Source organism: Platalea leucorodia (genome assembly GCF_965183815.1).
Source record: "Platalea leucorodia genome assembly, chromosome: 4".
Classification (NCBI taxonomy): domain Eukaryota; kingdom Metazoa; phylum Chordata; class Aves; order Pelecaniformes; family Threskiornithidae; genus Platalea; species Platalea leucorodia.
The window spans coordinates 20,989,684-21,057,881 of record NC_138826.1 but is presented as its reverse complement, the minus strand read 5'-3'; the positions used below and the strand labels follow the sequence as shown (position 1 = coordinate 21,057,881).

Below are 68,198 nucleotides of genomic sequence, written 5' to 3'. Positions count from 1 at the left end.
ATCCCACTCCTTAACTGGAACAGGAGCACCATTTCCAGGCAGTTCCAGTTAACACCTGCCTCCCTCTCTGTGGGCCCTGCTGGTGGCAGCCTGGGGACAAGGAGGTCTGGCAGGCAGGAGTGGCCCCTCAGCAGGCATGGGGATGGATGCTGTAGGCTGTTTGGACGGCTGTGCTAGGATATTACACACGATGCTCTGGGGTTAGGAGGATTTTGCCCTCTGCTGTGACAGCACTGACATTCACCCTCTCTCTGAAAAAGTCCTAAATTAATTGCTATAGCAGCTTAAGGTGCATCACCCCAAGGTTACTGTGTTTGTTTTGCCAAATGGTACCAGAAAGGACAAGGGAGGGCACCTGGCAGTCTACTCCTGCCCTTCCCCTTTACTCCTTTTGAAAGTGTTTATCATTTGAAAGCCCACAAATCTCCAGAGACATGGGTTTAACCCTTCTACTAGCAGGTATGATGGGTTATGCCTGGTTTTAGTATTCACGTTGCATGAAGTGTGGATGATACAAACACTTCGGCATTCCTGCTTCTGTGGATAGGGCAATTAGTACTAATTTAGCTACTCCACCCCTCTCCTAGTAATCACTTAGGCAGGATAATACATGTCTGCTTTTAAGCATCACAGAAAATTTAGCGTGTGCTTCGTCTGATCCTTATGAGGCTGAACATTACCTTTAACACCGTACAATTCATGTCTGTACAGCAAACACCGCTCGCAAGAGAATGACAGGTCTGGATTATGCACAGAACAATCAGCAGACCTGAGGAAACAGAAGGCGTTGTTAAATTTGTACTGCCTGGGGAGCTAATTAATATTTGTAGATTTGAGTCTACTCCTTTAATGCGCGCCATATTTTAAATTTACCATCTGTGACCTTATATTACTGGCCATTGCCAAGGTGGACGGGCCACCTTTACTTAACCCGGAAAAGGAACATGTATACTTGTATATATGTTCGATAAATAGCAAAAGGAAATCATATCAAAGAGATAAGCTAATTCAAAAATAAACAGACAAATTCACAAAAAAAAGTACCAGCAATTATTTAATTTGATGGTCCTGGTGGAAGCTCCAGCTCAGGAAGTCCTTGCGCTGTTAATTGAGAAGGAAACCAGGAATGACTGATTTTGCATACTCTTTTCCAAAGCATTTGCTGCTTGCCATTGTTGGAGAAAAGATATTAGGCTGGATGGACATTTTAGACCTTCTCATATAATTCTGCTAGACTCAGTCATGCCTCACTCCATGTCTCTCATAAATTCCTTCAATCTACTATCTTTTAATGGTGTGTACAAAATAGTGATGTAAAGATATCGATAAGGACTGCCTAAGCTCTCACGTGAGTGCCTGGACCCTACAGAGCTTAAAGATGCACTATGAGAATCAGTATCAATATTTGTCATTGTTTATCAACCATTCCAGTTACTGATGGCACTAACAGTTCCTTTAATTGCATCAAGAACCCTAATGAGCTTTGGGGCAGAGCTAGATCAATCAATTGGTAAGAAGGCTTCATATGATGTATTTGCCTGTGACAGAAGATAGATAGAAGAAGAAGAGTCAGAGGTCCATCTGGGCTTCTCCAGTCTCACGTGCCTGCTAGTTTACTGAAAACATATTCTTTCTGTTTTGCAGCTTGTGATCTCTGTACCTTTGACAGTTTCCTGTGTGTTGTGGGTTCTCTCTTTTGTGTAGAATTATTTAGTTCATTTCTCCCCCACTGAAAGATCTTCATTAACACAAGAACATAAGAAGTGTTCCTTATGCTTAAAGATACATTTATTTTAAATTTCAGAATGTATTTTTAAAAGTGGTTTAGGCTGAAAGCCTTTTATACTTATTGCATAAATAAGCTCAGGTGATGCTGCGCTTTCAGGTTTTTTTATCAAGGGAGAGCTTTTCTTTGCACAGCTAGGAACAGGGCCCATAAGCTTCTATGCACGGGTCTCTCTCTTGCCACTAACATGTACTGCCAGCAGCATTTGTTAGGCAACCCAGTGCCTAACATACCTAAATAAATCTACATTTTGCCAATCTCTTGGGATATACTCAGGCTAGTGAGCTGTGGAGGAGCATAGACTGCTGACCTCCCATCTTCTCAGATTTGCGGCTGACTTGGATGATTTTATGCAAATGGGTTCCAACCTCTGGGCTGCAGCTGGGTGATCTGTAACCTTCCTTTGTGCATGGATTGGAAGGGTTTGCTAACAGAACTGGGGCAACCTGCATGAAAGGTTGCAACTATGTGGTTTACATTATTTCACTGTTAAAATCTTTCATCCCTTCAACCCATTTGTAGCAGCTGAGATGTTTCTGCTTTTGTAAAATGTTTATTCAAGCTTGTTGATGCCTCTTACCTGATACCATCAAAGTTCACCTGCGCATCAAAAATTCCAGAGGCCAAATGAACATGCAGTACAAGTCCCTTTTTCTCTTTCACCCACAGGCCAGCCACACGGCTCTGTAAACCAGTGCATCTCCCTTAGCTTCTCTGGAAGTGTGCTGACGCACGCGAGCGGAGCCTCTGACCCGCAGGATATGGCTTGCTCGGCTTTGGCAGCACCTACGTGGCCTCGTTTCCTGCCGGAACGGGTCTGCTCTGACACGGAGAGTGCCTACTCAGCACTCCGGTGCAGCTGACACAGCTCGGGCTGCCTTTTCGCTGCCTTTTCGTGCAGAGCTTGGAGCCCCTCACTCCCTGGGGGCAGTGTTATTGAAATCACCAGCCTCAGTCACTGTGGGTGAGACTTGCTATGCAAATCCCCTTTGCCTCCTTGCAAAGTCACATCTATCAGGAGAGGTAACCACAGCCTCTTGGCTTTTGCTGTCCCATCCTCCCTCCCTGGCTGCTATTCTTAACCTGCCTTCTTCTATTGAAAGGTCTTACCTTCTATTGAAAGATCTCCAAATCTGTCTCCAAAAACTCCTGCAGGATTCCTGTGAGCAGAATTGTGGCTTGCTCTGGTAGCAAAGGTGCAGCAGAGGGATACAGTAGCATCCACTGGAACTCACATAGGGCAGCTTTGCCTATGCTCTAGCACTGCGAGAAATGTCTCTGCAAGGCTGCAGCTCTCACTGTGTGTAGATGGACTGGGGTGAGCTGCTTGTCTGCTTTCTTACCTGATACATTGTTAAGGAGAGTTATGCTTGTTCTGAGTGACGTCTGTGAGTTTGCTATCCACCTGCAGCAATAAACTGTCTCTCTGAACTTCTCTTCTTTACCTGGACTGATCAGGGCAGCTACAGCTTATTGTCCTCCCACATCTCATCCAGGCAGCATGCAAAGATTCTACCTGCCTGCCAGAACCTTATCATGGAGACATGAGTTACAGCCAGGTCTTCTTCAGAATCCAGCAGCTGGTAGCTCCCCTGGCCCAACGAATCCTAATTATAAACGAATGTTAAGTGATTAGAAATGGAAGAAATCCAAACTGATTCAGTGTTGCCAAACATGGAGAGAGTTTGGATCTGTATCCAAACTTTCCCATGCCTTTAATGGGCCAAATTAACTTTGAACTGTAACAGTCCAGAGCTTCTGAACAACATGGCTTAGGATTAAAAACTCTACCCTGGTATTTTTCCATGGCTATTTCTGTGGGCTGGTGTGTGGGAAATACTGTTTTGTGGATCCAGCTCAATGTCAGTGGGACAGACACTACAGAAGAGCTTCCAAAATGTAAGCTTCATTCTTTTTAGGTCTCCTCATATTAAGCAATGTTTACACTGTGTTTGGGGCTTTAATGCTAGTTTACTTGTTGCCATTTATTTCTGACTGGTTGGCAAGTTGCTAGATAAGGTGATGATGTTACTCAAGTTTTTCTTTCCCCCAGTGTAAGATGTCTTTCCTCCATTCTTTTTTCCTTTTTCTTTCAGGGTTATGAATGATACTGATGTATCCGGGTAGGATCTAATCTTTTGTGTGGTGCAGCCATACTTTCCTGGATAGGCGGAATCCTTCATATTGATGCTATAACATGTATTTTTCCATTTTCTCTTTCTTCAAATGAGAGCACATATTTTTAGTTCAGGAAACTTGCTTTTGTTACTACTTTTATCATTATGTTTGGGACTGCATAAAAGTACAGGGGATTTATTATGTTTTTCTTAGCTCTTGCTTCAAGTTTGATCATTCCAATTTACAGGGCACTGCTAATCCCGAAAAAATGAGATTTGTGGATGTTTTGCAAGTGTTTAGAGCCTCCGTCATATGTACTTTCTGCATCCTTAGGTGTGTGCAAGAGTTGAAACCTGATTAAATCTTACTGTGCATTATCATGCACAAAGACAGAGTCTCAGCTTCACATGGTGGTACATAGCAGTATTATTTGAAGACCATTAAAAAGTCTATTGCAGTTCCAGTTCTGTTCTCCAAAGATATTAAAATGTTGCTTTCAGCTGTCCTTATTTCTGGCAGTAGGTGAGAAAATGTCATGCTAAGATGCATTTCAAAGCCCTTTCAGTGCATTAATATGTTTTGGCTATGCATTCTCATTAGGTGCCTGTCCCAGTTAAAATGTTACTGACAGTACTCTGCTCTGAGCTACCCACTGTGAACCTGCCAGTCCCACTCTGCCCAGCTCAGAGAGCATTGACTCCAGAACCACACAGTCAGTGAGCGTGGCCCTGACAATGCACCGTGCTATCCCGTTTTGGCTTGCCTGCCTCCCTTGCGGCCAGGTTCGGGGAAGCACCAGCCTCTCCTGAAGACTGCAGGAACATGATTTATCTGTGAAGTCTCCTGTCATATGGAATTTTGTCTGTGCTTCCCACACAACCTGTGCTGGCACCATATTTAACTTTGTGTCCATAATTTGTCTCTGGATCTTCAGTCTAAGAGGTGTCTCACTGCCTCTTTGTCAACAGGAGATATAAGAATGACTCTAGTAGGAAAGAGCAATAATCCATCTAGCTCAGTGCCCTCTTTCTGACTGTGGCTGATGATAGCAAATACCTAAAGAAGTGTAGTATGGGCAGGGCAAACACACAATACTGTGTTCCCAGGACACTTTTCCAGCTCCATATGGTTTGCAGCACTCACTGCCTCAGCAAGACATTGTGTCTCAGACCCTCACTGATCGGACACAATCACACTATGTGTTCCTTTGTCACTTTGTTCTGGGCTGAAGAGACAGAAGTTTGCCAGCATATCCCTCCTCCCTGGTCAGGGTGGCTCCATGGTTCCCATGGTACCGTATGTGGCCCTGAGAGGAATAAAGCCTGGTGGTTACAGAGGGAAAACTTTCTGAGGTGAAGCAGATCATGAAACAACCACTGAACCTGCATGAGGACACTCAAACAGCCACTGCTGTCAACTGACGCTACATGGCTCATGAAAAGTCACACTACAAAAGCAGTGAACTAACATCAGAAGGTATAATGTACTTGTCTAGCATTTGTCTGGTTAGGTTTGGATTTATTGTCTTAAGTTTTCAAACATTTCTTCAACAATTTTCCCAAATTAGCAAATTTAGCCTGGATGTGTCTTAAGAATAAAGGCTTCCACATAAATTCCTTAGGCCTACGTGCTTCTGCTCAGGCCAAAAATATCACAAGAAACGCACCCCTTGCCTGAACCTGGTATTTCTGATCCATCCTTACCCAGCCACACGGGTTGAGGACAAAGATGGAGGTAGTGTCCAAGCAGAGAAAAGAATGGTTGTGGAATGCGTGGTTTGGAGGAAGGTGAATTAAGGTGAAGAGGCAGCTGAGATATGAACCAAAACTGCTCCTAACTGATATTACTTGCTTTTTTCTTATGCATTATTTATTATTCTTACCTGCAGAACTATGATACATGTAGAACCTGCCTTTTCCAGGAAGTCTGGAAAATTGACTGTGAAGCTTATACTAGTTCTGTTATCTAGCAAATGGAACCAAATTACTATCTGCACTTTAGAAATTGCTAATGGCTGGAAAGCAACTACAAACTTGAAAAAAATGTGTGCCAGCTGGAGAGACCCTAAAGGAGAGCCCAGCAAGGAAGATCACAGCTCTAGAAAACATGGCCTGTGAGGAAACACTGAAAAGCTGGGATTGCTCAGTGAGGCCTGGGAAGCATAATAAATCTCCAGGTATTGTAAGGCTCTTGCAAAGAGAGGGAATAAACAACCATCCATGTCCACTGACAGTGGAATGAGAAACTGCAGATCTAGATTGCAGGAAAAGAGATTAGATATTAGAAAATGCTTTCTAACCGTAAGGTTAGGTAAGGGCTGGAATAGGGAGGTGAGGGGCCCTCATTATGAGAGGTTTTTAAATATAGATTAGACAAATATTTGTCAGAAATGGCCTAAGTATACCTGGTCAGCTTTTCAGAAGGATGTTAGACTAAATGAGATCTGAAGAGCTCTTCTAGCATTATTTTCTTTGATAGTGTTTTATGCTCTCTCCCGTAGTAGAAATTAGTATGTTGTCTCCCTTAGTAGAAATACTAAATCCTTGAACACACCACAGAAAAGACATTTAAGCTCTTCATAACCCAAGGAATAACAACATTTTGTCTCTGACCTACTTTGTCCTACTCAGACATAGATAACATCTTGCTCTCTTATCTCTATTTTCTACCACATCCCCCAAGACTTTCTTCTGTTTCTGCTTTTCTTAAATTTGGATAATAAATCCTGCATCTCTGTGTTTTGCATTTCTTTAAAACATTCCAGGCTGGAAACAAAGTACCCACGCACGTACCCACAGTACAGATTCTGTTGTCAGAAAAGCAGGGAATCCTTCCCTAACCTCAGGAATGTCCCTGGAAGACGTGCTTGCCTTTTGCTCTGTTGTCAGGAATGGTGTTGCTACACTTTGGCAGCTGCTAACTTTAAAACACATTCTTTAAACTTAAAAACAGAAGTAAAAACCTGCTGTTTCTTAAGGAATTCTCTCAGTAAAGATCTTTACCAGAGAAAGTTTAATCAGTAAACTCCAGTGAAATTTTGTACGCTATATAGGGTCGAATAGTGGTCGAACTTGGACCTCTGAGATTCAGGAGGAGTTATGGATGAGACAAGTGGTTACGTTTCCTGCTGAGCAGTGAAATAATGAACAAATATCCATTCAAATAATGAGCAGGTCCATGAACAGCTTAAAAAGTTACCTCACTTGTGTTTCTAAGATGATCTCTCTGAAGAATTTCCGGCATAGCTTTGAATAAACAAAATATTTGACTTTCATGTCCTTCAAATATTGAATATTTTAGGATATATTCTCTTTCATTTTGTAAATGAGGATGTATAATATCTGCCTTTAAGTGAAAAATAGGCTGATACTGTAGCAAGTTAAAGGCATCTCCTTTGCATAGCTCTCAGGTGCTGAATATTGCGTGTTCTTCATCTTCTTTCCTTTAAAGGTAAAAATAAGGAGCAAAATAAATGTTTTATCTGTTCTTTTTTAAAGTACAGAAGTTCAGGTGCCATTTGTTAAATGATTCTTTTCGGAGAATATGAGAGAAGCCACATCTTGCATACCGTACATACCGTATGCTTGGATGCATCCTTTAACCAAACATAGATATTTTTCTGAGCAGTGTTGTGGCCACGTGGATAAGAGGTAGGGTTGCCATATCACAAAACTAGCTTGTATTTCTTCTCTCTGAAAGTAACCTTGTATAAACTCTCAAATTTGCACTACTTATTAAAAAAAAAACACAACCTGATCTTTTTCTCCTGCATTCCTCTCCTTACATGAGAAGGCAATAGACAAAGTTCCTCATGTATCTTCTAAAGCAGGTAGAAGATGACTGCTTCAACAGCGGGCCTTAGAAAGGCACCAAATTATTTGCACTGTTTGATGGGAGAGGGAAGGTCCTGTCCCATTAAAATTAGTGATTTTGATGTGGTGAAGTAGCAGCCAGATCCCTTTTGGCTGTGTCCTGTCTGATTTGCTGGCTCCATGGCTACATGGAACAATAGTCTGTGCAGGGCAGCAGGGACGTGGGCAGAATTACAAGTGAGCATCCCTGAAATTCCTCTGTGCAAGTACAAAAAGGGTTTTTCCTCTGCACTTTCTAAATGACAGAAAACCTGTATGAATGATTCTCTATGATGTGGGCAAGACAGCTTTGAACTCAGGATTGTGCCCTGGAAACATGACAAATGATTTTTCCCACCTATGAAGGTATTAAAAGTTTATTGTGTTGATTTTAAGTCAGTTGTTGACAAAGGTCCTTGGTTTTTTTTTTCAAACGGATGACTAATATTTGCTTAGTTTGAAAAAAAAAAACCAAACCAACTCCTGGTGTATAGCCTATGCATAGAACATTTCTACTCTGCTAGTTAAAGTCTAACAAAAGTTATTAATAAGAGTGCAGGGTTATGACGGGGATTGGTGATGAAGAGTGCCAATAAGCAGGGGCTGAGTGCAATAGCAGAGGCGGTACAGCAATGTGAACATTAAAATGTGAAATTTCTAAAAGGTCAGATATGAAAAACTTTGGGGAAATTGCCAGCAAGGGTTACAACAGCAGTGGTGAGAGCAGCAGCAGGGCTGACACCAGTCAGTTTATACCAACGGGCCAATGATCCATGGCTTCATGTCTCTGCTGAATCTCAGTAGTTGCAGCAGGTTGCGGGCTTTTCCTGCCACTTTGGGATTTGTTGGACAGCAGTTGGGAAAGACAGGTGTCATTTACTGATTTGCCACTATGGTTATTTACTACATCCTTGAGAAGATGGTCTATGACTATGCTTCATCCACTTTTTATTTTTGGGATCTGGCAGGAGAAAATGGAAGGGGGGATGTCAGAGGGTGAAATCTGTAATACCAAGATCAGTGCATCACTTTTAGGTGAAGCACTTCAGGCTTTCCAAAATAATCCTCCCTTGATCAGAGGAAAGATCACTCCATAGGCATAGTCAATATCTCTCTGTTGCATTTTATGGTGTGTGGGATTATATTTAGACAAGCAATGCTGTTACTTAGAGCAGCAATTTTATCAAAATGTATGTTGTCCACAGCAGACATTGAGCAAAGGCCTTCCAGTTGGGAGTGTAATTGCTGAAGGGTGTAAACTGGGTGTCCCACACTTGGGGTTAGCTTCACCAGGCTGATGGAAGGGCTCAAAGGTTTGTGTGTGCCTTAGTGGCTATGCAGAGACACAAACAGAAAATGGGAGGACTCAGCTCCTTCTCTGGGACTCACAACAGACATCATGCTGATCTTTTAGGGAAGTCTGTATCTGAACTTAGGTAATGTCTAAAATTAAATAGGATAGATGGGTGAAAGCATCTAAATTCTGCCTGAATGGCACATGAGGTGTGTTAGTACCTTTTTTGAATGCCTGCTGGTGATTCTGCTCTTGAAATCTGATTTATTATTTTCTTTATACAGACTCCTCTCTGACTGTCAGTGCAAAGGCAGTCAACAATTTGACTGAAAAGAAAAGCTAGCCATACAGTAAATGACCACAGTGCTAAATGACCATCATACAAGCCCTGGCATGTGCAAGTAATTTTCAAAAAGGAGTGTATTTGGACATTGCTCTAAAGAAAAAAGATTGTAGGGAAAAAAGGGAAGCAGGATACTATCTTTTAAAAGTAATAGCACACAATGCAGGCTCCAAAATGTTCCATAATTGTTTGTGGTATAGCCTCAGCGTAGGGAAATATTATCATTAAAAAGAAGTAATTTGAGTGAAGATGGAGATCATAACATTCCACTTACCAGTTGTAAATGTCAAAACACAGGTTTCCAATAATACACAGAGACTTTCTCTGCTTCTTTTGATCTGTTCGCATGTAACAAATACACTTTCCTTCTCTGACACTGAACTTAGGGAAGTAAATAAAATCAAAACCATACTTAAAGCACTGACTCACAGAAAACATTATGTTTATATATATGTCTACGGCATGTGCTGTATTAGTCATTATAATTAAAATAATACACACATCTGTTTTACAATGAAATGTGAGTAATGTGCCACTAATTACTAACATCTGTAATTCTTTCTAGCTATGATATTTCCATTTTTAAATGCTGTACATTCTGTGGATTAATAAAATGTGCAAAAGCACACTTAAAATTTAAATTTAAAAATTATAATACTCCGAGCTGTACTTTGATTTTGCTTATGTCAGCACACGTTGTCAGGGACTGCCTGGCTTTCCATAAGTTGTCTGTTTTGCCCCCTACAGCAACCAGAACAGATGTTCAACAACTGGACTGGTACTTCTTCCCTGTGTTCCCAGAGAAACAGACCTAAGCTTGCCTCCTCTTTAGGACAAGGGGAGTTTTCCCGGGGGCCTGTGTCTTGGAGTAATTGTGTCCTTTCAACTCTGTTCAGCACTCTTTGAGAGCTTCCTTATTTCCTGAAAAATGTCTCTAAAGCTTTCTTTAGTTGTTTTGGTCACTCCTTCTCTGATGAGTGCTCTGTCTTCATCAGACTTATCATGTTAAAATCAGCAATAAGGTTTTCCTTCTTCACCAAGTCTTAGAAAATTATTTTGTTTCCAGTTTGTTAACTGTCCATGCATCTAGTTCTTACAGTTCTTTAATGGGCTTTGCCTTTGACCTATTTTATCCTCAGTGTAGTGCTAATACTGTTCCTGGCGTTACATTGACTTGCGCATCAGAGGCAAAATTAGTCAGCATCCCACAGCTTGCAGCCAAATCATGTTTTGTAGCCATGCTGTCCAGGCTTCCCCAGAAGTAGCAGTGTTGGTGTTACCATCATTGAACTTGGCAGGCCTTGCTTGCCATCTCCTCAAGAATTATGGCTCTCACATTGTTTTAAACACTGGTCATGGTTTTGGGTTGTGTGCCGAGTCACGTACTGATGTTATGGACTCTGAGCTCCACAGGCAGACCCTGTCTTGATTTCTTTACTTAAAATGTTTTTTATGTACTATCCTGGCCACAGTATCGGAGAAGCTTGCACTCTGTAAGCTTCAGTCGAGTCTGGGTGACTTCCTTTGCTTGGCAGATTCCAGATGTTTTGCCAGAGTTTATTTCTGGGTCTTTCTTGAACCCATCTCTGACTTCCATGTGCCTGTGTGTCTTAACGCCAGTGAAGAACTGTTCTCTTATCATGGACCTGGTTAGTCAGCTCCCATCCTCCCCAACTGCCTTTCTCCCCCACACCAGAAAAAAATGTTCGTCTTTCAAATCTTAGATCTGTTACAAACTCTTTTGCATTTTATACTTTCCATTCCCCCTGCATTAACAAATCTTGTTCCATTTTTGCATGGAATGCAGTCCTCCTTAAGTTTCTGCAATCCGTTTTCATTGTGAGCCTCTTGGCTGTCTTAATTGAAAACTATTAAAAACCTCAAGTGTTTGAAATCCAACTTTTATCAGAAATAAATTGACTTTCTGCCCAGTATCCTTCTGATAGCATTCATTGTTTGTGGCTGTAGAAATTGTGCAGGTCTTCTCTAAGGGTTTTTTTTCACTAGTAGGGAGTTTACCCACTCTATTATTCATTCCTGCAGAATAGTTTGATTCTCCCCCGATACCGTACTTTGTCTTGAGATAACACCAAGTCTGGGAGCCTGACAGACTGTAAATGTGATATCTGAACATGTCAGCATTGCTCTGCATGAACCTCCACCGAACTCAACATTTCCTTCTACGTGTCTCATACCAACATTTTTTAAAGGCACAGCTCCACACATACTGTGAACACTCCTTTTTCCCCAGGACATTTACCGTTCCACCCCTCTTTTCTATGCCCCACAATGGCATTGAGGAGGAGGAAAATTAAAAGACCTTAATGCACCCTGCAGCCCACAGCTGTGAATTCCTCCCAGCTGCTTGCAGAGTGTTAATGGACACTGTACAGACCAAAAAGGGACAGAGGGAATCTGTCCCAATAGTTCTTAAAGCTTCACCTCTGTTGCTAATGACACCTTTGAGAGCTAATGAAATAGTTTTCAGATATGGGTCTGGGCTCTGCTGATGCTCATGAGTGTGAGCATACAAGTAGTATTGCATATTCCAATGTGAAGTTTACTTGGGCAAAATTCCCACTGAGGTCAGCTGGGCTTTTTCCAGAGCAATCCTTGCCTAATAAATCCCTTAATGGTAATAATTATTGAGTTTGGGGTTGTAGTTAAACATAAGAATATTTTAAATTGAAAAATATGTGGGCTGTGCTCTCCTCCTGTCTGCGCTGCTCTTTCCTGCAGTAATTCCATCAAGTTACTCCCAGTCTTTGTTGGTATATAGCTGCGTCCAGAGTCATGCCTCCTATAATCACTTGAAATAATTCATGAAAAAGCCTCGGTTTTATACAATTTATTTCAAATATGAATTTATGGCTTTAAACTAGTGAACAGCATGGCATCTAATGAGTCCTGGAGTATCTTAACCATAAAATAAAATTAAGAAAAGTTGTTATTTTCCCTAAATGAGTGTGTGATGGCAGAGTGTTTACAACATCTGGCTTTTTGCCAGAGGTGTAAGTTCCCTTGTTGTGCTAGTGATGAGTGTTTTCAAGACAGGTAGAGAACCAGATCTCACTTCTTTGAGGCTTTTCTTGGTCAACTGAGCTGTAAATGGGTACCAATCATTCCAGCTGGGGAGTTGGAAAGGCAGCTGCCCATGACAAAAACCTTCCTATTCTCTTAAATGTGGTTTACCACATAGTTGGCATGTATAGGCTATGCCAGTCTGATAGGCTGAACTGGCTTGTCTTAAATTGTGGCCATTTTCCTACTACTTCTGGTGGAAGACATGTATTTCAAGTGTAAGCAGATACATCTTGTGAGCAGCAGAACTAATGAAGTCTGCTTCCCAACAGATTTGTGTTATGTGCTTGGTTGACTTATTAGCTAAATAAGGCTATGGATATTATTACGTGTCAGGTAATCTATAAACAGTGATCTAGAGAATGCCCCAGCCTTGGGAAAGGCTTCACATGAGGCTTGCTGTCTTCTTAGGCACTAGGATCCACACTGTAGAAAGGACTAATAAGGTCTTTTTCTAACTGCTTGTCTTCATGAAACGTACTGGAATGTAACTGTCTTGGAGGCTTCTGCCCTTCTGTCAAGTTCTGATAGAGACTGGCCAATTTATTCAAACATTGGTGGGGGGACGATGCCTTGGCCTGAGCTCCAAAATTCTCCAAAAGAAAAGATTCCCCAAATCCTAGCACTTTATGGTGAATCCATGCAGTCAAACATGTACTCTGAAAGGATCTGCCATGTCTATATGACCCTGCTATGGTAAAGTAATTAACATTGCTTTAACACTGGATCTCTCCCCTTATGCCTTTTAACATCCACACAACTCAATTGCTTTGATTTTCTCTTGATTTCCCCCAGCATGAAAGAGGCTGATTTTCACCCTCGCTATGAAGTTGCATTGAATTCTTTAATGCCATTGCATTAGTATCAATTGCCAGTGTCCAAAAGGACTGAAAGGCGTAATCCCTCTTTAGGTTTTCTTCCAGAATGAAGCAGAGAAGAAATTCCCAGCTGACAGGCCACAATGAGATACTGCTGTTAGATATTAGGATTTTCCCACGAAATTGCCGTATGGAAAACAGGAACTTTAGGAACTGTGAAGAGAGTTAAATCCATGTATACTATAAATTTTTGTAGTATGTAGAAATTCTGCAAATAAGTATATAAATATTTCTCTTTCTTAATGAATTCCTAGAGTTCTTACCCAAGTCAGAGAAAGTATCCTATTCTCCAGAGTCCTTAAGCATGTGCTTAACTCACGGAAGAAGGGATTTTAAGGAGAATTTCTGTAGAGCCCTGTGTACTTCCTATCAGCTGGTTCCATGTGGGAATCAAGCCATTTATGTATACAGTTCCTGACTCTGGGGCAATTAAAATCTCAGCCATAATGTTATATTAACACAGAATTCGGTGTGCCTAATGGCATATTAAATCTTCCTAAATTATAGCTAAATTACAAAAAGGACTAATTTACCAAAACCAGTTAATAAATGTTTAGAAAAGGAAGCTAATTGAATTATCCCTTGTTTGTCAGAGACAGATAATCTCCTTGTGAGAAATCTCATTTTTTCTGAAGCATGATTAATTGGCCTGACGAGTCAGAGATTATGACAAATTACGCAGCAGGAGATAATAAATAAGTCAGTAGGAAGGCTTGGGAGCAGAGGACTAGCAGCTGTTATTTGGTCTGAGGTTTGGTACCGCTTCCGGATTCACCCTGACCCTTGTGTGGTTTCCTTGCTCCTGCTGCAGACAAGCCATGCAGCAGTCACAGCCACCCTTTGCTCCTTTCCCCAACATGCTCTGAGCCTCAGCCCGATTCAGATTAATAGCATCACCTCCCCAAGAAGGATGCCTGAACAACCACATGCTTCTAGCCCAGTGACTGGTTTCTACTTACTGAATATTCGAAGACATGAGATGAATTTTTCATTTTTCCTTAGTCATGGTGGGAAGGGATTTATGGCTCACACAGAAGGTCCAGTCACAGCTTCATCTTGTTGCCATTAAACTCAATGGAGAAATTAAAATCAGTTGTAGCTGTGCTTGACTCTGAATGCAAAGTGTGTCTAAGCTATTCAAGGTGGTGTATGTAAGGGACTACAGTGCACAAGTCTACACTCCTTTAGAAGAAGACTTCAGCATATGCACTGAGACTGCTCACTTTTAGTGCGTGTTGCCAGGCCATAGTGCTGTCACAGCTCAAGCTCCAAGCTCCACCAGTGAGAGAGAAGAGCCAAGGGTGGGATGTGTGCTGGTGCACCAAGCTGCAGGCTGCTTCATCTGGGCACAGACCGGGGATGAGGCTGGTGCTGCAGTGCCAAGTAAGATCTTTTACTCTTTTTTGCAGATACTCTCATGTGTGTCTGATCTGAGTGTCAGTCTAATTCATGAAAAGCACAGGCAACGGTGTTGAAATTTGATCTTAATGTTTGAACTCTGTGTACAATGTTGCCTGCTTTCATCACCTTGTTTGAAAAGTCTGGCAGGTGGTACAACTGAATGAAAAGTTTATTAGTTTTGTCAATGTTATATCATGTGGGCTTGAGAATAATTTTCCATTTGCACCCTCTTGTATGTGTAGACCATGCTATTTAACAGGAACTAGATTTAAGTTATTGTCTCTAACATTATTTGGAAAATGTTATTAATTAGATCTAAATTATTTTTTAATGTGCTGCATTGGAATCTGGATGATAGCACTCAGGGAAACTGACTGTGGGAATCATCTCTGTGCAGGGGATGCAGCACTAAGGCAGTGATCTTGTTGGATAAGTGTAAGAGAGGTCTCAATATAGTGGGGGGAAAGGGAATGGAGATGGGCAAATTCATAACTATTGGCACTGCCTAGTGGTTGGATATACATGATATTTACATTTAAATGCCAATGCATACTTTTCATTACTGTACACCTCTAACTCCCCTCTGCCAGTCTCTAGTGGAAATCATTTGCACATGGGTTCCCAGCAATGTGCAGTGGGCTTTTCCTGCACTACATCTTGGATTAATTTTGAGAGGAGATGCAGGGCTAGGCTTCTGCCCTCTGTAAGCCAGGGACTTCTTGGACTTGGTGTGTGTCACAGGGAAAGAACTGCCTCTCTGGTAGCAAGCAGGTATGGGCCTGTTGTTTACTGAGCTTGTGTTCATAACCCTGAGAATTAAAAAATCTGTAATCACGCTCAAAATAATCCTGCCAATTTAGAGGGTTTTGGTTTTTTTAATTACTACTATTGATCTCCCAGTTTCTGATCCTTTATGATGTAGCAGAGATCAGAGCTTCTAACTGTTCTCTACAGCCTCAAGAGCAAAGTATATTTTAAATTAAAGTGGGGGTTGCCACAGCTACATGATTTGAAGACCTGGTCTCTCAAGTAGAGTATCAGGTAGGGCAAAACTTTAAGTTAAATAATGACTGTTGGCAGCACTCTGCTTTTTCTGCTGTTCTTGACTTTGCTAAAGCAGTGATTTGAGGTGATTGTAAGTTCACATACCCTTCCTTTTCCTGCACAATCACTTTTTCCCCCTTCCCAACATCAGTTAGTTCTCTCTTATATTTAGTTCTCCTGTATATCATCAGTTTGCTTATCTGAAAAAGGCATCCCCAGCCAAGTCCCTGTGAACCTGCCACTGTCCCCAGTCCTATACCAAATGCATCCAGTCAGCTCCTCGCACCAGGACCCCCTGAGGTACCTCAGAGCCTCTCCAGCTCTACTTTGGGCACTGCATCCCTTTGGCAGGAAGGAGCAGAAGCGTCCAGCAGGGACAGGCCCAAAGGAAATAGCTGGGTACCTGTAGCCTTTGAGACCTGAGGTCAGGAGCCCTCCCTCAAGACAAAAAGATGCCAGTGGCATCCCAAAGAGGAACCTGGGTTGGAACAGCAAGGTCCCAGAGCTGTCAGAGATACCCGGTGTGTGAGGGGCAGATTCACAAACCAGCCTGCCCAGCCTTCACAGTTGCTTTGCCAGCCGCTGTTAGAACTGCTCATCCTGCAAATATGCAGCAGCCTTTTCTTCTAAGTATCTGTTTTGTATTTTGTATGCATTTCAAGGGGGCAACTCCTTTGAAGGGGTCCCTGCAGGTACACTAACCACAGGTTTCCATTGCTTCCCTGGTGTCACTCTAATGAGTTTAAATATCAAGAAGCTTGAAACATACAGGGGTTGTTCCCAAAGGGGATGAATAGTCAGTGTTTTATATTCATTGGAGCATTTCAGCCAGTTTTAATCACAACAGAATATGTTTGCATCTGGTCCCAGCCCTGTGAGTCCTCCCTCAGTACTGTGGAATAATTGAAGAATATGATTAAAGGTAATTATTTTAATTGCCCATTGACTCAGAAAGATTTCTGATAGCGCTGAGTAGAATCTGATCTGTAAAGGAAAGGCCTTGTGGATTGTCTGCATTAGGACAGATCGCCATCAGCAGTGGTGTGAGGGATGCAAATGAAACATTGCTAGCCTCCTGCGAGCTCTGTGTGGATTACAGCAGGGGAACACATTTTTTAACTGAATGCAGAAGACAGAATGTGTGCACTGTGCCAGTCTGCCTGTGAAGCATTTGGGCCTGTTATTAGTCCACACAGCATTCAACCCCGGTGTAATGTCACTGACTTTGCTGAGGCTCCTGTTTGATGCAGTTGTGAGTGAAAGCACAGGGTTCTTCTAGGGCTTAAAGCCTGAAATATGAGAATCAAGACCATATATATTCAGTAAGGTGAAATACTTAACACTTAGCCATTCCAAAACCAGCATTTTTATTGGAGGCAGCAGTAAAGAAGAATGATGGTCTAATAATTAGGTCACCCACGTTGAACTTGGAAAGCATTGTCTGTATTCTCTGCTCTGCTGATCCTGTATTGGCCTTTGGTGCAGCACTTGGGCTGCTCCATGTCTCGTTTCCCCTCTCTGTAAAGAGTGGATGTGCCTTCTTAGGAGTACGTGAATTTCTTTCATGCTGTGTTAGTAGTGACCATGCAAATTCACTGATGTAGTGACAGGGAGGGCAAAGGCCTTTATGATTTTTTAATGTATAAATACATAGTATCTATGGAATCAACCACTTCTGACTATGGAAGGAAAGTACATCAGAAGATATTAAATTCAACAGGATCACTTTTGGCTTAGTGATGCCAAGCAGAAGTTTACCGTAGGGTGGTAGGTTCTTCTAGGAGAGCATTCGCACATGCTTGCAATGCTCTTAGACTTCATCTAGATGTTTGCTATTAGCCCCTGTGGCAACGAGACTAATGGAGAAAATGGACTTCAGTCAGACCTAGGCTGGCTATTCTAATATTCCCTGTGTGTAATGAGTGCAATTTTCAGAAGCCTGAAGCCTCTATAGGTCCTATTTGTAGAGTATAAACAAACATCCTTTCTTTATCAGGTTTGCTAGCTAGGTACTTTGCTTTTGTTTTCCCATATTTGGTTGGTGAGTCAAAGCATTTTTAATACTCTTAGTCTTTTGTATTTGATTAAGTGCAGTTATAAGAAACAGAAAAAATACTCTTGACTAAGATGATCCGATTTTTCACTTACAGGCATGAGAGAGGCCAAGAAAGATTCAGGTTGCAACTGTTTTGACTATTATGACATTTGCCATCCTTTCTGTTTGGGAGGAGCTGAATCAGACTCTTCTCTTCCTCACACCGCTCAGAGCATATTTATATCAGTGAGGTCTGATTTACAGGACTCCTCCCACAGGCACTTCTTTTCTACCCATGCAGTTGTACTGAGTCCAGTGAATTTTTGCCTGATTTATTACCATGTAAGCGAGTGCTGCACCAAGCTGTGTGACTCCTGCAGTTAGTCTCGATTTGCACTGACACAGCTGATAGCAGGATTTGACCTGAATGATCCCACTGTTGCTGTGGAACATGCATTGTAACTAAAGTCAGTGCTGCATTGTTATCTCTTTAGAAATGCATGCTGTGTATGCACCTCTTACTTCTTGTGTCTATAACTGTCTCCTCTTCTGAATAACTCTATTCACAAGCATCATTGTGTTGCTGTGCATCTGCCATGAGGAGACCGCAAGTCCAGCATGACATAACTGGGGCTTGTGTCCAAACCCTGACTCTGAAGTCCTTCCAACAGTTATCCATTCAGGGGAACACCAGGGAGATCAGGGAGAGCTCGGGGTGCTCAGCATGAGCAGGCGTAACCTGTGCTGGACAGGCAAATAGGCGAGCGCAGATGTCTATTGTGCTGGTTGTGGACTGCCTGGGCTACATCCTTGATCAAGAATTAGTGGAGCTAACAGTGTCTTTTGTCTTTTGACTGAATGCCTACAAAATTCTCCCCTTTCATATAGTTTTCCTTCATTGATTATTTCCAAACAGTGCTGTGCAGCTTGGCCCAAATTCAGGAGCTGCTGATGCTGCAAGCGGTGCTAGTAAAGCTGGTTGTAGGAATGGGCAAAACCAGCAGCTCCTTGGCGTGGCAAAATGGTTGCAGCAGCCTCATTTGTCTGTACAGAGTCAGGCTGGATGCTACAGTTGTGGGGTGGGAGAGTTAGGCTTTATGGGGCACTGATTGCTGCTGCCACGGCAGTCCCGTGCAGCTGTGGCAGTTACTAGGTGTGCCCAAACCTCTCAGTGGCAGCAGAAGCAGCAGCTCCGGAGGCCCCTGTCCCCACCTGTCTGTCTCTGCGCTGCCCATCCTTTTCCCATACCCAGGGAGCCAAGGCACACATCAAATGTTTCAGGAACTTATAATCTATTCACCACCCCAGAGCATTTGCCTGATCAAGATTACTAACCTTAATTCTCCAGGTCTTTTTCCTCTACTGCTTGTAACTTACCACTTTTTGTTTGTTTTCATCTTTATTTCCCATAGTGTACAGATATGATGTGAAAGAAACATTTGTTCACACAAATAAGGGAAGGTAATAACTTCCCTCCCTGACCACATGCTCACTTCTGTTCCAAGTCTTAATTAAAATGGTACTAAAGGAAGCAAATCAATTAACAGATACCTTACACAATGGTTTATTCACTTACACATGTACACACACACAATTACTTACAAGTATCACATTACTGCTTTAGTTTATCTCTTAGCAAACGCTGCTAATAAACTGCAGTGTTACTGAACTGGGTAACAGACACCTAGGAATCCAGGGAAATTATTCCAATATATCAATTTTCTCTGAAAATAAACCTTGCATTTTGTTGTTCAAAATGTGTGGGAAAAATTACCATCCAGTTTCCTTTGCACATTTGGAAAATTACCTGCTTTGCTAAGGTCAGAACAAAGACATATTCAAATGCTTTCAGTTACAGTTACAAGTAGTACAGTAGCTTATTCTTCATAGAAACAAAATTCTGATATATCTGCTCTTGTGCTCTGACAGTGTATTGACTCTAAGTCCCTGACTCAGCACATCAGCTCTGCCTTTAATGCATGGGGTTAATTGCAGCTCTTCATGATCTGAAAGATGATCATTGGATGGGAGGCCCTGGTTTCCATGATTTTTTCAAGTGATATTGCTTAATAATACACAGAATTTCTAGGTTGAACTTCAGTCTAACGTTCACCTTTTTTTTTTTTTACAGTTGGATAACTTCTGTTATATTACAGTAGCGAAGAACTGGAAAGAACTTTATTTATTATGATCTGCTACATGGCATAACTGAGAGCAGACACTGGTTTAAAAGTTAACTTTAGGAATGTATGTTAGATGAGAGATTAAAAAATCATTATGTCTATAGACATTGACCTGAACTGAAAGTTTAGTCAGGTACAATCTATTTACAGTTTGTGGTCTTTGGTTCTGGCTGGTGGTTATTTGTAAGTTGCAATAAAATAGTATAACGTCCTGCTTGGAGTCATCCTGTAATGCTATGACATAACAGCTATGCCTGTGAAATATTGTGATATTACTTAATGTTGTGCATGCCATCTACCTGAGGCTCTCAAGCCTTTGAGTCCTGCTGGGTTTCCTGAGAGGAGCTGTAGGAATAGCAGAGGACACCCAGCATGGCACTGCTGCTAGCCAAGTGCTCCCAGAGCTCCCACAGCTGACATTTGCTGCCCTGTCTTCACAAGCTGAAAGGAAAGCCTGGCTTGAAACACAAAAAAAAATCCTGCTTTTCTTGCACCTTATGATGACCATATCTTTTATAAAAAAGCATTCTTGAAAGAAGTGGATTTAAACAAACAGAATAGAATCTGTAGCAATATTTTCTCAACTGAGACCGAAGCCGCAGGCTCACACCTTTGGTAAAAGCTGGGACATGTTTACAAAATAACATTGGTTTAAGCCATTTAAAATTATTTGAACTGTTCTAAATGTTCTGAGACAAAGCTCTGTTTTTTCTTGTTGTCACTCCCACTGTAAGAAGCTTGTAATTGGAGCCAGGCAAAGACATTTTGATGAAATCAAATTCAACAGAATGTATAAGGCTAGAACAAAAATGAAGGCACTGGGAGACTGAACTTATTCACAAATTCTGACTGAACTTAGCGCATTTTTTAATACTAAAAAAATAGGGATGGGTGAATTTTGGAAATGTCAGGTTAGCTTGTTTATAGAATGTTTATATGAAATGTTTTTTTTCAGATGTCCAGAAACTTTGAGTATACAAAACTGGTTTCATTTTAATTTTCTAAAAACAAAACATGAAAAACATTATTTCAAAAAGGAATTTTTCATTTTCAATTACCATATTTCATTTAAAATAGCTGAAATTAGCATTGCCACCAACAGTTAAAGATGTCCATCCTAAAGCTAAAAAAAAGATATAACTTCAGTGTAAATGAGATGTTTTCATATTAACACAAAACATGTATTTCCTGAAAAACTTGAGAAGCCTTGTTTTATTTCAAACTCAAATTAATGATTTTTGAAGTTACTTCAGTCATTATTTACCTAACTTTAAATATGGGCATGACCATGAATTCTGCTGCTGAAATGTGTTGCTACCTTTTTGATTACCCTGTATTTAACTGATTTTAGAAATCAACCATATACTTATCACAGACTAAACAGGATCTATTAATGAGTAGAGCTCATCTATTTTCTTTTCCTCATACATTTCCTTCATATCCATGTTGTTAGGGATTGCAGGCTTTTTGTGTGCAGGTGATTGAAGTTAGCATGCACTAGAAGCTCTTCCTGTAATCAATCAATCAATCAGTCTTTCAATTAAAGAACAAAGAAAGGAATTGGTATTGGTGAGATTTCTGCCTGCACACAAGGGACTTCTATTGATCCTCAGAGCAGGTAACTGTCGATGGCAAAAGGATTATTGATGATTTGTACTTTGTTTTCCTAGTACATTGATGTCGTCTCTGAAAAGAAGGAAACATCAGAGGTCAACAATAACTTTCTGGCTTTGGTTTTACCTGGGATGGTGCATAGTGTCATTGTAAAAGCTGAGCTGAGAGATACCCAGATAAAAATTACAGGAATTCTAGAAAATTATTAATGGAGCTGCTGGAATTACATTCACAAAGTTCCTCCCACTTAACTTTTATTTTTCTAGATGTTTCTTTCTATCTTTGGAGGTATCTGGTTTTCCTAAGTGAATTAACAGAACAAACGTGTGATTCTGGCTGTTGCGGTGACTTCCAGATGCCCTCTTCACTGCCAGGTAGGAATCCACTAGCAGCAAGCAATGCATTTTAGGGCAGCATCCTACTATAAGAACTGCTCCCCGTATTGCAGGCTCTGGATTATTGTTGTTTGGGACTCTTCCTGTTATTGCCTTGCCATGTGAGTGGGGCTCACTTTGCAGCATCTTGCCAAGAACATACTACTTGGAGTACCTGTTAATGTGGGGGGCAGCTGCATAGGGCAGACAGCTTTGCAGTATGCCTGGGCCTTGCATTAGGGTATTCCAAGTATACAACTGGGAAGCTGGAGGACAAGGCAGTTAAATTACTTGCCTTAGGCCACGCAGAGTGTCTGACAGACCTGGCTGGACTCAGGTTAACCCCACAGCCTTTATTGCTGTGCGACCTTTCCCTTCGCCTAGGTAGATGTGCCTTTACAACTTCTATGTGTCTGCCTTGTACTGTCACTCCACCTCCCTACTCCACCTCCCTGCTCCACCAGACTCCTCCTTCCCCCAGGACATACCTGTTTTGGCTTGATCCCATATTTGACCTGCAAAGTATAGAGAGGGAGATATTAATCGTGACTTTCAGAGCAGTAATCAAAGACGAGCATTCAAAGAAGCAATACATTAGGAGCTGGGGAAATGCGGCAACTTTTCTTCCTTTCTCTCTTCTTCACTGCTCTTAATCTTTTATTCAGTTTTACTCCATCTAGCGTCAATACTTGGAAATAAGACCTTGCCTTGCCTTGCGGCCCTCAACTTGTTTATATTAGATCTCATGACTCCACTGGTAAATGGTATTCATCGTAGTTCCTTTTCTTCAATACTACTTAAGCATTTTCTGGTGACTTTGCTAAAGAAAGAACTTGCAGGAGATTTGGCAGGCAGGGATGTGCTTCTTGTAATTTGCCTCAGTCTTTTTTCCTTCTCTGAGAGAAACTTTGTCACACGTGTCTTTTGGAAAGCTGTGGTGAAATTTTCTGTTCATGTGAAATTCTCTGCACTAACCGTTAGTGTCTGTAAGAAAGAGTTAAGACCTGATTCTTGTCTTTCTAGTTTGAACTGGACATACAGTCCACAAGAGACCACATGGTGAGGCATATATAGGCTGGAATCAGAGGGATATTTTCTGCTCTGCTCCGGTTCCTCCCTTATTTCTTTCTCCAGTTTGGGGCTGGGGTGAGTCAGCATAGCTCTATAAAGTGGCAGCATCTGCACTGTCCTGCAGTGCTTTCATAGCTAAGTTCCCATACTGCCTGCTTTGCCCACCCCTCAGGGAGCTTCCAGAGCATCCAGAGAAGGTGTCTGCTGAAGTGCAAGGAGGGAGGCTCGCCAGCACCTAGCCAGTACTTGCCTGCAGCTTGGTGACCACACTGGAGGTACCTGGGGGTTGTCTCAGCCCTCCTGTGCCTGCACTGGTCTGGCACTTTGCAGACACAAGGAATTTCTTCTAGTGACACAGCTCTGATATTACCCAGGATGTCATGGTTATGCAGCAATATTTTTCAGCTTGTTCCAAGCAGTTGTGGCAGCTCTTTCTCAGAAAGGAGAGGCATTTCAAAACATAATCAGGGGATCAGATATGGGCTGTGCTTGAACTTGTAAAAATTTCTTCACACAAACTAACACAGATTTAAGCATGTGAACTAAGTTACACAAGTTTCTGCCTGACTGGAACTTTAGCCATTAAAAAAGACAACAATTCTCCCCTCTTCTTCTGACTATGACAAGAGATTAATGCAGAACAAGGCCAGTGCAAAGTGGTTTGAGCTAACTGGGGTGAATCAGCAATGGATTAGGTTCAGGGATGCTCACTTGATCCTTCCCTCTGCCTGTGTTGGAGGAGAAGGTGGCAGGGAACTGCAGGGAAGGTCATTGTCTTTCAGCACTGTTCCCAAGTCAATGCCTCCCTGTGGCCTAACCCTAAGTAACTCAATTCTCTGTGTACAAAAAGAGCAAAGAAGAGACTGGTTGGGAGGCCAATGCACTTCTCCATGTAGCCCAATGTAATCAGTAAGTCGCCTAAAGAGAGTGCCTTTCTTGCTGATGCTTTCAGGCTGCCTTCCCACTGTTGGCAATGCCAGTTGCTGCAGGAAAGGATGGTTCAGCCTTCCCCAGCACCTCGGCTGTAATATTTCACTACTTCCCTTGTGCCAGATGTCCTTGAACAGCCTGATCACTCTGAAAATTATTTTTATATTATATTGCATAGATTTTTGGCAGGGCCGGTTCCCTGAGGCAGTGGAGATGCGTGACTGCCTGACCAGAACGTGTGTCTGTGCTGGGAAGGAGGGGGAAACAGAGCAGGACTGTCTCTGGAGATGGGACACTCTGTTGGCCCATGCTTTGCTCTCCTCCAGGGAGTCATGGAAACTCACTCAAAGGAACCAGTTCTCAAACACTTTACAAACAGCATTTCCACCTAAAAGAGTAGTTAATCTTCAGTACTTGCATTTCAATGTCTATGTAGTAAATCAGATTTGGGAGTGGGCCAGGTGTTGTTCTTAATACACAAAAAATAACCTAGTTACTTTGCAGCCAGTGGTTTTCTGTCTTTTTCCATTTACAAGTCTGTACAAATTTTCCATTAAAGCTGTGGGCCTCTGTGAAGTGTCTTTAAGCCTCATTTAAACGCATATGGAAAGCCTTTAAGCCCATAAACTTCTGTGAACCCATGAGAAATATTCCATGGATCCCCAAGCATTTGCAGCCTACAAGGCAGAAGTCAGCATCGCTTTGTGTGATACTAGCTCATTTCTTGCAGCTTGCTATTTGCTCTCTGGCACCAGGCTATAAAGTACACATGGAATATGGAAGTAGGTGGGTATAAGCAACAACCAGAAGAAAAACAAACTTAGCTTTGCTGATACCTAGTACACGTCCTTCAAGGAAGAACTCTTGGAGAGTAAGAGATCAGGGAGCTGAAATAAAATGATCTGACAGACTATATGTATGATCTTAAAAAGAGATCTATAAATAATCTTATTTTCTGAGAACTCAGTGAAAAAAGGCTCCTAGGAGTCCATCTGAAATTAGTGATTCCTTTTGCATATGTTTAGTGTGAACTTGTCCAGAAATTCAATGGGATACAGGAAATTCTGTGAGTTGGAATACGCGGGAGCTCTGATTTGATGCTGTTCTTTTCTGGCTAAGACCTGTGGCACTCTGAGTCTCTTGCTTCAGGAGGCCTTGTTTTGTTTTGTTTTTAAGCTGTCCTTTAGCTATGATTGCAGCTTTCATGCCTAGCTAATCCCATGTTGTCACCTCTCTGACAAGCTCTAGTCAACATAAAGCTACTCAGTCTGGATGGCAGACAGGCGCTGCCTGGGAGCAGGAGGCTCTCTGCTCAGTAGCAACTAATATTTGCGTTACCCTGGGTGTCTGTTGACAGGAGTGAAGAGGGTACTCTTCCAGAAACATTTCTGATTTTTTTATCCAGACTCGCAGCAGCTCCAGGGAAAGGTAGAGTTACGCATTTGTTGCTGGAATCAGTGGCACCAGCAAGTTTGCCAGCAGAGACCACGATAGCTGTGGAAGGAATTGCCTCTGACAGGTGTCTGAATATTACCAGGAAAACATTCTCCTGACTCAGCAGGTTTGGGACCAACTCTTACAATCAAATGATTTAGAGCTATTCAAGACTAGCCTCACACAGTTGTGCAGAGGGGTAGAAAGGACTAAGGATTCCTCCCTGTTTGGCAGCTGTGAAAAGGTCAACTGCAAATGCAGCCCCCGGATCTGAAGGGAGCACAGGCGTCCTGGGCCAGATGCTCTCCCAGGGAATGTGGAGAGTGGCCAGGGAGGAGCAAAAAATAGCCAGAAGTGTGGCTCTGCCCATCAGGCTGGTAGCTGGCATCAGTGAAGTATGCTGTATCCTGGAAAGGGCTTTAATGAATTAATCTCACCCTAACAGTCTGGGCTATACGTATGTGTATATATATAAAAAACTGTCTCTGTGTGCATATGTGTCTGTATATGAAGTATTCCCTCCATTCAGGAATGGTGCTAAGAGGAACTGAGAGCCTGAAAGTGCCTAAAGAGTGTCTTAGTGCTGCTTTTTAATGCCTGGTGTCCCCAGCACAGTGCAAAGCTCAGTGTCCTTGGTTTTGAAGTGTGTGATATAAAGAGTAATTTCATTTTATGGAAAGGGTAACCTGAGCCACAGTACCTTGTCCAAGGTTGTTCAGAATAACAAGTTTGGCTAGACAGGACAGTGACAGAACCAGGTAGAAAAGCCAGTTTATTGCTCTAGTCACTGGTGACCATTGCCTCAACACAGAATGGGTACTTACGTTTTGTTTCTGCAAATGTATATGTGCAAGGAGTTGAAACAGCCATTTCTGCTGAGATCATTTTGTCATTTTTTAACATTTACAGAAGCACACATGGAGTTGTTTAGGCCATCTCTGTTCACACTTATGTTTATTTGCAATAACATGTAGTATTATGGCATTTGTGCAGCTTTTAAATATTTTCCATTAAACTCGGTTCCCAGGATGCATACTGAGAAAACCTAAGGCAGTGAATGCAGCCGTCAGTCTATCAGCCACCCACTAATCCCTACAGTGTTGAGCAAGGAATTAGGCCTGCTCTGGTATATCAGCAGGGCTAGACTCATCTTGTGCAGGTGGTGTCTGCTCCTTAGAAGTGCATTTGCGTTTCACTGTCTAAGAAGACTCTACGCCTCCCAAGTTGTCTTCCACTCGCATTCTCATGATAGTTGTTCACTACTGATATTTGGCCATGCTGGCAATGTGAAGGGAGGCTCTGCAGACAAAGCAGACCACAAAGGAATAATTTTTGATTGATTTTGCAAGGCTTATGTAGATCATGGAGGGGGCTAAGTGTCTTTGCTGGCTCTGTTTTTCCTTATTTGTAAACCTCTAACAACCTATGAAAACTTCGTGTTGACCTCATGTTTGGGTTGTTTGTAGAATATATTAGTTGACAGAATGAAAGACCTTGTGAAGGGCTGCTTGGAAAAAAAAAAAAAAAAAAAAGAGTGGCAAGTGAAAGAACAGCTTAGGATATAGCTGAGGGATGTTAAAAGAAAACATTCAAGTCTCTGACCCCAGAGGTGTCAAAGATTCTGCTGAATCTGCATGACTGATTTTCTCCAGATCCAAGAAGATGACACTGACCATCATAGTTTAAAAGGAATATGCCTGGGAGAGGAAAAGAAAAGAGAGGCTTGTTTTAGGAGAACAAAGACAGATGCAGGCAACTCCATGGCTGTAAGGAAGTTGAGGATTACTGAAGAAATCCAGGAAGTTGTCTGGATTACTGGGGATTTAGAGAGAACAGGGGTACGTGTAGGGTACAGCTAATTTTTTCCCTTTGATGCTTCACTTCTGTTGTTGCAAGATGCTTATAACCATGCATAAGAAGGCTACTTTGAACTGGTCACAGCTCCTGCAAGGAAGAACTGTAGCACTGAAACTCAGTTTTGCCTCCTCCGCAAGTCTAGAAGATACTTGGGGCACACGGGAATGGAACTGTGGAAGATGAAGACTCAAGGCCAAAGAGTGCACTCAGACAGCCCAAAACAAGGACAGGGTTGCAGTCAGTCTGTCCAAGAGCAGTGGTCTGCAAGGTATGGGGGGGAGCTGTGGCATGCTCTGTATTGTGTAAGCACCACCATTTCTAGTCTTCTACATGGGAAGAAACAGACACCTGCAGGCTACAGATGAGAGGTGAAGAAAGGCCAGTGGGCACTGGGAAAGATAACCAGGATGGAGATGGGAGAATAGATGGACTAGGAGGCAACAGAGCTCTGCTATTTCCATCAGCTATAGTGATGGTCATAAGCAGGTGAAAGCTGGAGAGAGTTTGAAGCTTTTTGGTATGTTCTCCAGTGCTTTTTCTTCTCTGCTTTCCCATATCCCTCTGCTGAACCTTGCTCTTTCCAGACCAGACAATGTTTTCTTTCTATGACAGAAATGCCATGACTGCACACAACAAGGGCAAAACTGAGCTGAGTGGGGAAAGGGAGGTAACTGGTAGGCTGGGGCAGATCCACTGGGGTGTGTTTTTGTGGGATTGTATGAAGTGATTGTTGTGCCAGGGAGGCCCATCCGTGCTGTAGTGTGAGCTGCCTTCTGCCAGGTGTCTTTCTGGCAGCTCTAATTTCTGACAGCTGAAGCTCTTGTTTTTTATGTTCGGTGTTGAAAAGCATCTTGGAGGATTCGGTCTGTTCCAGGCACTGTTCTGCTAATACAGATATATGAGACACCTCAGGAAGGACTGCCCATGAGACACCCATTGTGTGCCAATAACTCTTCCATTTCATAAGTCACTGGTTTGGATTTTTTTCTTTCTTTCTTTTTATCTTTTTTGCAAGGCTAGTGAGTTGAGTTTGCAATTTGAGTCAGTTGCAGTTTGAGTGAATGGTAGGCAGGGTCATATATTACATTTAAAGAAGAAAGTACTTTTTGAAAATTAGGATTTTTCATTGTTACATGTCCAAAGGCCAGGCTGGGAAGAACCTGAGCAGCTGGGACTCTGCGTGAAAGGCTAAGCCAACTCACCTTTTCAAACCATTCCATATCAACACTTGCTCTTCTGATAAGGTTGGTAACACTCCAATGCTTTCCTCAGAATACCAGTGACTGTGTTTAACAAATTCTTTTCCTGTGCCTGTATTTCTTGCATCCCATGTGTTGGAAGTGGTGAATCAGAAAGATAAGAGACAGCTGGAATCAACTGAGGAAGCATGTTTAAGTAATAGGAAACTTGGAAGGTGGAGACTGTAATCTTGCAGGTAAAGATGGGATGGAATGCTATAGTGCCCATCTCCTGGGGACATATGACAGACGTAGATCTATGTCTAGGAAAATGTGTGCTTTTTCGTATCCATCTGCAGTTGAGAATGTTTGTTAGTGCTTTGTAGTGATAGACAATTCAATGGTCACATATTTTGTGTAATGGGTCACTGATTTCATCTCCTTCTGCAAAAGTGTCCAAACAAATCCTGTGTTAACTTTTTAATTGGGGTCTCAGCAGGAAGGCCACAGCTTGAATGAAACGTGGGGAATGAACTAGCCTCATTCCAGGTATCTCCAGGCTGAAAAGTGAGATACCTTAGTGCTGGGAAAAATGTCCTCTTAAAGTCAGGTCAGTGCAAACAAAACATCTGTCTCAGAGTCTGACATATTTCCACAGGAGGTAATTACTTCATTGAAAAGTAATTAAAATTCACAAAAGTTGCTGTAGCATGGCTTAAAACAACCAATACTAGTCCCTGTTTCCTGCTCTCTTTGTATAAAAATCTTCTGTGGAGAAGACATCTTAGTCACTCTGATTAGGAACTGGATAAAGAGAATTCCTTTGCAGATTAATTTTTGGCATCATGCTATTTCAAGTACTTTTGCCAATGAACTTGCCTATAGTAGAGCAGCAGTATGTGCTTGCATCTTAAGCAGATATGATTTCAATGGGTAGTAGAGTGGCTGAGATGGTATCGCTCCCTGGCTGCAATCTGAATGTATAGTGTTACGTGTGAATAACTGATGCAGTATCTGAGTCACTGCAATGCATTTCAATGCCCAGTGTCCTGCGCAAGCTCTGTTCTAGATCTTGATCCTTTTTCCTTGTGTGCCACTCTTCCGGTGACATGTTCAGACAAGGCCAAAGTCTCTTTTCTTTCAATGTGTATTTACTTACGGATTTTGATTTGTAAATTTTGGGCCCATTTTCCAAAGGACTCCCACTTGTGGCTTTCTCAAGTAGCCTAGCATCAAAATTAGGTCTCCGGTTAAGTTTTTTTTGTGAGCTCAGACTCCGGTGATTAGATAGGTTGTGTCTCTCATTTGCAGCTGATAGTATCAGTGATATGACTCATACCTACTCAGCTGGCTTCCTGTTTGGTAAACGATGCATTCTGCATTTCACAGTATTACAGACCAGTTTGGACTATTTAGATCAGAGAGAACTTCTCTCCTCTCCAAAACAGGAGATTTTTCTTTCTATCTGACTTTTAACAATTTTGTATCCTTCAAACAGGTTTGATTAGCTCGTGTTCACTATCTCCGCCTGTCAATGCAGCTGACTACAGACCTGAACATGACAAAATGCTAGGAAAAAGGTTCTTGGCTCAAATGTTTAGGCTGAGACAGTTTTTCTGTTGGAAGAAACTGCAGCTCAGCATTCAAACTTGCATATGATTGCCCAAAACTAGTCTTTGCCATGCCATCCATCTCTGATATTTATATTTTCCAAGTGGATGATTTCACCTCCTATATAATGGGATTTGGTGCTGTTTTTAGAGTTAGACAATGAGGAGATTGTAGGCTTTTAAGGTGCAATAACATTCCAAGCCCTCCTCCATTCGCCTAAAGAATGCTCCAATTGTCAAGAGTACCTTGTGTTTCCCAAGCATAGTCTGGCAAAGGAAAGAGAAGTCAGTCCCTTAGAAGGGAAGTAGCGGTTAAGTGGGAAAATAAAAGAGGACATCTAGATGCTGCTTTGGGTAACAAAAGAAAATCATTGATACGCTAGGCACTTGGCTGATGTAGCTCCCAAGCTCCTCTTCTCCTCCATCAAACATCAGAATGACTTGTGTATTGCATTTAAAACCTGGTCTCCTGCTGAGTGATTTACATGGGAGCCTGTAGAACCCAGTGAGTGGCATGGGGAGTTTTGGTGTGTGCTGTTGCACAGGATGTGTTGAGGCAACAGATTCCTTTTTGCTATTGCAGCAGGTTTAAAATATGTACCTCTTCCTTTTTAGTAAATGTTCTCTGTCTGTCCGTCCTTCTCCTTGTCTCTGTATGTCTCTTTCTTTATCTCCTTCTGTCAAAATAAATCTGACTGCCACACACTGTAGTTAACTCAAAATATTGCTAGCATTAAATGTGCCCAGACATTTTTATTAATACATTAAACTTGCATGAAATTTTTAGGCATTATAATTTACAAAGCTTACACCAAGATGGCATTTGAAACTGACGTGAGCTATTAATTAAAAAAGAGGACATTAAATAATTGTCAGTTGACATCTAAATTACTGTTTTGTTAGCTGACAGAAGCTTGCCTCAAGCCTCTTTCTCTTCTCAAGTGTTAGTAGATATCCCATTGAGTTTAAGGGCATCCTGTTAGGAATTGATTGTTTAAATCTTAATGTTATATACCTGATTAAATAGAGTGGTAAATGTTGTTACTTATTTACACAATTTATTGTGTATTGTAAGCTTATTTACACAAGCTCATTACACAATGAGCTTTCGGTGTCATGTGGGTGTAGAAACACTTCTAAGTATTTGGGAAAGTATCAAGGAGGACATATCAGAATGCTTCCTGATTTTAGTGGAAACCTGTTCTTGCAATGTGTTGGTTAGGTTCAGTACCAGCTAATCAGGGTTCTAGCATAAAAAATTATCTGCATCAAGGCCCTCAACTGGTATGAGGTTGAGCAACTCCATCAACTATGATGGTGCTGTGCTGGGTGACACCCATTCAGAGTATGTCCCAGCTAGGGAGAGAAATTATTGAGCAGCTTGAGGCGCTCGTGGGCACAATGATGTGAAATTTAAAACAAAATTTGTCTGAAGGTGAATTTGGTGAGTGCTCTGTCAGCTGGATTAAGGTTTTTTCCTGAACAAACACTGATCATCATCACTGATCAAGCAGAAAATGAAGTTGTGTGCAGAAGATACGCCAGTTTTCCTCCCCATTCCTAAAGCGGGGGTGTCTTGATTATCCCTGAGGGTTTCAGGTTGCCTATATCCCTGAGGGATTCAGGATGGCTGTATGATTGGTTGGAGTAAATCTAGAACTAGCTGATTTCAGATAGTGGACTTTGCTTTATCAAAGGGTTTTCCAGGACTAGCCACTGGGCCAAAAATGCCATGAATTAGAATCCCCAGGGAACTGAAGCAAGTAACTAAACTCGGTTTAGACGTAATTATCATGTCTCTCTGGTGACCTGAATAAATGGGAAACTATCCCTATGACCTATGGGGAAAAATAAATCAGATAAAAATGAACATACATCTTGGATTTTCTTGAGGAATCTCCTTGGTATTTTTAATACTGTAGCACTTACAGTGCAAGTACTCAGCATGAGTAATGTTTCAATGCTCTTTTCGGGAAATAAACTGAGGGGGATTGTGGTGACTTTCTGTTTGTGGGGTTTTGGGGGATTTTTGTTGGTTGCCGTTGTTAAGAAAGGCTACCTCCCATACATCTCCCTTCAGAGATACACAACTTCAACCAGTTAGATGAATAATGCTGGAATCCAAAACATGGTATGTAACCCCATTTTTTGGGTCAAGTTTTGTCCTACAACGAAGAGGTGCCACCATGGGTGAGAGTCCTATGGCTACCACATACTTCAGCTATTACTTGTGCTATAAAAGTCCAGTTCCAACATTTAAGATATTCCCATTAGGTATAGGTCAGTTTAACATGTCAACACAAACTCTACCATCTGGAAAGTCCCTACCCTGAAGAAGGTTAGGAGGAAAGACTAAAAAGTACATTGAATCCTGTATGATGTATTTCCTCTTGATTTTCTGTGAGTAGATTGCTTGGGTTGCAGAATGATGGTGCAAAACCAACTAAGCTAGGTCTGCATTAACTAGCTAAGATACGGAAAAGTACAGCTTTGTTTATAAAACGAAGCACCATATATACTTCCTTGCTAAAAACTGATGCTATCTTGAGGATATCTGCATTTCACTAATCCTACTAAGGATTAGTTTATAGGGGCACTTTTAAATGTTTGCTATGGATCTGGTAGTATTTTTACTGTCAGAGGTTTCCTCGAGACCAGTAGAAGGGTATACTCTTTCCTCAGATTCACACCTGCATTATAGAATCCCTTAATGAGCCACCAAGGAGTACTACCTAGATGCCCTGAAGGGAATAAGGACAAAGATTTGCTAGTAAATTATTCACTGCCACAGTAGAATTGAAAAGTACAACTGATTAAGAAGCAACAGTGGATTTCCAGTTGTTTACTTTTTTCAGTTCGGTAAAAATCTTTAACATACATAGTTCTGCCTCCAAACATTGTGGAATTACAGCTTCTCTCATTGGTCGGTGTCAGTGGCTCTAAGGCAAAGAGTCTGTGTATTGTGTCACATTTCCAGCCTTAAGACTAGAATTTTGACATGAAACTGGAAACCTCACTCTACCTTTTAGCAAATGCCTAGTAGACTGGGACAAGGAATTATCAAAGGGCTCAATGTAAGGTCATCATTAAAGGTGTTAAATTTTGCTGCCATGATAAAGTCAATCACTTCCCCTAGAAAGATCAAAGGACAGTGTCATAGATGTTGAAACTGTCTCTGAAGGAAAATATCACACATAACAAACAGCAAGAGGAGGTAGAAAAGTCCAATGTGGAACAGTTCATAGATCATACCACCTGAATTTCATCCAGGCAGTAAATCTATTGCCTTATGTGTCTCTTCTTGTCTTTGTCCCTCTCCTCCCTTTATTCCCTTTTCTCTTGACTCTGGTCTCTGGCTTTTCTGTTTTGGCTTAGCTCTTTTTCACACCCTCCCTATTCGTTGCTCTGTCTATACTGTCCTTAATACACCAGAAAGTTTACCGGGTATTCTATGTTTATTCTTCTGGCCATATAATAGTCCTAATCTATTTTAGTTTTATACACGGAAATTGTCAGTGTCTTGTAAGGGAATCGTGTGTTACTAGAACGGAAACATTTTGTGACAGTTAGCTGTGTTAGGCTGGGGAAGTGTCTCCCTGGGAAAATAACAGATGCTTCATGGTTGGGAACCTTCTCTGTTGGACAGGCAAAACATTGAAGTACTTGCTGCAAGGGGTGCCCTTGCTTTGATCTTCAGTTGAGTGTTTACATATGCTGTGCTCTCTTTATGAGGAATGACTGTGATGGGGACATCCTTCTATTCAGCTCTCTGAGAGAGGCCAAAGGCCATTTCTTAGGTCATTGAGTACAGCTGTTGCCTTCAGTTCATGAGAATACTGATTAATTAATGTTTGGGTTTTTTTAGTCACTTATAAAATGTCTCAAAGGGACATAAAAAAAGTGTCCACGTCTGTACATTACCATGAGCTAACAGACAACTTGCAGTCCACAGTCCCTGCTCCTGTACATCTCTACCCTATTGCCTGTCCTTGGAGGAGATGAGGAGTCGCCATTGCCTAAGCAGTCTAGCACTGCGTCTTCTGCCTGTGAACCTGTCAGGTGCTCAAAACCTAAAATGGTCTTACTGTTTCTGGATAGCAGGGAAGAAGGTGAAGGGCAAAAATGCATCCCTTCCAGCAGGAATGATCACTGCATGACCTTGACCTGTAAGAGCCTGGAGTGAAGGGAGTTCTCAGAACTGAGATCCAGACATAGTAACTGGGAAATTTTTGATGAAGCCATTTACGCTGGCTTACATCTTTTTATTTTTCCTCCTGTCTTTTCTTTTCTTAATCTAAAGGGCTTGTGAATACATGACAATACAGTAAAAACTTTGTTTTAGAAAAAATGTGGAAAAGTTCTAGCAATGTCAAAGAACATCCAACTTCAGCACTTTTGAAACAAGGCCTTTGGCTTTCATCCCTTAAAAATGCTTTTTTAAAATGAGTTTGCTATTTTAATACATAGTACAAACTTAAAAGAAAGCTTAATCAAATGTGTTTGAAGGATTTTCTTTTTAAAAAGAATCTCAGTCTGGTGGGATTTTTTTCCTATTTGTGAAATGTCAAAACCCTGTTACAAGGAATTTCTTTTTTCTATGCAGATCCACTAGGTACACTGTGTATCATATGGTCCTCTAGAGGCTTACATGTGTGTTAGTGCTACCATCCAAACCACAGCTGTGGGGAAGCATCATGCACAAAGAGAGAGAGAAAGGAGTTAAACATTACAGTTTGCGTATTACACTGCCTCAGAAAATGCAGAGAGCAATGACTCTTACCTTCTATCCATTTTGCCATCTGATTCTAAAGAGAGAACAGGAAAATGTGGTTAGTTAAGAAACAAGGAACAGAGTGGTGATAGGCCTGCTCAGAAGTTGTGAGGATGCAACCAGAAGAACATAGTTACACCTGGTAAAGATCCATCCATCCTTTCTGAGGCAAAACGCTTTGATACTAGTAGTGTCATGCAACCTTCCTAAAGCCTTTCTTGGTTCTTCCAGCTGGAATATCTCGTGTCAATTTTCTCAGAGCTGTATCTTTTCTAACATTTTGACAGTTTTGAGTTTGATTGTAGCACATCCCCAGAGTGTCATGAGAAACAACTTTGAGGGCAGATGCTTGATGAGAATGAGGTGGAATCAGTTTCCCTTCAGGCCTGCTATGTAGTGCCACTGAAGAAAGCATCAGCCGTTTGTCTTTCAGAAAGTGGCATTACGTTGCCATTTGTATCATCATAAGGTACCTGGGAAACCTGTTCGCAAAATTAAACTTTGAAAGACCAGTGTTTACTGTCAATAGGATGGAATCAGGTTGTGATTGATAGGCTGAGCTCACTGTAGCAGTACTGGACCCAGAGAGTTCAGTCTACTTCACTCCAAACTTAATAGTTAAGACCACTCTGCTCTCCTTTTTACTAAGCAAAATTCTGTGACTACTCTAGAAGCGGTGTGTCATGGTGCACTGCTGACTTAGTAGAGTTAGACAGTTCTGGATAATGGGAAATTACCTCTCATTTGTCGCATGAAGGATTCTTTTGTAAAAAAAGAATATCTTATACTGATGTTCTGGTCAACCTGTTAGGATTTTGCATTTCCCCATTTGCCCTTATCTGTTGTTATTGTATTGGCTATGATTTTTTTTTATTTCTAGCTCTCAACTGCAGTTGAGTGTTACTGTGTGCTGTTACCTCATTACGCAGATGAGAGTTGTATTTCAGCAGTAGAAGAAATCATCACAATATTTGCTCTACAGTGCTCTGTGAAGCACTTCAGAGTCCTGTCAAGTAAGAGAGGCTCTGTGGAGAGGATGGAGGGCCATGGACCAGCATTGCCTCTGGGGAGGCCCATGGAACAAATTCTGCCTGTCACTAACTTCTGTCTACTGAAATGATGGGCATTATTCAGTTTAACTTTAAGATTTTGCATTTGAATCCAAAACCATGGGTTGTAAACTGCTGATCCAAAGTCAAAAGGAGCTGTTTCTATCAGCAGTTATGATCTTAGATCAAAGAGCTTTTGCCTGTTTCAGATGAAAAACATGCTTTCCTGTGGCAACTTGAAAACCAGTCACAGTGGAAAAGTTGTAGGGAGTTTAGCTGTGTACTCTGATCGGAACTGCATATCTTAGAGTCAGTCAGTCACATTTGAAGGAAAAGTGCAGAATCAGTGAAATAAATACTAATTTTGGCTAGGAAGTGTAAGCAAGACTCCTGCCCATCCTGCAAATCCAACAGGCTCTTTAACTTATGGTGAATAGACAGAATTTTGTTTTAGAAATTAATTATTCTAAAAGAAACCCAGGCAGTAAGCTGAAGTGAATTCTGTTTCTCTTGTAAGACTAAAGAGCAGAGTTGATTATACTGAAATGTGAATCTGCAGTTCTAGGGACTCCAACACTTCAGACACCTTTAAAATAGTTCTTCAAAGGAAAACCAGAGCTGTAGTACATACACAATTCCTAACACTGAAGCTCAGATGTGCTGTATCAGAACATAAGGAGATCTAGATGTCTGGATAAGAAATAAGGAGTATTTTTTTTCTTACCTCCAAAGTCGTTGTCAATCATTTGTTTTTTGATCATGCAGATTATTACCGCTACAAAACCGATTGCTAGAAATGCTCCCAGAGTAACTCCTATAATAACATATGTGAAATCTGCAAAAATTGAAAACAAGCCAGTGAGTATACACCATTAAGTAATGAATACAGTCTTTGTTTTTCAGAAGTGACACAAAGTTTCCAAAGTTTAAATGCATCCCTAAAAAAAAAAAAAAAAGTCATATTTATTCTTCAGAAGAGGCTGATAATGCTGAACCAGACTAGGTAGCTGAGAAGAGTCTATTCTTCCAACTCATCATGAAACCATGTGAACCTGTGGCTAAGGGGCTCAATGCCGTTCTATGGTAATGAACAAGTTTAGCCTTTGGTGTGTGCAGGTCTCAGCTGAGTTTTAGAGCTAGAGCTCTAGTTTCCTCCCCTGCCAAAGTGAAATTCCCCATCCCCACCCCTTTGCCGCTCTGTATCCTGCCAAACTCTTATTCCTGCTTTCTGCAGCCGCACATGCACAGCTTCATCTCCACCACCCAGTACTCAGCCTCCTGCCATGCCTGCCTATTCTGCCTCTATAAGTCTTTGCTGGAAGGAAGCAGGAGATTTTTTGTGTAAGCTATGAACCAGATTGTGATTTTTTGTTTGTTTGTTTGTTTTTTAATCACATAAGGGTCCACCTTCATCTGTCCAGCAGAAGGGTGCCTATGTTCAGGATCTGTGTTCCAGATGCTCGTTATGTTTACTTAAAAGTCATTTAAAGGCCCCAGTCACATGGCAGGACTCTGCTGTGCTAGGCAAAATACAAACACAACCAGATGATTATCTTCTAGACATAAAAAGCATGTAAAGTCTTCTAAGCACATTCATTTTTGTTATATTTGCTTTGCCCCTAACTTCCTGCTTGGAAGTGAAAATCTCACCATGAACTCACCTATTTCCTCCTCTGTGTTTCCAGAAGCATAGACCTTTGCTCTCCAAAAATCTGAAATGGAAATATTTTAGCCTGTTAGGACATCAAGGAGAATGCTCTATATTCAAGGAGAATGCTGTATCTGGCTATTTCCAAGGGAATAGTTGATCCTGGTAAAGCTTAAGAAAGGATCTGAGGCTTCCTGGAGTAGTGAAGTGTTATCAGTCAAGTTAATGAGGACATCCTAGGAATGTGGCCACCACATGCCAGTTTTTGGACAGAATAGAAAATACAATTTTAAAATTTTATGTTGTCTTAACACTGTTTCCATTCTAGAGTTTTCTCACTGCAAATCTCAGAGCTGTATGCAGGAGAAGTTGCTATAAATCAAGAAAAAGATTATGGATGCAGTAAAGCTAACAAGACATGTTAACAGGAAAGAATATGGCATGCCCCAGCACCCTTCTCCAGAAAATGTGAGTCCCAATCCTGCCTGTAGGTTCAGTCTCCAAAATGTGATTTATAAGAGGGTCTTTTCCTCTTGCAAGAAAATGTTATGGGCTGAAAGTCCATGCCAAGTTCCATGTTCATCAAAAGGACACCCTCCTGGCCCTTCCCTTTTCCATAAAGCCACTGAACTATGCTGCCTGATGATCAGAGTGTGCAGGCCCTCAGAATGGAGTGGCTTTGAAGAAAAGAATTCATTCCCACGCACTTTTTGAAGAAAATAGATTCAAAATTTTCCAAACAAAAAAAAAGTCAAGAAAAAGGAGAAAAGTCGTGTTTAGTTTTAATGTTACTTACTTATTATAGGAAATTGTACATTTTTAGCAATCTAATGTTTTTTTCAGTGATGGGCATGCAAGAATATTTCCACCAAAGTCTGTTCAAATAGCTCCAAATGATGTAACTGATGTGTAGCTGCATGAGGTGCCCGGAGCATGAGAAGGCTTTAAAGGCAGATATCACTCCTGCATCTTAAAACGGCATGCTATGAAATTTCTGTCTCCTGTACATGCTTCAGGCAGAACATGAAGTCCTCTCCTATGGCTCTTGCTCTTTGACAATCCACTGCCTGGGTGACAGTACATATGGGACCTGGTGGGAAGATAGCTGTTTTGCATGCAGCATCATCTTTTTATAGGTACTGCCTACTGTAATGGGGAATTGTGAGGGAGTATCATCTGACTGAAACTGAAGTGGAATTTTAAGGTCTTAAATGCATTCAGTTTTCCTACTGTCAAGGTGTCCAACATTGTAAGTCCCAGCTCGCCTCTCCTCTCTTTCCTCCACTTCTTATGGAGAAATAATTCTGTCTTCTTGAGGTTTTGGGGGCTGTGCTTTCATTTCTTGTCCAGTAAAATGAATGCTAGAAATATGATTCCTTTTAAACCTGAAGCATAGTTCTTCCACTCCAAAACCAGCCATTTTGGTACCTTTACAGAAATCCATCTTGAGTCTGCTTTTCAGACTGCTGAAACTCTCTCTTGAGCTGAGTGGGGGCTCTGGGGTTTCCACAGTTATGTCAGAAAAATCTGATATATTGGGTGGCTCACAACAGCTTTGGTTTTACTTCCTGGTCTTAATCACATTTTTAATCTCAAATTTTCATAAGTTATAAACCAAGCTTCAAAAATCTGGAGACGAGCTTAAAAAAAATCTTGAGTTTTAAAGCAAATGTATTTTGGGAGCTATAATTCTGAGCTGAAAGTCCTTTTTTGCCAAACTTTTTGGCATAATTAAAATGTCTGGAAACTTATTTTATACAAGCAGAAATGTTTTCTCTCCAAAAACCCCATGACACTCAGAGAAGGGAGTCGGGAGGGGTGGGGAATCCAATTGCAGATATGATCACAAAAGCTGGCTATTCTAAATGACCAAAATCAAAGTTTTGTGTAAAAAAAAAAAAAAAAAAAAAAAAGTCTGAGACTACACAGTGAGTGTAAAAAGCTTAGCTACTGATTTTCCAGATTAAAAACCAGTCTCTTTGCTCTCACCTGTGAATTTATTTCATTATAAATTTAAAAAAAAAACCTTTCTTCCATCTCCTTAATTATTTTTTGTGCTCATATGAAGAATGTTTTAAATTCAAATATAATAAAAGTGATATTGTATTACTTTTATTATCCTAATGATCATAATACATAGACCTTAATGTATGCTTTCTAATGGAATTAAACCAGTGACAGATTATGTGTTTTATGGCAGAAATAATATTTTACATGGAATATTTTATGTAGGTCAGTTTAATATATTGAGATTAAATTATTAGTTTCCTTTTAAAAAGGGAGGGAGGGAAATCTCTGAAAACCCACAGGACTAGAGAGAACATTTTCAATTCATACTTTCAATATGGTTTTAATTAAGGTTTAATATAATTTACTGGATGCTGCTTAAATACCGTTTGCTTTTGAAGACTCTGTTAGATAGCCAGCCTCTGTTTGTTTCAGTTTCTCCTTAGGTGGAAGGAAGTGGATTGACGAAGTCAAATACATGTGTGTTGCTGTTTGACCTAGATCCCATCTTCAGTTTAGATCTTTTGGGGCTGTGCACAAAACTCCCGGTACAGAGGGGTTAGAAATGATGCCTCAGATTCTGCAGTGCTCCAGTCCCAGTGCTAGTTTTCTAACCCTTTATCTCTGTATACTGGATTTAGACTAACTCACATGCCTTGAACAAACCTTCTGAACTTGGAGAATATTTGCTTCTGGGTGGAAAACCCTTGCAGATTAATTTGATATCTATACTTGAGTGACTCGTGGATCATTTTTTGAAGTGTCTCAAAGCAACTGACGGTGCTTTCTCACCTCTCCTGTTTGACTGGCTTAGGCGTAGCGTGCAGTTGGCACTATAATAGAGATGTGACCCCAGGGCTCTGGCAGCATCAGGAGGCTGGCAAGAGGCACAGGCTGTGTCTCCAACCAGAGGGGGAATGTTTTTGTGCATGTGTCATTGGTAGAGAGTCTGGAGATGAGACTGCAGACTAGACAGATCTTGCATTAGAGATGGGCGCAGATGGAGAAAGAGTAAGTGTGAATCTGCTGCAGCAGCCTGCCTGAGGAGCCAGGCTTGGTCTGGTATGCTGGAGCCAGGCATGCAGCTGAGGAAGCTTTTGCTTCTGGCTGCCCACCACAGTCCTCTGCCAGTGTGGTTGTCTCCCCTGAGGTAGAGCTGCTGAGCAAGTGATGGACCCGCAAATAAATACACTGGGCTGGGAGTGGGCTGGGAGCCCCTGGTCTCTGATCTTGGTGTACCCCTGGGCGGGCTTAGCCCTCCTCAGACCTGCTGTGCACAGAGCTGGGCTATGCAGAAAACAGCTTCTGAGCTGCACCAAGGGGCAAGGGACATCCACTTGCCTTAGTCCCTTTGCTTGTTTCCTCCTGCTTCCATGTGACTTTCTTCTCCCTTCCTCCCCCAGCTCCGGTTTCTCCTCATTGCAACAGATAGTGGCTGGTCCTGTGGCATTGCAGCAGCCAGGGGTTCAGTGCCATTTATCTTTGAGGCAGCAAATGGGAAAGGAAGCAAGTACCTGGGAAACCCAGAGGTAGGGTGGAAAAAAAGGATGGCTCACAGTGGGTGTCTGAGCAACTCCAGAGTCAAATAAGGAATGCCCATGACAACAAAGAGATTACAGACAATGATCCTGCCAGAAACCATTGCTGAAAACCATTATTAAAAAAATGTATTTTGGCTGGGATTTAGTGTAGCAAAATTCCCAGCTACGTGTAAATTTCATAGGATAGGCACTGTTGGCACCCAGGCAAATGGGGTCCTTCCTTGATCCTCAAGTTAGAGGCAAATTCCTTCTCTGTAGTAATAGATGAGAACAGAATTCACTTCTCTGTGAAGACAGGAATTTGTTGAGCTCTAGTCCTTGCCAGGCACCCCTTCATCCAAGGCCTATGGATTTGCCATTGCCTGCACCTTTCCATGGAAGTATATTAATGCCTTTTCCTTTTATCTATTGCAAAGTGCCTTTTGCTGTAGAACATGTCCTGCTGCTCTTGAGTCTGCATCTCTTTGCTGTAGGCAGATGCTACTGTATTAATGGGATTCATGCCATTTGTTTGCTGAGCAATAACTAGTCAGGGAGCAATTATTGCTGACTTTCTCTTCACATCTATAAGAACAGTTAGTTATGCATGTCCTGCGTGGTGGACAGTCTCCATTTCTCTGGACTCTTGGAAGCATCTATAGAAAGGTGCAGAGGCTTGAAGGGCCAACAAAAAAGGATAGCGAGAATGACAAATTCCTATGTATACCCTGAGAAGGATGACAAGAGGATAGTGCACTGCTATAGATCTATGGATAGCTTTGCTTGCAGAAGCAGAGGCAGGAGAGGATATCCAGTGGATGCAAGCTGCAATAGCTGGTCTGCATGCCTCAGATGGGGCAAACTGCCCTTGTGGGATCCCCCAAGAGTAGATCATGATTTTCTATGGATTTCTGCAAGAAGTAGGGTGGTGTGGCAGGTGTCCATTAGGTAAAGATCGGGCTTTTGCCACCAGAGGGTGCCTGCCCCTTTACCTAACGTCTTGCAGACCACAGTAACCCATGTAAACTTCTGTCTTTGTAGCTGCTGCCAGCTCCATCCTCCCCATTAGTCCATATTAGTCACAATGTTAGTATGACCCCTGCTGACACTTCCTATCCATAAGCCCCACTTCTTTGCTGCACAAAGTGGAGGTGAGTAACTGTGAAGTAAGAGGCAAGTTGTGAGGCTGAGAAAGTCCTGCTTTGGGCTGGCAGGAAGCATTAGAAGCAGCCTGAGTCAGGAGCATCAAAGTCCTGTAAGTGAGAGTTGCAGAGACCAAAAGTGGCTTGCAGATAGCATGCACAGAGATCAACTTTTTCTTTATACTCTACTGAAGTACCGTTTTCTACACAGTGCCAAACAGGATGCTCAGCGGCTCTGCTATCTCATCTGCAAAGACGCAGGTACTTAACTTCATGGTGCCTTCTAGATTGCGCACAGCTGACCCCTTAGCACTCAGTCTAGGACATGTTAGCTAGAAAACTCAGCAAAATACCCCACTGTCTCAACAAATGTTCTTTCTCGAAGGAACAGAGTTCTAAACAAAGTTTTAAACAACATACATATGATTAGACTGGGAAATAAATAACCCCACCAAGCTCAGGAAAAAAAAAAGCTCCTAAAAAGGATGGAAAAGAAATATGATAGATCACTTACGTAAGAGAAGAAGAAATGCTGTTAGGACTGATATCCAGCTTGTTAGTAAGGTCATCGCGAAGTTTTGACAACAGAGTGGTTTAATCCAAATTTTCTGAATTTAGCTCTTCTGCAGTGTCTTTTAAAAAAAAAAAAAAAAAAAAAAAGCTAAAGCAGGTCATGTGACTATATTGAGAAACTACAGTCACATCCTGAGTAGTTATATTTGCAAACAGAAGTTCCCTTTTTGGTGTTTAAGTTCAACATATAAATAAAATCCCCACTTGAAAATGTTCTGTGGAGGTGGACAGCCAACAGTCACAGCCTAGTTCAGCTGTTTCACTCTCTAAGGGACGTTTAAACGCTAGCATTTTTATTTACAAAATTGAAAAATGCTATTGCAATGAACTGGTCTCTGCTGAAGTCTTCTGAATCTATGGAGATGCAAGTGAGTTTTCTGTCCTAGAAGGAGAATCCTCTAAGACAATCTCTCTCAATGTTACCAGCTTTTTTTTGAACTCAACATGAATGCCATCATAACATTTTGACGAGAGGAGTACTTGGCTGAACATTTCCCTCTTATAACCAGCTTTTTCAGGAGCAGAGTGGAAGAAACTCACCATGGCTGCAAAACCATTGCAAGCCAGTTCCTGGAAAAGAACTTCTACCTAAGAAAAATGTCTTGACATAGTAGGAACTAAAAAGCAGACACTTACTAGCAGATGATGTTTCTGATAGGAGTCAAGCTTATTCTTTGAACCACAGTGAAAAAAACAGATTTTTCTGTTCTTCAGGAAAATTCTTTTCAAACAGGTTAACCTGTTCCAAAACTGAATGATAGCAACACATACAAGTAAATATTAATGCTTTTTGATAAGTGAACCCATTCCTCCCAAATCATTTCAGGTTTGTCCTTCAGAGGTGGAAGGCACAAGAACATGGGCCTCATTTTTTTTGCAGCAGAGGTCTCTAGACCTGCCTCTTGATGTACCTTTCTGCTTTAGATTAGTCCTTTGCTGTCTGGTATCTTTATCTCATGTAGATGCTTATATACTCCAATCAAAATAATCTGAAACATATCTTGAGTGAGAAGTTTTAAGAGAAAAAACTCTTGGATATTTCTTTTTCCTCCTGTTGGTGAGGGAATGTCTGAGCAATCTGGTCCCAGCAGAATGTCACATCTTAAGGCTGGATGAAACATCTGTCTTGCTGAGTAAATTACAGTTGTAAAGCCCTCCTTCCAGAAGTCTGTTTTTAATGGGACCATTGTAGTCTATAAGGAATGCCGGTGACTACATGTGTATGGCCACCTTGGTGGAAAAATGACTGCAAATGGGCAAGATGTTCACAAATGTTTAGCTGCTCTGACAAGCTGTGAGTGAAAAATCATGTTTATGACTTCCAGGTGTTTGTGGAGGGATAAGCAAAACACAGTGTTAGCCAACAAGTAAAGACTCATGAGGTACTAAAAATATAAATAAAGATGACTGATGTACCCTCTGAGGTGGCCTTAATTCCTGGCCTATTTTGCTGTATGAAGCATAGGTAGAACTGACTGAGTGTAGTAGATATGATAGAAAGTATTTAATGCTTTGATCTATTGTGAGTGTTTGTGTGCACACACACGTGTGTATGTGTGTAATTCATTTTTGCTCCTTCATTGTTCCTCATTCTCTCTGGGATCAGAGTTGAAAACACCAAAACAAAGCAAACAAAAATCTGTGCGCCAGCTGGACAGAAAATATCGGGATCCTTGTAAGAAACCCCCAACGTTTTTGTACCTCGTGTTTCACCTGCAAATGATCCCATGCTCTAAGCTTCCTAAGAACCTCTTATGGAAGGAATAACATGAATGTCAATTCTTCTTTTTTTTTTTTTTTCTTTTTTTTTTTCCTCTTGTTTTTGGTGTGGTGGTGGTGGTGGTTTCAGCCAGTGGTCTCAGGGGGCTCTCATATTCCAGAGAAGCAACTAAACATCTGAGTATTTGGCTGAACTCTCTAAAGCCACTTGGTTTATTCCGTTGCTACTTCTCCACAAAATGTTTCAGATAACTCAGCTAGCTGACTGCGCACTACTGACTATGTATGCTTCACTAGTCTCATTCACAGCATACCTCCAGTGAGGAAAAGCACTGATCAGAATAAGCCAGGTTTAATAAAATCCTGCTTTGTAGTGGGTTTATTCTGGTTCTTGACCAAACTGGGAAATGTGGTTTACAAGCATAGTCATCATTATCAGCCTTCCTTCTATTATCCACTCTCCACCACCCGGCCACTGGGCAGGATATATATGTTTAATTAATTCTGCTTTTACCTTCGACCTGTAAATAGTGGGAGTAATGTCAGATTTATATGTTATATGAATAACAAGGATTTCTCAGGAGACCCTATCCTGGTGAAAGAGGCTAAGTGTAATTTTCAGCTGTGAGTAATTGTATATAATACAATCCTAAATGGTTTTTCTCCTGTAATTTCATTAGAGTTTAGAAATTTAATTAGATTTTGAATCACTCTGAAATAAAGTAGCAAAACACCCAGAGACTAAGAGCAGTGGTTATTTTGTCCTCTGAGGCCAGAATTCTTGGTCTCAAATTGGCATGTGTTCATTAGGAAGAAGTTTGCAGAAGTTCTTGATATATTATTGTCTTTCAGAATGGACTCTGAATAGGTCTTTGGAGAGCATTAGAAGAGCACACAATTATTATACAGACTCTTTTTGAGGTTTAAGATCATCTGCCTTGCATATACTTAATAAAAATATGCCTCTAAAGTTGTTTAAGAAACTGTGGAGATAGGAAAGATGCTCCTCCAGTGCCTCAGTGCTCTTCCTGGTTTATTAGCAACTCCAGTACCTGTGCATGATGATACAGAGAGGAGTTGTTTGCTTTACTTTAATGATTAGGTAGGTTTATGGTTATTTTTATTGCTACACATATGAACTGTCATGGTGGCTGTAATTAGAAGCACACTAAAATGCTGTTCCTTCTCTTCCATCCAAGGTTCACAAGAAATCTGCCCTTCTGGCAAACTTTGATTCTCTGTGGAATTTGTCCCATATGCAAAAAAAATGGAATCAAACTGCACTAAACAGGACAAAGCAAAGACCAGTGCAGCAGCTTATGACTGTGTGGGGTGCCAGGGTAGTTGTAGTGAGTTCAGAAAGCAGATCCTCTTAAAAGATTCTGAGAGACAAGATATGCAAGTGCTTCTTCCCTTTTTGTTTTAACTGGTGTAAAACAGATTGTATTTGTGGAGATGGCCTGATTTATACTGCTAGACTAAAAAAGGGATTTGAGCACTTAGGAGCACATTCTCCAAAGCCTTTACCCACATAGCAGTGCCAGTTTTCTCATTGGGGTTAGTTGTTTGAACCAGGACTAGCCACATGATTTTGTGAGAGTAGGTCCTTAAAGCAAAAGCATGTAACAAATTGAGGCATTAGATAGAGAGGAGAAAATTCAGATTACTTTCAGCATGGCAACAATATAAGGAACCACAACAGAGCCATAGACAGCATGAATTAAAGAATCTCACAGAAATGAGCAAGGGGAGAGAAAGCAAATGTGAAATGAAGAATTTCAGCAGGACAGATCAAACAAACAAACAAAAAAATGCTCTTTAAATAATGGCAATCCAACCTATTTGAAATGAAAGAGGAAACTCCAATGCAATGGGATGCATGTCAGTCCCAAAGTGAGAAGTCAAAAAAGAAACCTCCAGGCTGACCAGGATGTTCTGTTACTGACTGACCTATGTGTAACCATTGCTAGTATCCTCTATTTTGGCCACTGCAGGCAGACATGGGGTGAAATGGTTCATTGGTCTGATTCAAGGGGCTGTTTTCTTTTATTTCATTAACAGCTCTTGATGAGAACTCATTATCACACAAATCCAGTTCTCAGGCTCAAAAATCTGCTTTGAGTGTGGCAAAGTAAGTCTTGAGTCCAATTGAAAAAGATTCTTAGAAAAAGATTGAAAGTTTTTGTGCTGTTGGCTTGATGGATATTGATGGAGATTAGGCAACCTCAGGGCAGTCTGGTGTGCGTGGAAGTGCTGCTTTCTATTAACATGTCATGTCACATCACATCACAGAACAAATTGAAGAAAACATGTTCAGGCTGGTTACTGCCAAAAATCAAGGTTCTTTTGCTATGGGCATCCAGAACAAATGGAAACTATGTTTGAAAACTCACAGCTGCTCTTCCTTTGCTATTTTCTCCATCTCCTCCTCTGTCAGGATTCTGAGCTGCCGGGACAACTGGGAGGGATTCTACATCTCAGCAAACATCAGAATCACAGATGTCGGGTGTGTTAACAAAGGGAAACATGCCTGCACCAGTTATTTAGTGCCTTCCTCCCTCAACATTAAGGAATACAATGGGAAACCATTCAACATTTCAGTCTTGCTCCTTTTTTTTTCCCCCATCTCTGTTTCCTTTTCAAAGTGAAGAAACATGTTATGTTACAGAGATGCTGCTACATTTTAAAAACATATTTTCTTGATTTTACTTGAGGGACACTATGGCTTAGTGCTATTGCCAACTCAGAGAGGTGCAAGGAGACATACTAAAAAGCCTAGTCATGTGTACTCAAGTCTTTTTCATGCAACATCAAGAAAGAAAATGCTGAAGCAGTCCATGCCTCATCTGAGTAGTCTATTCATTTGCAGATGTCCTGCCCCAGATCTTGCTCTGTTCTTAGGTTTATAAAATTGTGTAGTGTCCCTCACTGAAGTTATAACTTTTACTGATCTTAATTTCTTCCATAATAGGTGTATTTGGATTATTTATTCAGGCGGTCTGCATCTATATGTTGTTATTCCTTGCTTCCCAATGAAGAAGACTTTTTGTATTTCTAAACTAGACTGATTCTGTACTATGCTACTATAGGGAAAAATGGTATTACAACAGAAGGCAATTTCTTCCATGGTGAAGGAAAGCACCTGTGCATTACTTTGAGAAGTTGTATATCTTTTGGGTTAACACATAGCAATGAGCATATTAGGTGCTGGGGTGAAACACAAGTAGGTAGATATAAATTTGGATTGAAAAATATGGATTTTTTTTAGGAAACCATGTGGCTAATCTTTCTGCTTGAAAGGTGCATATCTGGTATTTGCATGAAAACAGTCAAATTCATTCTAGGCTGAGTTTCAGAGTCCTGCCACTGTGCTGTAGGCATGGTCTGGGATCCTGGGGAACCTACTGATAGTGTTTCCTGATGACACAGTTTATAGGTCAGACTCAAGTGCAGACAATGGGAGTGTTCATGGTTCCTCTTCTCCAGTGTGCTTTTCCATACTGACACCCTTCAGCTGGAGAGCTTTGGCACCTACTCACAATGTAGCAGAGCTTTCAGTGAGGTGGTCTTATGGTCAGACTGGTATGTTTTTTCACTCTTCCTGTGTGTGTGTGTGTGTGTGTTTGGCAGGGGGGGATAGCCACATTACAAGCCACAGAAAATCTTTCTTTCTTGTCTGGACCTCGTGCTTCATGGCCATTGCAGCAAGTGTCTCTCTGGCATTTTCTTTGTCTCTTACTGTCATTTCCTACAGGCTGGGATTCCAAGTAGCATACAGAGAGCAATGGCAGCATTTTTTTCCCATCTTCCTCTGCTTTAGACCAGAGGATTTAAATTCCTTTCTGGTTTCAGCTAAAAATTTTCTAGGAGAGGTATCAATCTCCAGCTAGTGCATTTAAGCCTATAGATATGTTCTTAAGATTACCTTTGCTGACCCTTAAGCATAGTCCGCAGCCTTATATGTATTTGTAGACCACAGCTCAGAGGAATGGTTTTACAGAAACTTGTAATCTGACTTGTCTTGTCTTAGACGACCATAGCCTGATCTGTGGCCTGCTGTATAAAATGTTTATAAAAGTTGGAGACAAATTGTCTAGTACAAAATAGTTTATTTAGGTTAAAAACATTAATAATAAAAATTCTTCCAGGCTTCTCAAAATCACCAGCTGGCCTGTCAGTTAGCTGAGAGAGTCTAGAAGTAGGAGGATGTGTTCATGCTTGAGATGACTGGGAAGTGTTTCAGTTAGCTAAGGAAATAGGAAAGAGGTCAGGATCCTGCCTGAGACATCGTAGTCTGTGAGTCACTGGGAAGGGTGAGTGTGGGAACACATGGAGCAAATGTTTAACTAGCCAAAGGAACTGAGAAGACCAAGAATTAGGCTTATGTTCCTCCAAAAGCAAGGTTGCAAATAATAATCAACAGAGACAGAGGCTCTGTTTTGTTTTGCAGCTTGATCTTGTTTTATTATCAGTAGAAACAGGTCACATTTTAGTAGCAACTTGAGACCATCTGATCTGACTTGCTTTTTTGCCTGAAAAGGATTATTTTTCCACTCTGATATCTTTCAGAGGGTTAGCAGGTGGGAAATTTCTTTTCAAATTACAAAAACTTCACCAACTGGAAAAGATCTTGACCCTCTCTCGAATTTATTTGAAATTGTTCACTAAGTTCGGATGCCTTTGGGAGGACTGAGGAACACACACACACAGACAGTGTGATCATATGAGCTTTGTTACTGTAGGGAAACATGCCATAGGGAACCTATGGCTCCCCATTTCTCGCCTGCGTTGCCTCTTGGCAAAAATATCCTGCAATATTTTTGGCTTGGTTGTCTAAAAAATGTGTGTACTCCCATGTGGATAACCCATTGTTTTTTCGACTGTATATCCTTCTTTATTGCATGGATGGATTTCTTGTGTTGAGTAGAAAATATCTATTACAGTATGGAAAATTCAAAAAACTAACTCTGATGATGATGTCTGAACAGATGCTGTTACAAAGTCAGAGAACCAAATCTGGATTTTTTTTTTTTTTAATTTATTTTTTTATTTAAAACCAAAATACACACCTAGGAAACACTACCAAAATAACATTAGAAGAACCATATTGCACTAAGACGAGCCTTTTGGAAAAGTTATTTTGTGCTACTATGTGAAATTTCAGATAAAAGATACGTTAATTCAACCTGTTGCATATTTCCATGATAGTATGGACTTCAGTAACGTGGTCCCATGGCATGCAGTCCTCCCTGTCCTGTCTCCACCTGACTTCACGAACAGATCCTCGCCTCATCTGAAATAGATGATGAATGAGGCAGAGTGAAGAAGGCAGTTATTCAATATATGTCTTTATTTCCATCATTCAGTGGGACTAACAGGCCTTATTTATTATCTGCCCCCTGTGCCAAACACAGAACAAACTTGTATTAATCCCAGCAAAGCTGCTCATATGTGTCAGCAGGTGCCTTTCACCACTTGGTTCAACTCCATCAGAAAGCTAGGTTTGGCTGGGAAGGAGGTGTCTGCTTGTTTTCCTTGGCTGGCTTTGCTAACAGCTCCTCTCTGTACAGGTCAGCTCGAGGCTGGAGTTAAGAGTCTGCTCAGGGAGAGAAGAGACCCACTTTGCAGAGTACGTGGATTTCAACGCATTCAGCATCCTGTGGGAAAACCTCTCTACGTTGCATTTGTCTCATTGCTTACATCTATCTGAGTGAGCTACTGGAGGAGGAGATTCCTCCACATACTGTATATTCTCTGAAGCACTGTAAGTCACAGTGGAGATACTGTAGCGTTTGGAAAGGTGCTAGAGGATCTGGGAGGCTGTGGGAGGAAGCAACAATCCCACAAAGCTGATTAAAGATGTCCTTGGGGAGAGTTTGGTTCTCTGAGCAACGAGTTTAGGACTGGGTGACCCTAAACGAAGGCTCCAGTACTCACTGGATGATATTTTCTACTCCTCTGATTATCAAAGTGTCTCAGTCACTGGAGGGCTATGTGTTGATAAAGCTCCTTTACTGAGGCAGCACTGCTGGAATTTTTCCTATGTAGGTTTTCATACGGCATGAACAAAACATCCCAGGCAGCCCAGCTTTGTCGTTGTTGCACATTCTGATACACTCAGCTGTGTCTTAAAATACCTTTGAAGTGTATGATGATAACTTAGGAAGTTCCTAAGCAATCTCTGAAAATGGCTGGGTGTTTACTCTTTGAAGGTGGCATGTGTGGTCGTGGAACAAAATGCAGCGCCCAGGAAAATTCAGAGCAAGAGAAAGAAAGGGTAAAGTATGTCCAATTCCCATCCAATATTCTTGCTTCTCCTGTCTATCTGTACTCTGTATAAGCATGTTGGGCTTTAACAAAGTGAAGCCACTGTGAGTAATTTATATCAGTAAAATGGGGTAAACACTTCCAAGGGCATTGTGGTTATTGGAGGAGAAAAAAAAAAACAAACAAAAAACCAAACAGCAGAGACTCTGAAAATCTGGAGCTAGAGTTATACTTCAGAGGAAGTTAAACCATCAGAAATTTTGAAGTAACTGCAAAGGCACAAGGTTTTACTTAGCCCTCTTCAGACAGTATCTGATTCTAATGCAAAGATTTGGTTTTGGCAGATGATTTGTTGTTGGATTTGTTTTTTGCAGATGATGTTTAGAGTTCTGCAATTCACAGAGGTTCAGGACTGGGAGGCATATCCCAGTCACTCTCAGGTTGTGTCCTGCTGACCTTAAATTCCTCCTCCTGCTGCTGTCACAGTACAGAGCAGCATCATATTCTGCTCTGCAAGAGGTGCTCTGTACTTCTGAAAATCAGCCTGTTTATTATACTGCTAACTCAGGAGGTGGAGCACAATCTTTAGCCAGTGTTTGTAAGAATATGAACATAAATAGCTGTGTTAATGGTAAACCTAAGGGTGCCCAGGAAAGAAATGATGTAAGTCAAATATATGAAAGTAATGACACCATAGCCAAAACAGAGTGTTTCTATTCTTGTTTTTCTAAAACAATTATGTTTTTGTGTATTAGTACTTACTTAATTTAAAGCAGGACATGAAATGAGCAAGAGAGGACACCTGGTGTAGTCACAGTTCCTATTTTTTATGTTTGCCTTTTCTTGATGTGTTTCCCTTGTAACTGTACAGCTTCTTAAGGTACTTGAGATATTAACAGTTTTTAGAGGTATTAAGTATCTTTTTTTAAGGGTGAACAGTAAAAGAATGGCAAAAATAAATTGCACACCTGTAATAACACTTATTTTAAATGGATCAATTAGCCTTTGAAGGGAAGAATCAAGGGAGATGGATGGGAGGAGAAGGTGGCAGAGTAGATGGATTTGCTCTTGCTTTCAGTTGCTTTAGTGGAGGTGATCTGGTGCTTTGCTCTTGTCTGCATGTGTGTGTTGTCCTGTTTTAATTATGCTGGTGTCAGGAAAGTGAAATAGGTCCTTCGAGTCCTGCATAGGACAGGATGCAGTTTTGGAGGTGGTGAGAGAACTGGGAAACTTTAATTTAGCCATTTTTGCTAATACAGACACAGAGACCATTTGTCTCCATGCAACAGCTGCAGTCTAGGAAGGTGTTTGAATGAACAGCCTCATTGTTTCACAGAGGAAGGGCAGGACACCAGGATTTCCTCTCTGGCTTCTCCCCACATTGGTTCATCTATACTTGCTAGCTTCTGCAGGTAGCAAAAAGGTCACTTGCTGTGCTGGGTGTTGAATGTGGGGGAAGCAGCACTTCACTGTGTAGTGATTTAAGCGGTTTATTACTATTTCAAGAATAATGGTGTCAAAGGCATGTCATCTGGCTCTGAAGATAGAGGATTTCGGGAGAAAATGTGTCTTTCAATGAGATATTGCTGATTCCTCTCATACAAATTGTGCTGGCTGCAATCCCCTTTAGTACCTAGGTACCTCTCAGAGAGCACAACTGTCCTTATGTCCCTCTAGTTTAGTAGGAAGAAAATTGTCTGTTGTTTGTCTGCCTACCTTATCTCAAATCCCAAACTTCATTAAGGTGAAAATAAGCGCAAGTGGTCATAGCTGACATGACCACTTGAGAGATTAAAACTAGTGATGTAGGAAATTCTGGGCCATATCTAAATATAAAAGTGACAAATGTATTCAGTAATATGTATTTTCAGGAAATAATAAGAGTATCATAACACACTGCTCATAGCTAGTACCTGCTGCTACGGGTACCGAGCACTGTAAGTACATGATGTTCTTCCAAATTCACTTTGCAACTTTAGTGGCTAGGCAATGTATGGAAGGCTCAGGGTCTATTGCTGCTTTCCTCCTGGGCAGGAGAAGTGGGTTTCTTTATGGCCAAAGGTCTGCAGGTTGTTTCCTCCAAATGACCTACTGAGGAACGTGGGTGTTGGAATGGATGAAACTTTTTTTCTCTTTTCTGTTACTAGGTGTAAAATAGGGTTTTTAACAGAATAAATTTTTCAAGAAAAAGTGCCATAAATATGTAAAGGTTAAGCTTCTATCAGGAATGAACTCCTGAAAAACACCAGTTGTTCCTTTTTGAGAACGTAGATGCAGTACCCCTTAAGAGTTGTAATTCGGGTAGTTCATGTCTCTGTTATCCTCTCTTGGCTGGGTGTTGTGGTTTAACCTGGCAGGCAGCTAAACACCACACAGCCATTTGCTCACTCCCCCCAGTGGGATGGAGGAGAGAATCAGGAAAAAAAAAAAAAGGTAAAACTCATGGGTTGAGATAAAGACAATTTAATAGGACAGAAAAGAAAGGGAAAATATTAATAATGATAAAAGAATATATAAAGCAAGTCATGCACAATGCAATTGCTCAACACTCGCTGACCTATGTCCAGCCAGTTCCCAAGCAGCAGACCCCCAGCCAGCTTTTCCCCTTGTTTATTTACTGAGCATGATGTCACATGGTATGGAATATCCCTTTGGTCAGTTGGGGTCAGCTGTCCCAGCCATGTCCCCTCCCAACTTCTTGTGCACCCCCAGCCTGCTCGCTGGTGGGGAGGTGTGAGAAGCAGGAAAAGGCCTTGACTCTGTGTAAGCACTGCTCAGCCGTAACTAAAACATCAGTGTGTTATCAACATTATTCTCATCCTAAATCCAAAACACAGCACTATACCAGCTACTAGAAAGAAAATTAACTCTGTCCCAGCTGAAACCAGGACACTGGGTCACCCACTGAATTGCATTCTAATGATGTGCTGTAACCAGAGGACAGAATGATCCATTGCACTGACACAGCAAGAATTTGATGTATCCAGGGATTTTTTTTTTTTTTTTTTGACTAGACAATTGAACCATCAAAAGAGGGGACGTGAAGTGTCAGATATGTAACTTCCACAAGAAAGCCTCGTAAGTTTCTGAGTAGAAATGTTCAGCTTGGATTTTTTTTTTTGTTGGTTGGTTTGTTTGTTTTAATGATAAGGGAGTCATTTGATGTCAGACTACTAGTCAAGGGCAGCGATGACTAGTGAGTAGTGGACAAATGGGCTCCTACAGCATGTTTATGTTATTCCTCAAATGTATGAAATGTCGCATTTTACTCTTGAAATCCTATTGGAAGCAAATTTTGAATGCACATAAAGCAGAGCCACTTGAACAAACTATCTAGTTCTGCCTCAAAGTAATTGCCACTTACTTTGTTTATAATATGAGCAATGCTGTGACATGACCTCAAGTACTGTGTTCAGTTTTGGGCCCCTCGCTACAAGAAAGACATCGAGGTGCTGGAGCATGCCCAAAGAAGGGCAGCAAAGTTGGTGAAGGGTCTAGAGAACAAGTCTTGTGAGGAGCGGCTGAGGGAGCTGGGGTTGTTTAGTCTGGAGAAAATGAGGTTCAGGGGAGACCTTATTGCTCTCTACAACTACCTGAAAGGAGGTTGTAGCGAGGTGGGGGTCGGCCTCTTCTCCCTAGTAACAAGGGATAGGATGAGAGGAAACGGCCTCAAGCTGTGCCAGGGAAAGTTTAGGTTGGATATTAGAAAAAACTTCTTCACCAAAAGAGTAGTCAGGCATTGGAACAGGCTGCCCAGGGAAGTGGTTGAGTCTCCATCCCTGGAGGTATTTAAAAGAAGGGTAGACGTGGTGCTCAAGGACATGGTTTAGTGGTGGACTTGGCAGTGATAGGTTAGCGGTTGGACTCAATGATTTTAAGGGTCTTTTCCAACCTTAACGATTCTATGACATTTGACTTAACTGCATCCCATTTTGGTGCTAACTAATATTTGTCCTTACACTAGGCATAAGTAAGCTGGGACTTCTCTTGAGATAAAAAGGTATTGCAACTTTAATGGAATATAATAGGCATAAACAAGCCAATTGCCCTGCTTTGAGATTAGAATTATGTGATTTTTCTCCTTTTACATTTAACAACCACTTAAAAGCACTAGAAGTTAACACCAAGTTAAAATAAAACAACCATTCATCATTCATTTCCACACAGATTTCCCCAAATATATTATCTGCCTGTGAAGACAGTGTTTTTGCTCTTGTGCATGATGCTGTGGAAAGCTGAAAGCTTTCAGCCCCTGACAGAGGCTTCTCAAAAATCTCAGTCTCTGCATGGTGGGGCTGTGCCTGCCTTGCTCTGCTATGCCAAGCAGAGTGAGTGGAGAGATGTTTATGGACAAATGAGGAAGAAGGGGACCAAAATCCAAATTTGGATGCCTGAAATGAGAGACTTAAATATGTTTCTAGTTATGTCCCTGCTTTCTTTAGTCACTTATATGTAGATTTAGGTATGTAAACATCTGTTTTAGCTCCTTCAACAGGAATTTAAGCACCTACATTATGGTTTAAGATACTTAAATTAGGTTAGAGAATCTAACCAATGTTGTCTTTCTGATAGATCAGGCCTGAAGTCTTTCCTATGAAGGCAGTGTTAATGATGGGCAATTAGCAGAAACAGCATCTCAGTGCATAGTCACTTTGCTAGTAAAATCATCACTATGCATGATCAAGTGACAGTCAAGCCATTCAACTTTGACTACATTACTAACGTCCGCCTGCATCACAACACAAATTAATCTTATAGAAGGGATCTGAAACGAGACTGCCTTTCCCACTAAATCCTTGAAGTGCCACAGATTCAGGTAGATGCCGTTCCCTTGCATTGTCCATGTCTATCAAGCTTGCAGTCTCCCACTCCCCCACTTCCCCTCATACGGAGCACTTTTTGTGAATTAGATTTATTTGAAGACATCCTTAAAAGACTTATGTGGTGGAGAACAAATGCAAGGTGGCCATTGATCACAGCTTATGTGAAGTTAATGTGTTCTCTGGTCTTCATTGCTCTGCAGAAATCAAGCCCTTGGCCATAACATGTTTCTTGATTTCCGTCCCCCTTGTTTGTCGCTGTCCTTGTTTGTTAATCAAAAGTGTATCAGATGGACCAGTTCAAGGGCAATACAGGATTGCTTAAAGGTGTTGATGTCTGGGGAGGAAGGAACAGAACCAGCATGTGAAGTATTCAAAGGCTGACTTTGAACTATGTGAATTTGTACTATGCAAGCTGCACCAGAAAAGGGAATGTGAGGTTACTGCAGTCACTCAAGCCTGGGCAGATATTTGTCATTCCAAAACTATTCTGTTGAGGACTTTGGTTAAGGGGGAGCATCAGGGAGGGGAAAATAGAAAGTGGAATGTAGGTTCTCGGGATTGCAGTCTATTAAGAGGCAGAAGTGCCATCATCACAAACTCACCTATTTCTCCCCCAGGGAAAAAGTGGAAACAGTACAGATAACATTACCTCAGGTCTCTTGGTGTGAATTTTACAGGGTTTGTAAAAATCTGGTCCAGTGTACATCCATGCAACTAAATTCAGATTAAGTGTTCAAGGGCAATCTGAAGTACACTTTCGCCTCACTTAGGCTCTTATTCTCTCTGTGGGCTTGCTGTAACCTGAGCCTGCCTATGGACACCAAGCCTGTTCATAGGCTCAGCAAAGCAAGAGTTTGCAGGGTGAGGAGTGAGAAAGAGATCACATCTACATATGCAGATGTTGGCCACAGGAAATCAAAATCAACCCCCTTTGGTGATGAGTATCCTTAAATGCCACCATCCACTCCTGGGATGCCAGGGAAAGAGGTCTTCACAGAGGTGCCACTCCTCCAGCCTCTGGGGCTGTTTCTGTGTATAACATACAGCACTGGGTTCTGCCTGGCAGCCTTTCTGTAAAGCGTTTCAGCTTGTTTTGTTACACAGTGCTAAACAGACAGGAGGCATCTGTCATCTCTTCAGTGCCTGTGTGGAAGTCCCTGCGCCCTGTGGCTGCCAGCACTGACTGGGGGTGTACAACGGGTTTGACTCTGCAGGGTGTGCAATATTCTTCATTGTCCAACAGCCTCTCTCTGCCTCCCCCCATGAAATGCTGCAGCAGAGGCATTTGCGAGCGTCTTCACTGGCATAGATTGAGTAGACTGATGCTTAGATGTCACATTTGAAAATGAATTTTGTATCTCCAGTGATTTCTTTTTACTTTTACAACATTTTTCCATGTTTTTCTTCTCCTTGGCTATCTAGGGAAGTCCATGCCTTGATAACACCTGCCTGGAAATGCAGGCTGGGCTGGAGCTGATGTCTTGCTGAGTTGCTTGGATCCATTCTCATCTCTTGGGATCTTGAGTATTAATTGTCCATTTTTTCCTTTTCTGAGCTTTCTTCTTTTCCTGCCAACCCCTTTGGCTGTACTGTCTCCTAACAGTGAATGCAGCAGAGGGGTTTGTTCAAAATTTATTTACCTTATGCCCAAAGATGGAGAAAATTAATAACATCTGAGTCAGCGCCTCCTACAGTAGTGGGAAATTTCCGACTTAATAATGGGAGGGTTTTCAGTGATCCCCATGTTCAAATGGTCTAACACTGAGATTAAGGGAGGCAAGGGTTCATTTCCTATCATGTTTCTTTGGCATTCAGTTATCTAACTCACCAAGGAAAATTCTCATCTGAGTTACATGTGTACAGTTTAGTGTGTCACTGGTTTAGTATCTTATTTTTTTTTTTCTGTATGACTAAAGGATTTTTAAATTTCCCAGGTCACCAGCAAGACCCCAATCCAGCAATATTTAGGCAATGTTAGTAAAATTACAAGGTCTTTCATCTGTGAGGACCCTCCCTCCAATACAGTCCTTTGTGATCAACATTAAGAGGTCATTCTTTCATCCTCTCAGCTTTTATTAAGGTGAAATGCAAGCACTGTTACCAGCACTCAGCAGGGATAAGCAATGGCTTAGTTGGGGCTGCAATATTTACCTGAGGCTGCAAGGATGTCAGACTTAGGGAGGCCCAATCTGATCATTATTCACTCCTGAGGCAAATGTCTAAGGAAGAGGTTGATATAGTCCTGTATCACTGGGCTTCTGTGTGGAGCTGTGAGCAAGGTTTTGTGGGGGTTGGGATGTAGGGAGGCCAAGGAGGAGGGAAAGACAGTATCAGCGGTGAGAAGAGTTAAAAAGCTGTAGGAGGATGCTGTTGTTCACAGAGCAAGAGGCAGGGACACCTTCTCTGGCTATAGCAAAAGTGGCATGGCATGGTATGGTAAAGAAAAAAGGAAATGCAAACCTGAGGATCACATTAAAACTACAGACTATGAAGTGCCATGGCTGGGGGTGGGCATAGAGGGATCAATGACATACAAGTAGATATATTTTGTAAAGCAGCTTTTGGCGATCTTTGGCTAAGGAAATTTTAGGTAAGGTTTCAAATGTCAAGTCAGACAAGGGGACAAAGTCATAACATTGCAGGAGGCAAGGCCAGAGTTGTAGGTGAAAGTAGAGAGCACAGGGATGTTAGTCTGAGCAGAGAGCCAGTAAAAGGGCTTGGCTCATTCTACAGAGCTACAAAACTCATGGAGCATTTTCCAAAGAAGGTCTGTAGCAGTCAGGTACCTCTTGCAGTTGCATCCCCTGGCCTGGGCATCCATATCCTCTTGGCTCTTCAGACTATCCTCTGTCTGCTCAGTGAACTCTTGCTATCCCACTTGGTGTGATAAAAGAAACTGCTAAAACTGGAGGCTGCTGAGTGCTGTGCTGCCTCTATTCAAATCTCTAATGAGCTCCTCCTTGTAGCTCTAGGTTTAATTAGTTTTCATTGCAATATTAATGATCCAAACAAACCATTTTAACTTTCCTGTTGCACAGCTGGAATCTTCTTATTTAGCATTCTGCTCTATGAGGGAATCGCACCAACTTCCTTTCCCCTCCCCCATTTGTCCCATTAATATGCATTAAAATCACACTCTCATTGGCATAGAGTTTCAGACCTGCTATAAAACTCTGATAATTTCTAAAAATGTCAAGGTTGAACTAATGACAGAGCCTCATCCAAATAATGCAAAGATAGATTTCTTCCAGAGTTTGATGGCAGGGATGATTAATATTTCATTTATTTATTTACAGCCTATCAGCATTTACAAAGATTTGCTCATTCCTCTGAGCACACATACAATCTCTCTTGAACTCCATGGTATTACAGCAGAAATGTCTAATCTGTTAGTCTTCAACAAAAATGTCTTCTTTCTCCCTTTTTTTGCTCAGGAGAAGGGCATGCCCTGCCCTTCCCAGCATAGAGCTGAAGACTGCACATCTCAAAGTCTTCTCCTGCCACAATGGCATAGGTGCATCTCGCATTTCCTTCTGAAATCCCTCATAGGGAAGACTTAGAGGAGAGGTTTTTTTGTCACCTTCTGGTGTGTTTCAGCTCCTGGACTCATTGTGATTTGTGGAGACTGAAATAAATTGAGTTGTAGATAATCTGGGGATCTTCATGTTGAAGGATGTTAGAGAAGACTAGACTCTCCCATGCTGAAGGACTGATGCAGAGTCTTGCCAGCACCTTCTCCTTCCTGACCTGTAGAAATCGTGGGAACATTGGTAGCAAGGAAGCTCCAGGGTCTCTTGCCCAATCTCATTCTCAGAGCTGGTCTATTGCTAATTCTAGATCTGATCAGTTTTGGCTTTGTCTTGTTTAGAAATGAACGTTTTCTAGGAGCCTGAGGAGCTGTGCTCTGAGATAGGCTGTCAGCAGCTGGATAAAAGGGTTTGCCGGCCATGCTGCCCGAGCAGAGGTCAAGATACAACTCTGAAAGTGCCAAAGAGATTTAGTGCCACTTGCAAAGAGTCATTTTCATTGGGACTTACTCTTCTAAGTGCTCACATTGTTTTTTGAAAATAGGACTTTGGAGTGTGAGCATGAAGATAAAGGGGTGAGGTCTGATTGCTTGCTTTGGCATTGCCTGCAGGGTCTAAGTTCAAGAGAGCAATGAGTGACTTGATTGCAGAGCACCAGCCCCATGCCCCAGGCAGTGGAGAGCTGGAAGTGCCTTACCTGGAGCCCCTGCTCTGGGAGCCTGATGTAGGCAGGCTTTCCTCATGCACAACCCCCAACTCACCCCTTCTCAAAGAGGCATGTCCTCACAGAGCGTTTTCCTTATGCAGTCATAGATCCAGATGTGAGCTGAACACACACTGCTATACCTAAATCAAGCATTTATGGTACCATAGACTTACTTGAAAACCAAAGCAATTCAGTAAGAGCAGGAAAGAAGTTGCATCATCAAGGTCTCCCCTGGCTGCTGGTGGTGTTGGGAGAATCATTCAGGAGATAGATTGGGTGCAGAAGTTCAAGACTTCACTCAGTGGTCCCAAGGCTCTCTCCAGCATGTAGGATTGTAAAAATAAAACTCCCTGCTTCCATCTATCCGTGTTTAAATACCATCATTTTTTTCTGTCTACCTAGCTGACTGAATAGAGACCTTTAGGAGGTGGGTATCTTGACTGATGGGATTCATGATCCACTTTTTTAACTCTTGTGATCTTGCAGGGGAAAGACTTCAATGTGTGGAGTTTTTTGCTGGAACATTTCTCTACAGCAGACGTTTCTCGAAGGTTTATATCAGTGATCTGGTTTTGGTAATGCTCTCGTGCTGGTTTCCTTCCTGTTTACTAGAGTTTGTCATTCATTTGTTGCGCTGGAGTATAACTGAATGGTAACTTACAAAAGCACATTGCAACAAGTTGAAATGTATTTGTCCAAAGTGCTCCTGCTGGGAAGACGTAGGTAACTAACTTCTTTGCTCCCAAGTGAGAAAAAGCAAGAGCATGTGTTATCCCTTCAGAAATTGTGAGAGTAGAAGGGGGAGAGAAGGAGACAGGGAAAGGGAGGTTGCTATCTCCTTGCTTATCTGCAAAAAGTGGAGATAAACCTTACATGAACTGAAAGCAGTATCAGAATCATATCCTGATAGTGTGACAGGGTTATGCAGCTTGTACCTACAGGTATGTGTGGCATGATGGAGGACCCTTTCCCTGGTCTGGAAGGACAGCTTATTGCCAGACTGTGTCCCACTTGAGAAGGGCACCATCAAGAAAGGAACATAATGGCAACAGAAAAATAACTAACCCAAAGTTTCATGTAGCCAAAGTTGCAGCAAGGCAGTTGACAGCACCACAGCATGAAAATGAGCAGTTTAGACACATTTCTTACTCCAGATGCAACTGTTCTTCAAGATTAAAATCGGTAAGCTCTTTATCACTTTCAGCTAGCCACAGCTTACCACACAAATATCTCTCTTACTTGGTTTCCTTTCCCTATCAGTAGATATCTCTCTCTACATCTGGGAACATACGGGTGCCTCCCAAAAGGTCTAATTAAATGGTTCACTAAAAACAACATGTGCAATGGATGTGTCTGTTAGCTAAAATTGAACCCAGAGCATTCTAGCTTCTACTGGTATTTATGGTTAAGCATGCCAGCAAGGTTTCAAACAATAAGAATATATCCATATAAGTCAGTGTGGCTTAACTTAAATGAGTTTAACATCACTCTTTTCACTGGAATTTAAGCCAACACATTTTACATCATGTTTGCTATAAGCTGCAGCGATGAGCCCATGGTTAGTTAGCATGGTTCAGTTGGTATGTGGTGGTGGTGATAAACTTGTAACTTTGCCACAGGAGCACATCTGACGGCAGGTTTAGTGTGTTACACAAAAGTTTGTCATGAACAATTGAACCAAGTCAAACAATATGGAAAGTTTTAAGCAGTACAACTTAGGGCTCAGACTGAGGTCTGAGTTCCTGCAGCGTATGGGTTACCACATATTATTACTTACCCAGGGGTTTATTGTCCTCTCTGGTCTGCCAACATAATTATGTGTGCTTGATCCCTAACCCAGTTCCATCAGATAGATGCAGTTTAGTTTAAGTTCTCACTGGGAGGACTTTCAGTCTATGCTGTTTCTGCAGAGTCGGGCTTGGGGAATCCAAAGAGGCCAGTAAGATCTGGAGTGGGAAGATGGGGCAATAAGGTTAAGCCAGAAAACTGCTGGGCGCTAGCCTCCTGACTGGCTTAACAGCAGTCAGCACAGCATGTGTAATTGCAGCTTCAGTGACCTGCTTTGCTCTTTCTTCAGTCAGTCCCCTAGCCAAAGTAGTGCTGTCAAGCTAAAATCAAAGTAACTATACCAAGGGACGGATCTGTTTTAACAAAATTGTTTTCTAAATTGATTTAAATTGGTGTTCAAACTGTGTGCATGGCTTCCTTCAGTGACAGAAGTATGATTTTACCTCTTTCTATTCCTGATAGCTCTGCAGAGCTGAAGCACCTGAGAGGGGACGGGCTTGTGTCTCTCCATAGCTGGGCATTTCCACTAAAACCGAGCCAACTTTAGATAACAAAATTGTAATTGTCAGTGATGTTTCAATTAAGAGCCTTGGGTGACTTTCTGCTCCCAGACTAAATCACGTGGCACTTAGAGAATCATCATTTTATCTCATACCAGAGCACATCTTTCATTACTGGTGGGGCTGACAGCACCTCTTAAAAACACAAGATTTCAGGAGAGCAGATGCTTCGTATTATTTCTATTTGCTTGGCACTTTGAACCTTTGCAACACTAGCCAGCTTCAGGTTTTTATTCTGCAGCTGTGAATGTGAACTTACATGTTTTTTGGAGGACTGAGGTCTGACTGCTTTATGCAGAAACCATTTAACTTCACTGTCCTCTCTTTAAATGAAAGAATCATTTCTTGTGGTAAAAGAAACATAAAAATTTATATGTTTTGGGGATATGTTGGTGTGTTTGCATTAAACACTGAATCTTTTGACTCTCAATAGAAGCATTAGGGCCAGCAACCTTGCCTTAGGTGCAGATGCACTGAAAGAGAAAAACCCAGACACCTACTGGTGATTTCAGCAAGGGCATTTCCAAAGACAAATGGTACTGCAGGAGCTAGGTGCATTTACAGTTGTTTATGAATAATTAATAATTATATTAAAGGTGTAGGGTTGACTGGGCAGGCTTCCTCTTCTGGAATTGAAATCTCTTCTCAAAATCTTTAGCCATTTGGCTTGTGATTGAAAGCTGTGTGGCGTTTCCTCATTGGAACTCATTGCAGGGAAAGACTTGAAGCTGTCAATTGTTCCAAGAGCTAATGGACGCATTAAAAATGTAGCAGCTTTCTGGGGAGAAAGCAGGGTGGGTGGGGAACATGTGTTACTACCATATGCTGTAACTGGACTGTAAGTGGTCTCCACATATTCATGAATGATGGCTGACCTCTACTCTGCTAGGGCACATGTGTGCATGTCCATCATGACTACACTCTCTGAACTTACTCGATTTGAGGCCCTTGGGAACATAACCCCTGTATCTGTCTCCAAATATAGCTCTGCTGGTCTGCTATATAAGGCAGTGGGGAGAGCTGCTGGATCTAGGAGCCATTTGGAAACTGTGCTGCAGTGATATCCACCGAGTACTCTGCCTGGTTGGTGACCTTCTTTGCTAAGAGGCAAATGTCTGCAGCTTGTAAAAGAAAAAGATGCCTCTGAATGCCTTTCCACTTTTAAAAGCTCCTCAGTGCCGGCTCAGCAAAGCAAGTGAACCTGCAAGTGGCAGCGCTTACTGTACTTGTACTGTATGAATATATGCAGCTATACATCTGGACAGGGAGGCATGTCCTGAGCAGGGGGCTAGGAATAATTCCTGGACCTGCCTCTGACTTAGAGCTAGAGCTTTGACCTGAGCCAAACCACTAGCTAGGAACCATTTCAAAGTCAGTTCCTGTGAAAATAAGGCCAGTAAGCCCTCTCTGCCTCAGTGTCCTCCTTTGTAACCCCGTTGTAAAATAAGACTACGTAACAGCTCACAGGGGATTAGGGAAGACTCATTCATTTGTATTTAAAGTACATCAGGATCCTTGGAGAAAAGTCCTTTATTAGAGCAATAATGAATACAATCAATAATAACAATTCTGTTATCACTGTGAAATTGCAGGGATTTGGTCAACATCACTTGATTACAGCTTTGTTTGGCCTGTAGATTACAACAAAGAACAAATCATCCTCTCTAAGTGTTTTTGAACATGGAGGATGAAAATGATATATTGCTGTCTTTTAAAAGAAAATTAAAACTTTAACTCTAAGGTGTGTGTAATAAAATGGCACTTCAATTCTCTAGTGTGCCATGCAGGCTTCTTCTGTTAATTTATTCTTTTCTTTTCTTTTTGTGCTTCATGTAATATTCTGAAGTTATTAATGCAGCAATATATTTGACCACAAAAACCTGCCTTCTAATGTTGTTAAGACTGTGAATTAACTCCACAAATGGAAGGCATTTCTGACTTCAAGGCAAACAGATAATGCTTGGGATAAAATGATTAGCAACATGACAGATATGTAAGAACTTCTAGGGGAAAGTTTTCCCAGGTGTCTTGCCACCGCATATGGGCTTAGGTCTTGCGAGCCCATGGGACTCTAGCTGTCAGAAGCATGTCTCTGAGGTGCAGTGTGTGGTGCAAACACGTGTGACCACCACCACCTCAGCTGCTGCAGGTGTCCCCGTGGGACGCAGCTGCTCAGTGCAGCTGATTCCCCCTGAACAGCGCTGCCACTGCCATGCTTGGATACCTTCCTGTGCCAGAGTAAGGGTGCTAGGTGCCACGTTGAGGTCCCTTGCAACACACACCCCAGTGCACCACACACTGGCAAAATTCACTTCGTAAGGTGGCACTTCAGCCCTTAAATGACTTGGATGTCACCTGTCTTAGCTGGCTAACCCAAAACCCCACAGCAGCCCACAGAAAGGCATTCGGTGGGATTAAATTCAGTTCAGTGCAATCTAGACCAAATACTCATAACTGCAAACACTTTCAGGACTAAGATGTGGACCTAGAAACGCCCAATCAATTTCATCTTGTACATGTGAGCTAAGATATCAAAGGCTGGTAGAGTGCTGCCCCTTGTAGTAATTGTAGCATCAAGGCCTGAAATCACCAGTGCCAGCCTATGTTGTAGGTGCTTGCAAATAACTTTCCTGATCTGACTCTATTCCTTTATCCCTGTGCTTAGGCATTTGCAGGACTCATTCCACATCACTGGTACAGTTTCCACTGAATGCAAATTAATGGGCACAAGTTCAGTGCTCCCTGTCTGTGGGTCTTTGGCAATGAATGGCAAATTCATTGGAAAAAGAAACAGGTTTTTGTTAGTGCTAGTTGCCAGGATTGATATCAGGCATGGGGAATGGGGTTAGTTAAGGAGGTCATGGACAAGCTAAACTGGGTGGTATATTCCACACGTGGCATCAGGAGTTACCGAGGCCTTGACTCTGCTGTGGATGCAGCACACACTCATGGGGTAGCCTGGAGAGGCTGTGTTGCCAGAGAGCTAAAAGGAGCAGTGTTTTCCAAGATGTTTTGCTAAAGTGTATTGCTGTGTTAGCTTTGATGTCTGTCTCTCTGTGCTGGTAGGCTACACTCATGCTTCCAAAATGCCTGCTTCATGCTCAGCAGTCAGAAAGGCAAACAGAAGCCTGGGAAAGGGATGAGGAATAGTATTGTGTCCCTATGTAAATCCATACTGAATACCGTCTGTGGTAATCGCTGTCACCTCAAGAAGGTCATAAGAGCAGCTTGGAGAAGGTACAGAGAGTAGAAGTGTGGAGAAGTGCAGAATATCTTCTGCCATGAGAAGAGAATAAATAAGTAGGATTCTTCAGCCTAGAAGACAGACAACTGATAGGGATTTTTTTTTTTTTTTTACCATTTCCACAATCTAGGAACTACAGGCCACACAATGAATACCAGCAGAAAGATAATCCTGGCCACAGTCAGAGACAGGATATTTTTTCTGATGTTCTTGCAAGACACTGAATAATAGGGTTTGCGTGGGGGAGAGTGTTTGGGTTTACGCTGATCACCTGGCACAAAGACAAATTGAATGAGTACACAAAGGATCTCCCTCCATCTTTTTCTCTGGCTAACCTGCTGAGACACATCCTGACAGATGCCAGACTGCTATGAGGAAGGTTGGGCTGAACCATGGCACCTGCATACACCTGGATGTGGTGGCCTGTCCTACTGTGTGGACAGTGCAGCCCCTACAGAGGGCTGCAAAAAAATCTGACTCTTTGATAGAGGCTACACAAATAGTTTCCATCCTGGCATTTTTACTAGGCAGGAGATGTCTAGCTCTAGGTGGGCAGGGATTCTTGTCTTTAGTAGTATTAATCAAAGATCTTCTAACCAGCAGCATTTCTCAGAAGCCTAACTGCTAATGGCCACTTCTCATGGCTACTGATTTTCCACATTCTTTTCAGGCCTTGCTGGTCAGACCATTGACTCCAGCACTGTTGTGTGAGTGTTTATCTGATACCTGAGGTCCCTGACTCTTGGCACAAGCAAGAGAGAGGTCAGTTGATGTTGTCTTTGCTAGTGGCTGGGCAGAGGCAGGTTGCATTGCCCTAGCCCTTTGTTGGACTTCTGGAGAAGAATAAGGTATGGTTAAGGCAAATTTTTCGTTTGATGAATGAAGAGTTGAACTGTAACTACTCATCCCCCTCACTACTTCCAGGCAGAGACCTGCTGAAGTGGCGTCAAGCCACTGCCACCCTCTCCTCCGCCCTCCAGCCCTTGTGCTCAGTACACTGAGAGCTGAGGACGTGCACTTTTTCCAGGGCTGTCAAATGAACAGTGAAAGGAAACAGACTTAAAGGCTCATTTAACTGGAAAACAGCACCTGTCTTTTTAGGCAAAGGCTGTGTTTGCTCATCACTCCTGTCAGCAGCATGGGCTCTTCCTGAAAGGCCCTTTAGGCACCTGATTATGTAGGAGGGGGAGCTATGTTGTCATGCTGCAACACCAGCAGCGCCGGCGGGCCATGGGGCAAGGGGAAGCGGGTTAGGTGTCAGTCCTGGGGGATATCACTGCCAGCACTGCTCAGAACCCCTCAGTGGCGCAGGGCGCGCTGCCACGGCCCAGCCATTTCACACTGTCCTAGCCTCAGGGGAAGGAGGACATTGGCACGGGCAGATTTTCTCTGTGAGGATGACTGGGTACGTATCTCTTTAGTTCATCTTTCTGGGTGAAGCACTGTCTCCTAACTGATTTTGAAGTGAAATGTAACACCCTTCACTTACGTGAACTTGTTGCTGGCGAGAGATGGCACCCTGTCTTGCTCAAATTTGCCAGTGGTTTCAGTGTCTACCCTCCCTCTTCTTAGCCTAGGTCTAAAATCCTGTTGCATTGCAGTGGTCAAGAATGACACTTGGATCTGAAAGCAAAAGCTGACACCAAAGGCAGCCCAGGGGTATGGTGCTTGCCCAGCACTGAGAGCACAGCAGGGCTGCTCACAGGGCTTCTTGGGCTGACTGACAGCTTAGTGAGGTTTGCTTAGGAAGGCTGAAATGAAGGGACTTAGAGGAGAATGCTTAATTCGTTTAGGCGCCTTTGATCTGATCTTATAAAATCTTAATCTGCTCATATTTCCCACTGGAAAATTCACAAGGAGTCAACAGAAATAGGATCAGACCCTCAAAGTTTAGAAGAAAAACAATGACTTTGGTTTTTTTGTTGCTCTTAGTTTTCTCTTTATTCATTCCTTGTTTTTGCAGGACTTTCGCAGTATCCCTGCTCCCTTTACATCTCTTCTTGTGCATATTTCATTTGTATTTTCTCGCTCTGAGGATCTCGGCCATTGCTGGGTTTCAGTCCCCTTTCTGGGGGCCAGAGCCCTGTCACCTCTCTTCAGCTGTCTCAGCACTCAGTACCTAGGCTAAGCTGGTCAGAAAGGCTTCCTTCCTCATCCATGGGGAGGACCGTGTCCTGAGACCATGATTGTTCCTGCAGGAAGAAAGGCATTTCAAGCCTCCCAGAGGTGTCTGCTACCCTCCATTGATGAGAAAGGGAGCCTAGATGGCCAGTCTAAACTTGTAGAAGGCCAGCACTGGGCATGATAGATTCCATCCACTGGATCTCATCTTCTTGCTCATACAGGATATTTTGCAGTAGAGCTTTTCTCTCCCTCACATCACCGATTGTGAACCATCTATGCATTGAAATGCTGAAACAAGTGTTCTTGAGTGTCTCTGTCCCCTGAGGGTGAATTGTTGCATTCCTGCCCCCTCCCAATAATAATTATAATAATAATAATTTCTATTTATAGAGCTTCAAAGTTTCCCAAAGAGCCACCTTTGGGATGGAACATACCAACAGTTAGATGGTACATAGCAACCCTAGACAACAACTTAAGACAGATGAATGTATCCAGTTGAAGCTGAAGATGAGATTTCATTTGGCAGAAGATAATTGCAAAAGTTATTAATTATTATTGTTGTTGTTTATGCAGCTCTAGACCCAAGAGCAATAGGCACTTTCTAAATACTACCAGTAGGTAGACAAAAGCGCAAAGGCATTATGATCA

General features: G+C 41.8%; 1 protein-coding gene across 1 annotated transcript; it reads right to left on the bottom strand.

Moving 5' to 3' along the window:
* Positions 1–19,608: 19,608 nt before the first annotated feature.
* On the bottom strand, positions 19,609–42,840 carry TMEM273 (transmembrane protein 273). Its single transcript, XM_082308108.1, has 6 exons — positions 42,734–42,840; positions 37,564–37,614; positions 36,627–36,737; positions 34,863–34,887; positions 22,491–22,517; positions 19,609–21,700 (listed from the first exon to the last, which is right to left on the bottom strand). Exons 1-6 carry the CDS (start codon positions 42,786–42,788, stop codon positions 21,655–21,657), a joined length of 315 nt encoding a protein of 104 aa, XP_082164234.1. The 5' UTR covers positions 42,789–42,840; the 3' UTR covers positions 19,609–21,654.
* Between the last annotated feature and the right edge of the window lie 25,358 nt (positions 42,841–68,198).

Bases quoted from the DNA above. Each gene is read 5' to 3' on its own strand.
- TMEM273 (XM_082308108.1), bottom strand. From the start codon at position 42,788: ATGACCTTACTAACAAGCTGGATATCAGTCCTAACAGCATTTCTTCTT. The intron at 37,615-42,733 runs GTAAGTGATCTA...TTTCCATTTCAG, and splicing joins AGCATTTCTTCTTCTCTTAC to ATTTTTGGAGAGCAAAGGTC. The intron at 36,738-37,563 runs GTGAGTTCATGG...CAATTTTTGCAG, and splicing joins AAACACAGAGGAGGAAATAG to ATTTCACATATGTTATTATA.